The following is a 72,089-nucleotide window of genomic DNA, read 5'->3' on the forward strand; positions in this document are numbered from 1 at the left end:
CTGAGAGGGAAGGAAGACCTACAATTGTTCTCAGTCCACATTGTTGAACCAGAAGATCCTGAAAGGTTATTTTTAAATAACTTAACTTATAAGAATTTATGGTTCTCTCAACATAAACATATATATACACATGTTTATGTTGAGAGAACCATAAATTTTTTATATAATTTTTTTTTTTTAGGAGATACCAGGAATTGAACCTGGGACACCTTGTCCTTGTACATGGGAGGCAGGTGCTCAACCGCTTGAGATACATCCACTCCCCTCTCAACATATTTTTATACATGCAGTGTAATCCAGTGATTCAATTCTAAGATCCAGAGAACACTGTAACCCCACCTTTCCCTGACTTTTTTTTGTTTCTTCTTCTGTAAGATGAAGAGATTGGATAAATGATCTCTAATAATCTTTCCATTCTAATATTCTACACCTTTGCACTCTAATATATAATGATATGAAAAACATTTTAAACACTAAAAATATAAAATATGTATCACTTGTAATTAGTTTCACAAACAATAAAACAATTATTAACAATAGTCCATTTCATTTGTATATTTACTCTAATCACTTAAAAATAGGCCTTATTTTATTGGAAATAAGTTTAATAAATAGAAGTATACACCTTAATTTACAAAATATATACAAAATTCATTTTGTATATACTTTAAGAAAAATATTTTGACTTTGTAAATAAGAAAGTTCATCTTGAAATATCTACTTTTTACATAGTTTTACTTTAAAAGACAATTGCTTTATTTTCACTATTTTCTATAATGATAAACATGGAAACTTAGATCCTGCCTAATCAATTCATGATCACAGAAATTACATAGAATCTCTTTTCAAGCAAAAACAGAGAGATTCCCTTTCAAACGAGTGTTCTTACACTTTGGTATTGGTATTTCCTCTACTTTCACGAGATTTGTTTAACATTTGACCCCTACTGTTTACTTAAATATAATTGGAAATTTAGATCAGAAAAGGCAAAAATGCCTGTGGCGATGAACAGTGCCTTTTTTGGAAGTTGGAGAAAAATAGCAGTGGAAACATCAGCCCGGCATTTTGACCTAGAACTCTTTAAACCAGCCTGGGAATTACTAAGAGAAATAGAGCTGGGGTTGGGGAGATTTTCCAGTTCCGCAAGAACCAGTCTGCTGTCTCTGGATGCAGCCTCACAGATATGAAGCTCTGGGTCCCATTGTGTGGTATTTTGGAGAGGAGAGCTCACTTGTAGCTGGAGCAAAAGACTGAGCCATGCTGAGAGAGGGGCCTACCGTGACAAAGCCACAGCTATCTCAGAAATAGATAATTTAATCTTGGCCAGAACACAGAGGAGTCGTCTTGTCCTTGATGGCATGTTAGAGCCCCCCACCGTGGAGCTTGTAAACACCTATAGTTCAGGCCTCTATTTAGACCATTAAATGAGAATCTCTTTTCTACATGTTCAAAGCAGGCATCGTTTTTACACCTTCCCAGGTGATGACGACGTGCTTCCAAGGTTAGGGATGACAGTTCCTGAGAAAGACCCAAGGCACCTTGCCCTCGTGCTGCTATGGAAGGACACCGCCCCCTCGTCATGCTGATGGGGGATAACTCCCTGGGACGGAGTTTGAGCGCACCCCGATGCACTCAATTTGCTTCCCAGCCAGAGGAACCCCTCAGAGCCAGTCCCCTGCTGGACTCAACAGTGTGGAGGCAACCAGCGCATCTGCGTTCCTGAGCTGCTACCGATGGTTGTAAGGGCACCTCTAGAAAGCCATTTAAGGCTCAAGGCTCACTTTCCTTGGCAAATGAAAGTAACTAGAATCATCACATCGGTTTATGGTGAAGCTTAAATGAGATACCACGTGTACAAGGCCTGGCAAATATCAAATATTCATTCTGAGTTTAATAAAAATGCACCATATGGATATATTAAAACCTACTATATATAATTACATATAATTCTATAACAACTATTATAAAACAGTAGTGCTATTAAGGCATCTATTACAGTAAGTGTATTTATGAGAAAATAAGATACATAAGTGTAATTCTCTCATTTCCCTCCTGAGTGGGATAGTTTGTTGCCCTTAACATTATGATTCAAGAAACAAAGGCAAAGAGGCAATGCACAGGTGAGGAGATAAAGAGCTGCAATAAGGCAAACTCAGTGTCTTAAAATACGCTGTCTCTGAAAAGCATGGGGGAAGCACATACAGTGTGAGTCTGTGCAGAATCAAGATCGCCAGAGGCTGGGAAAACATTCAAAAAAATGAAGAAATCTATCACCACTCAATACACACCAACAAAACCTTCACGCTGCTTCAGCAACCTGTGTGTATGAATTGTGCGAGATAAAAACAGAAAATTCTAAATGCACTAGATTTGAAAACTGGGAGATCTACAACCTGAGAAGTACAGTGTTTCATTTATGGCTACAAGATCAAACAGACAGAATTTGACATTTGTGAAAGTCAGAAATGTCAAATTCTAACTTTTTAAAACCTTATTTTTATCTTTAATAGTCTTCTTTCTCCTAAAGATAGATTAAAATCCAAAGGCTTGGGAAGCGGACTTGGCCCTGTGGTTAGGGCGTCCATCTACCACATGGGAGGTCCAGGGTTCAGACCCCGGGCCTCCTTGACCCGTGTGGAGCTGGCCCATGTGCAGTGCTGATGCGCGCAAGGAGTGCCCTGCCACACAGGGGTGTCCCCGCGTAGGGGAGCCCCATGCGCAAGGAGTGCGCCCTTTAAGGAGAGCCACCCACCTCGAAAGAAAGTGCAGCCTGCCCAAGAATGGTGCCACACACACAGAGAGCTGACACAACAAGATGACGCAACAAAAAGAAACACAGATTCCCGTGCCACTGACAACAACAGAAGCGGACAAAAAGAAGAAGACGCAGCAAATAGAAGACACAGAGAACAGGCAACTGAGGTGGGGCGGGGAGCGGGGAAAAGAAATAAATAAATCTTTTTAAAAAAAATCCATAGGCTCTCTACCTCCATCTGTCTGCATAGGTGCTGACTGTGCTGCGTAATCACTGCATTTCACTGAAGCTTCATTTTCTCACCTTCACCCTCTTGCGGCTCATGTTAAGAGAAACTGCTGAAATAAATTCCATGATTGGGAACCTACTTGGCTCCACATTTAGAAAAGCAAAAGGAGTGGAGAAACAAATGGAACTGAAATTGAATGGAAATATTTTCTAATGAGTGTTCTCTAGAACTAGTTTTTTAAATAGTATAAAACCACATTGCAATAATGAGGTGTGGTATTGGAATCAATGTTATAGAGACAGCTTTCCGACAGGCAGCTCAGAGGATAGTCATTGCGACTCTACAGTGACATTGGAAATAATAAGCAGATTTCCTTTTTTTATAATTTACTTTTGTTGTATCTTTTCATCTCAGCCACCCCCTTTCTCTCTCCCTTTACATGCTCTGTTATTCAATGGTGATTACCTTTTACTCTTCTAATTGTTTAGATTTTCTTGGAAATTTTTTAAAAAAACCTCATATTTTCTTACATTTTTCTTTGATGGACAATTACTTGAAATCTCCTATAATTCTCCTTTTGATGAACATGGTTAGTTTATACTCAGTATATTTCTTTTGGCCCTGGATAGCTCATGGCAAGGTCCATTGTACGACAATTGGTTTGCATTGTTTTGTCAATGATGCAACTATACAACTAGATTGCTTCAAGTCAGTCCAAAGTTTTACAAGATTCTAGATACAATATTAATGGGCCTGGGAGTGGTTATATAACTATGTGCATTATTTATGCCCCTAAAGATAGTTTACTGGAAACCATATATGTAAAGAATGCCAGAATAAAAGCATGTTAAAATATAAGACACTTTTGAGAAGTGTGAATTTTTCTCACGGGAAAAGTAACTTTTACAGTATACAATGGAATTAGATATTTTTTAAAAAATGAAATAGTTAACTCTATGTTCCATCCTCTTATATTATGAGAATGTGGTACAATTCACAGAGCTATAAAACATTTTTAACTTAAATCCCATCTTTTCTGCTTATTTCAAATCATATTTAGACATTAACCATTTTATTTGAATTTCTGGAACAAATTATTTAAATAAGGACAATTTCCATATAATTTCTAAGTAATTAGTAGATGATGGCAAAAAGTGACTTGTTTTAGATACTGAAAACATACTACTTTATAGTACACTCCCATTGCCACGAATTTAGACTTGGAGTAAGATTCCAGAATTAAAAGCTGGAATGAATTCCATGCTGTGTGCCACATTTTGTTCCCGGCTCACAGGAAAATCCCTCTGGAACGCATGCAGGTTTCTTTTGTTTTGCTTTGTATTTTACTTGTGGGAAAAGTTGCGTGTAGGGGTATTTGCTTACATTTTCCCAAAGTTCAAAACCTCTAGCTAGCCACCATATCAGTTTTCTAGAACCAAAGCACAGACAAATTGCGAAGGCAAGAAGTATTTCTTCATGCGCAGAGAAGCTCCAGCTCGGCTTGGCAAGGCCCTGGGGTCCATGCTAAGAGGCCTGTGGTCAGCAAGAAGCACAGGGGAGGGGAACTGGGAAGGGACAAGTCCAGCCGCGGAACAACCAGCATGGGATGGCAAATTCATCAAGTACTGGAGAAAACATTTCCCTCGAGAAAATTCAACCTCTTCCCGCGCCACCCCCCTGGGACCCATGCACCAGTCTATGCAGCATTCCCCCATTCCAGACACAATTAAAACAGAAACCACAAGAAGCGTGTTGGTAGAGAGGAGGCCTCGGATATGTTTTTACTGTGGTGACGAGTGGTAAGTGGGCCACCTGGGCTACCTCGGAGAAGGCCAAGCAGCATTGGAAACCGACATGGTGTGGAAAGGGGCGGCCAGCTGTGGCCAGCAGCACCCCCAGAGGCTGGGCAGAGCCCAGGACTTCCAGTGAACTGATGACAGCACCAAGGGTTAAACAGGGAGAGTCAGGCCTACGGAAAACAGGCAGCCCCGCGGATATGCTGCAAAAGTGGAAAAGCGTGAACTCAGAAGTTCTTGGGCACACACACATATAATCCCCCTTCCCTACACACACACACAGGTCTACAAAGAATTTTAATGCCAAATATGTATCATTTTAAAATCACTTTGGCTTTCCATTGTGGTGGTTATCGGGTACTCGGGTATCATTTCTCAGTATTTACCTAAAGATTTCAAAGGATTGCTCATTCATGAATGGACCAATGGATATGAAAAATGTCTCATAAATGATGTTTAAGGTTCTCAGAGTTCACGGCATTCATTGTAGGAGAGGTAAGAGTATCTCTAAATAAGCATTTTAAAAATATAATCCTTGCAAGATACTTTAGAACTTGACTTTTTAGTAGTAAACTCCAATTATAAAACATTAACTTACAGGGGCTTAAAATCAAGCTGAGGCTTAATTGGGTGGATTTTGACTCTACTTTTAATTACCTTTTTCCCCATATATATTTGGTGGCACAATATAATTTCATTTGCTCCTTCTGTCACATGTAAAAACATTCTTATAAACAAATGTATACAAAAGCTAGAGACAAAGCCAGTGGCCACTGAATGCTTTTTGTTTGCCTGCACCCTTTAGGAAAGTTTGTTAAAACTTCCTCCCACCATCTTCCACTGAAGCACAAATACCTACCCTTATTATCTTGTTAAACTCGTGTTATTCATTAAAGCAGTGACTCAGATAACCATGTGAATCAAGGCATTGATTTCTCTGAAGTGAAATGAATCACCTACAGCCATATGACAGGGTCAAAATGTGACAGCTCCTGAGGTTAAAAAGGAATAAAATCACCTAGCCACACCCTATAAAAATGCTGTTGATTGATGCTTAGATTCACATCATAATAATTATTTAATTTGGGAAGATTTTGATTTATTTACAGTTTTAAACCTTTCAGCCCAGAGCTCAAGGCCTCTTTTCTTTTATATAACTCTGTTCCATAGCTCTCTAGAAGTCTTAAATTATTCTCATGTCATTTCTACATATTCCTTATGGGGCTTATAACTAGAGGTTTTAAGATCTTCTGGCTATTTTCAGTGATATGCTGTCTCCTATTTTATTTTCTAATTGATATATGTGAAAGCTACATGCAACTTTTTTTTTTTCTTTCTGCTCCATAGACTGGATAATTTCAAGTGTCCCAACTAACTTCAGGTTACTGATTCTTTGTTCTGCCTGCTCAAATATGCTGTTGGGAGCTTCTAGCACATTTTTCAATTATTGTTATTTCCAACTCCAAAATTTTGATGTTACTCCTTTTCATAATTTCTATCTCTTTATGGATATCCCATTTTATTCATACAATATTTTCCTGATTTCTTTTATGTCTCTGTCTATATTTTCCTTTAGCTCCTTAGAATACTTAAGACCATCGTTCTAAAGTTTTGTCCTCTGAGGCCAAGGTCTGTGCTTCCTCAGGGATGGCTTCTGTAGCTTTACTTTGTTTCTCTGAATGAGCCGTCCTTTCCTGTTTCTTTGTATGCCTTGTGATTTTTGTTGAAATTTTGATACATCAAAATCTTCTTTAATTTTTATTTTGAAAAGAACATTTTTAGTCTCTGGCGATTCTTATTTTTAAATCAAGAGTTTTATAGGAATTTTATTTAATTAATATGTTCCTTTGGAGTCTATTAATTAAATTTTTGTTAATATGTTCTGTCCGGGCCAGCAGAGCTGTCTTCAGATGCAGCTCGTCTATCACTACGGCAGATTCTTGAACCTGTGAGCGGGCTTGTAGTCACCCTGGCTAAGTCTGACATAGGCAGCATGTGTTTCATACTCTGGCTTTTTGTCCATTTCATCTCTTCACATATCTGTTCCAATGTCCTTTGTATATTGAGGAGTCCATCAAATGTCCTGATGCCACTCGTTCTGTTTTGTTTCAAAGCCACTAATATATTTATCTCGTAAAAATTGACTCTCCCATGTTTCTTTGTTAATTTTGGCAGAAGCGTGGATAGATTAGTGCATCTATTCTGTCAATTTCCGTCAAGCTCAGAACAGACCCTGTAACTTTTCTTATCCTAAACAGTTCTGCTGTAGAATTCATGGCTCACCGATGTGCTCATGTATCATTTATCCACTGCTGTGTAAAGCATTACCACAAAACTTAGTGGGTTGACAACACCGTTTATTGCCTCACAGTTCCTGTGGGCTGGGAGTCCAGCAATGGCGTAGCTGTGTCCTCTGTTCCAGAGCTCTGTAGAATGCAATCAAGGTGTCTACTGGGACTCTTGTCATCTCAAGCACTGTCTGGGCAGTATCCCATTCCAAGCTCCAGCGTTGGTTGGCAGGATGGCCACTGGACAGACCCTCAGGTCCCTGCTGGCTTTGGGCTCGAGGCCGTCCTCAGATCCCTGCCATGTGGGCCTCTCCAACATGGCAGCTTGCTTTATCAAAGCGCACAAGCTAAGAAGGTACGAGAGAGTGCTAGCAAGATGGTCGTTACAACATTTTGTAACCCAATCAGAGAAGTGATATCCCATCATCTTTGCCATATTCCATTCCTTAGAATCGAGCCATTAGGTCTAGCATACTCCAGGGAGGGTTTTTTTTTTAATAGTTAATAATAACCAATATTTTTTTACACTTTTTAAAATTAAAGTTAATAGATCACAAAGAACATTACATTAAAAATCATAAGAAGTTCCCATATAATCCACTCCCCACCTTCCACCCTGTTTTTGTAAATTGTATTTTTTAACATATATACATTTCAAAAATGTTACATTTAAAATGTAAGAGGTTCCCGTAAACCCCCACCCCACTCCTCCTACACCAACAACCTCCCCCATCACTGTGGCACACTCATCGCACTTAGTAAACACATTTTCGGGCACTGCTGCACCACATGGATAATAGTTTACCCTGTAGTTCACACCCTCCCCCAGTATATTCAGTGGGCTATGGCAGGATGTATAGAATCCATCATCTGACCCTGCAATATCATTTAGGACAACTCAAAATCCCAAAAATGCCCCCACATCACATTTCTTCCCTCTCCCTGCCCTCAGCAACTACTGTGGCCACTTTCTCTACCTCAATGCTACAATTTCTTCTATTACTAGTCACAACAGTTTTATAGTAGAATATTAGTAAGTCCACTCTAATCCATACTCTATTCCCGCATCCTGTGGACCCTGGGATGGTGATGTCCACTCCACCTCTACATCAAGAGGGGGCTTAGATTCCACATGGATGATGGCTGCAATTCTCCTGCTTGCAGTTGTGGGCACTCTTGGCTCCCTGGTGTGGTGGCTGACCTTCTTTGCCTCCCTGTTAGCTGGCCTGGGTAAGTCTAACAAACCAGAGAGTAGGAGTGGCAACTCTGCTGAGGCTCAGAGCCCAGCTGGCACATGGGTGGGGGATGTCCAGGTGGGGGATGAAATAACTGCATGAACACCAGACGGTGGGGATCACTGGAGGCCGTCTTAGCCGCCTGCCTATTACACTTACATTACATTCTCTAACATTTAATATGATGATTTCACTGTATACATCTTCCATGTAAGCAAGTAGAACAGTTTCTTGAAGTAAATGGGGCACAGAGAACAAACTGCCAAAATAAATGAAAAATCTCCCGGCGTATTTGTAGAACCAGGACATCTGTCCTCCTTTATGATTATTTGGCCAATGCTACACAGAGTGTGTTACATGTACAACCTGGGAGTCTGTTAAGATACAGAATCTCAGGTTCTACCCTGAAAATCAGAATCAGCCTTTCACCAAGTTGCTTAAATTTACCACCAAAGTTTAAGAAGTATTGATCTAGTGCTGTGGTTCTCAACTTGCTCTGCCCGTCAGACTCACCGAGAAGCTTTAAAAGTCTATATATCTGGGTCCCACTCCAGAGATTCTGATTTTATTAGACTACAATATGGTTTGGGCAATGGGATTTCTTAAAGCTCCCTATACAATTCTCATATTTAGCTCGTGTTGAGAGGTGCTGATCTATCCCAGTGCCTACTATAATCTGTGACAGGAAGGAAAATGCCAAAACAATTTTCATTTGTATTATAAAATAGTTATTTAAAAATTATTTTCTCTATATTCACATAAAACTGTTGAGGGTGATTTATATCAGTTTGATATAATTTAGTGCTTAATCTTGCTTTGAAATAAAAATATTTCAAAAGTTTAACATTTCCCAAAATTCTTGATGATTTATTTATAAGAAAAACTGTGAAGTCCTAGGCGACACTGCCACACAGTTTGAGGAGGCATGTTTCACCCTGTCTTACTGCTGTTACCTAGAAGTGTAGGAAAACATTAGGATGATTACATTTTGCAGGTCCCTTTCCTTAGGAACCATGCATTGCCCCTGCTCAGCCTCTCAGGGTCACTCAAGGCTACTTCTCAGGCCTCGCATTGTACTGGTCTGATCTCTCTCTGGGCAACAAAAACACTAAAATTTCAGTTTCTTAAACATATCATGCTTTCTCTGGCCAAAAATTTTGTAAACATTGCCCCTTCTACTTGAATTTTCTTCCTTCCTTTCTTGTCCTCCTCCAAGATGAGTTGTATGTACCCTTTCGAACTCAATTTTAGGGCCACTTTCTGATAAAAGTTCTTCCTGAATTCTAAGGCTGAGCTATGATGCTACCTGATTTTGGTTGGTGCCTTTTTTTGTTAGTTTTCTTTATAATGTTTATCATGATCGGTTAGATGCTTTTGTATTTTATTCATTTTTTTTTCCTTAGCACATATCCTTATTGTTATTCCTTGATTGTAGAGACTGTGTTTGCTTTAATTTTTTTATTGGATTGAGTAAATCAATGAGTAAGCAAATGAATATCTTGGAGAATAGTTACACTAAGGAGTCTGTATTTTATTCTGGAAGTAATTAAAGTTTGTTTTTGTTTTAAACAGAGTAGATTAAGCTTTGGTGTGAACTCTAGTAAGAGAATTGGTGGAAACATCTTTAGAAGATACAGACAGGAGTCTGGAAGTTGTCAAAAAAGTCCAGGCAGATTTTGATATAGGCTTGAATCATGTATAGCAATGGGAGAAGACAGAAGACAGATTTCTGTGGAATAGTGAGATCCAAGTGGCTGGATTTAATGACCAAATGGATGAGGAACAGAATGAAATGTGGATGGAAATGGTTTTCCAGTGTCCAGCCTGTACAGAAAATTAAGTGGTGCGATAGTCTGAATTAGGAAAACCAGAAGGTACCTCAAGATCTGTATTTCTAATTTTCTGTCACAATCATAGCTAAAGAGATGGACCCTGCTGAATGTTATGGACATTAGTTGTTTCTCATTTGATTGGAAAAAATACCAAATGACCAAAACCAACATATGGCATTAACTTGTAATAAATTTTCTAAGCACATACAAAGCAAACTATTGCCTAGGACTGCTTCCCCCTCCCTGCCAATGTTATGTGGGATTTTGTAGACTATGTAGAAATGATTATAAACTGTTTTTATTTATTAACATATATTTTATATTTACAAATGGCATGTATAAACCTTCTTCAGCTATTTCATGTTTTCAAAACCCCACGTGGGAACAAAACAACCATATAACGTGGTAGAGTATAAATTTTACATCAGCTTCAGTGTTTCGGTACCTAATTTTCTTGTCAGGAGATCCTGTAAGCTTGGAAAAATTTGAACGTGATAGCTATAGGCATTAAGAATAAGGCAAGTGCAGAACTGACGAATTGGACTAATGTGACTAACTGCTGAACAATCAGAAAAGATAGATATTCGTGGGGGCAGAGTGTAAAAACAGACTACGAGGTGTCAGAAATGAAGGCAGTCTTCCTTTCTGCCCACTCTTCCAAGCCTAGAGTTGTGCTGTATAATAACATGGTAGCCAAGAGCCACGTGACTGCATGTAAATGGTTAAAGATTAAAGAACATTTAAGAAGCAGTTCCTCAGTTGTGTTAACCACATTTCAAGTCCCTAGCAGCCATATGGGTCTAGTGGTTAACATACTGGAAAGAGTCATTATAGTACATTTCCATCCTCGCAGAAAGTTCTACTGGACAAAATCAGAAGGATTTTTTTTTAACATTCAACTGAAGTATCAGGTGCGTCTAGAACTAATATTATTAGAAGGAGCAATTACTTCCTTCTTGTTAACTGCTTCAACCCAACAGTTTTTTTTTCAAAATTTGCCATTTGTTTAATTAGAGAAGTTGTAGGTATACAGAAAAATCGTGTAGAAAATAAAGTTACCATATATCTCCCTTTATTTATTATGAACACTTTGCTTTACTGTGGCACCTTTGTTTTAATTAAAGAAAAATATTATTATAATTGTACGATTAAGTATACTCCATACTTTACATTAGGATTCACTCTGCATTGTACAGGCCTATGAATTTCTTTTTTAATTAAAAATTTTTTTTTTATTTTTAAAGAAGCTTTAGATTACATAAATGTTACATCAAAAACACAGGGAGGGAAGCGGATGTGGCTCAATTGATAGAGCACCCACCTACCATATAGAAAGTCCAAGGTTCAAACCCAGGACCTCCTGGTCCATTTGGTGACCTGGCCCATGCACAGTGCTACCAAATGCAATGCCATGCCACTCAGGGCCGTCCCCCACATAGGGGAGCCACATGCACAAGGAGTGTGCCCCGCAAAGAGAGCTGCCCCACATGAAAAGTGCAGCCCACCCAGGATTGGCGCCACACACACAGAGAGCTGACGCAGCAAAATGACACAACAAAAAGAGAGACAGATTCCCAGTGCCGCCTGACAAGAATGAGCAGACACAGAACAACACACAGCGAATGGACACAAGAAAGCAGACAACGGGGGGGAGGGTGGGGGAGGGGACGGCGGGGGGGCCAGGGAAGGGGAGAGAAATAAATAAAAATATTTAAAAAAACACAGAGGATTCCCATATACCCCCTCCCACACACACGCTTTCCCCCGTTAACATCTTTCATTTGTGTGGTACATTTGTTACAGTTGATATACACATACTGAAGCACTGCTACTAACCACGGTCTATAGTGTACATTACAGTTTACACTTTGCACTGCACAATTTTATAGGTTTTGACAAAATGTATAATGGCCTGTATCTGTCATTGCAAGATCATGTAGAACAATGTCACTGTCCCCACAATGCCCCATGTTCCACCTCTTCTTCCCTCTCCCTCTCCTCAGAACGTCTGGTGGCCACTGCCTTTATATCAAGGATACAAGCTCTCCCATTGCTGGAAACCATAGGTCTACTTTAATCCAAAGCTGACTCCCCGCTGTTTGGTCAGTCCTCAATCTTGAAGATTTTGAGCTGGTGATGCCCACACTGCTTCTGATTAAGAGGGGGCTTCGATTGGATTCACCCAGGACAACTAACAAAAGGATGATGATGGACAACGCCCTTCCCAAAACACAGAGAGTGCCTACAACTGCAATCAATAGCTCTTTTAAGGACACTTTCCTTTGTTTTCTTAATTTTGCACTTTCATAAAAGGCCACTCCTTGGACCGTTACCCTCGGATCTGCAAATTTCATCCCGCCAGCAAATAGTCCTCCACCCCACACCCAGGGCAGTCCATGCATTCCTCTCTTTTCTGCAGAGGAAATTAGGTACGCACGTGTGATTGGGCAAGTTATTTGTAAAGTGAGGATATATACACAGAGTCTTCAAAATATTTTTAATTATGTTACTGTGAATAAATTATATCTAAAACTTTTGCCAAACTTCTAAGCTTCATTTGGAAAATGGAGATTATAATAATATCTATCAAATAGCTTTTTTTTGTGATAAATAAAATAATGAAAAAATAAGTTCTATATGAGCTATATTTATAAATTATAAACATACTACAGGGAAGAAGATGTGGCTCAACTGATAGAGCATCCACCTACTATATAGGAGGTCCAGGGTTCGAACCCAGGGCCTCCTGGCCCATGTGGTGAGCTGGCCCACATGCAGTGCTGCCGCTTGCAAGGAGTGCCATACCACACAGGAGTGTCCCTCGATTAGGGGTGCCCCACATGCCAAGAGTGTGCCCTGCAAGGAGAGCTGTCCCACATGAAAAGTGCAGCCAACCCAGGAGCAGCGCAGCACACACAGGGAGCTGATGCAACAAGATGACACAATAAAAAGAGACACAGATTCCCAGTGCTGCATGACGAGAATGCAGCAGACACAGAAGAACACACAGCAAACGGACACAGGCAACAGACAATGGGGAGGGGTCGACAACAGGGAGAGAAATAAAGAAAAATAAAACTTAAAAAAAATTAAATTAAATTAACATACTATAAAAATAGATGAATTAATGTCACCACCACCAGTACTAGTTACAATATTTACAATATTATAATTACTATGGAGGACATTGGTCTTTTTAATATTTTAGCCAAAAATTAAATAGAATTTTCACCCAATTATTTTTCATCACTTAAAAAGGATAATTTTATTACGGGCATTGCATATATTTTATTTTCAAATTCCCATGACCCAAGGCAAACATATTCATTCATAGGTCTTCTGCAATTCATTTTAATCAGGGCAGTTTTTCTTTAAGTCTCATAAAAATCTAAAAATTAAATCCCTGTTGTTGGGGAGCAGATGTAGCTCAGTGGTTGAGCACCTGCTTCTCATGTATGAGGTCCTGGGTTCAATCTCTGGTATCTCCTAAAAAAAAATCCCCACCACTATCAGAGCTCTGTAGATTATTACTGTCTGGTAAGAATAATAAGACAGCATAGAAGAGTGCTTTCCCCTAATTGTTCATCACCACGATAACATTCAATAATATGAACTGGACCAAATAGGCAGTCATTGTTGCCAAGATTTGCACACACACAGGTGGGATAAATGCTCTGCCTCCCGGCATTCAGAGCTGGGCTGGGATCCTCTCTGAGTCAGGCAAGCTGAAGACGAGAACAGCAGTGCGGTCACCCCTCAGGCTGAAGTGTGGTTTGCTGGCCTGGCAGGGGAGCGGCCGCGGTAGGCCTAATTCCACTGCCCCCATAATAGGGTGGTTGGTCGGGCCCACCGCCACCCCTGAAGGAAGCTCGGCATGGGCGCAGAGTGCCCTCGGGTCTCCCCTTCTCGGCAGCCATGCTTCCGCGGCCACCCCTCCTCCCAGATGGCGCCACCCGATGCCTTGTGGGGCGGCACCCTTCTTCTTCCTTCTCCCTGCTCAGGCGCAGGGCAGAAAATTCCAGTCTGCCCTTTTCCCCTCCCCCGACAGCAGCAACAGCCAGGCATGGGCGGAGAAATCCAGTCTGCCCTTTTCCCCTCCCCCGACAGCAGCAACAGCCAGGTGTGGGCGGAAAAATCCAGCCCGCCCTTTTCCCTTCCCGCGACAGCAGCAACAGCCAGGCGTGGGCGGGAAACTCAAGTCTGCCCTCCACCCCAGCAACAGCAGCCACCAATCCCTAAACCCTGCCCCTTCCCCCAGCAACAGCGACAGCCAATCCCTAACCACCACCCCTCCCCCGTCCAGTACCGCCCACTGACCTTTCGCCGGCAACCAATCAGAACAGGGCGTGGCTTCGACCAATCAGCCTTCCCCAGCCCCTATAAAACTGTTGCCTCTCCCTCAATAAAGTGGACTTGCATGTTTACCTTGTCTCCGTGGTAGTTCTTCTGCCGTGCGCCCTCCAGTCCTGAGAGCCCCCGACAAGGGCCTGGCCTCCCTTGTCCCCAGTTCGTCACCTGCTTCTCCGGGCGACCCCTTCGTCGCCTGCTTCTCCGGACGACCCCTTCATCGCCGGTTTTGCCGGGCGACCCCGTCAGCCAAACCGCGCAACCGCTTGTGAGACCGATCCCTCGTCTGCTGCCGGACCGACCCCTCGTCCCATGTGGGACCGACCCCGTGTCCCAAGCGGGACCGACCCCTCGTCCAGAGCTGGACCGACCCCTCATCCGCAGCCAGACCCCACCTCTACCGACCGAGCAAGCCGCCGCAGCTGGCGCCCAACGTGGGGCTGAGCAACCCCACCTCTACCGACCGAGCAAGCCGCCGCAGTTGGCGCCCAACGTGGGGCAAGGCAACTCCACCACAGCCTCACTCCATAACCTGGCGGCCCCCCACCACCTCCTCTCTTCTCACCTTGGGACTTCTCTCGTGCAACATTGCTGCTACCTGAGCCTTGGCTACCTCATATGATCCACAGCGGTCTGGGAGAATCGCTGGATGGCTTTCTCCTTCCATGTCGGGGGCTTATACCGACCCGCTATGATTAAGAGGAGCCTTGGATTTCTCGGGAGCACGCGCTTGCACGTCTGAAGTAACCCTACCACAGCCCTACACCCTCCTCTCTTCTCACCCCTATCTTTTCACTCTGCATTGCTGCTCCTGAACCTTGGTGACCTCATATGATCCACGGCGGTCTGGGAGAATCGCTGGATGGCTTTCTCCTTCCATGTCGGGGGCTTATACCGACCCGCTATGATTAAGAGGCGCCAATAAAACTCTCAGGAGCGCGTGCCTGAGCACCTCCACCCCTGCCTTCACCTCTGCCTCCTCCCCTCCATGCTTGCTCCCCTTTGCCTTGCTCCACTGCTCGTCGTCCCGCCCTCCCCTTATTGGGGCCTTCTCTTGGCGCGCGACCACCGTCGGAGCCCCACCGGCTCCGACCCTTCGTCTCAGCGCGCACCTCGGCTCCCATCGCCACACTCTCAAGGTAAGGGCCCCTTTTCTTATCAGCTCCAAAAGGCCATTAGCAATGGGTAACATCCTATCTGCTAAGCAAGCCCCACAAGTTCGGGCCCTCGCCGGTCTCCTAGACACTCACCGGTGTAAGATCTCTTTGAAACAGCCCCAAGTCTTCTGTAACCGCGGCCCCCCATGCCGCCATCGCTCTCAAGCAGCTCCAGCCCCACTAAACGGCCCACAACCCGCTTTCCCCAGCCCGCGGCCTGCTTTCTAGCATCTAATAACGTTTCTGCTTTTGCCTCCCCATACTTCTGTGGGCTTCGTCCTGTCTCGACCTCACTCCTCTTCTCAGTCATCCAAAGCATCCTTTCTCATCCCCCGCCCCCCTCCATTTTTTGCTTGAACCCCTACTGCGTTGCAGATTGGGCCGCCCCATGTCGGCCCGCCCCGTTAACATCGGCCTCTCTCGCGCCCATGGAGACTTTGGCCTTCTTGTTGCCCTCGCCTATGTCTCCACCACTCCTGACGCTGCTGCCACCACCGTCGCTGGTGCCCTGACGCGACTTGTCCTCACCACTGCGATCCTCCAGACCATCACACAGTCTGCCTCTACCGCTCTTCGCCGCCAAGAAGAGATCAACTACCTGTAACGCGCTATCATCCTGGACTTTTAACAACAGATGGATCTTATAGCCGCCGAGATCAACAAGAATTGGACATTGGCCACCCTTGCTTGCAACGGCAAGATACCACCCCCTAAATTGTACATTTATATCCCCGTCATACTCACCTCCCTCTTCAGCCCCGCTTCTCTCATTGCTCACTGCCTCTTGGGCCTCAGCTACTTGTTGCTGCTGCCATCCTGGTCCTTATTTGAAAGGAAGGGGAAAATGCGGTCACCCCTCAGGCTGAAGTGTGGTTTGCTGGCCTGGCAGGGGAGCAACCGCGGTAGGCCTAATTCCGCTGCCCCCATAATAGGATGGTTGGTCGGGCCCACCGCCACCCCTGAAGGAAGCTCGGCATGGGCGCAGAGTGCCCTCGGGTCTCCCCTTCTTGGCAGCCATGCTTCCGCGGCCACCCCTCCTCCCAGATGGCACCACCCGATGCCTTGTGGGGCGGCACCCTTCTTCTTCCTTCTCCCTGCGCAGGCGCAGGGCAGAAAATTCCAGTCTGCCCTTTTCCCCTCCCCCGACAGCAGCAACAGCCAGGCATGGGCGGAGAAATCCAGTCTGCCCTTTTCCCCTCCCCCGACAGCAGCAACAGCCAGGTGTGGGTGGAAAAATCCAGCCCGCCCTTTTCCCTTCCCCGGACAGCAGCAACAGCCAGGCGTGGGCGGGAAACTCAAGTCTGCCCTCCACCCCAGCAACAGCAGCCACCAATCCCTAAACCCTGCCCCTTCCCCCAGCAACAGCGACAGCCAATCCCTAACCACCACCCCTCCCCCATCCAGTACCGCCCACTGACCTTTCGCCGGCAACCAATCAGAACAGGGTGTGGCTTCGACCAATCAGCCTTCCCCAGCCCCTATAAAACTGTTGCCTCTCCCTCAATAAAGTGGACTTGCGTGTTTACCTTGTCTCCGCGGTAGTTCTTCTGCCGTGCGCCCTCCAGTCCTGAGAGCCCCTGACAAGGGCCTGGCCTCCCTTGTCCCCAGTTCGTCGCCTGCTTCTCCGGGCGACCCCTTCGTCGCCTGCTTCTCCGGGCGACCCCTTCGTCGCCGGCTTTGCCGGGCGACCCCGTCAGCCAAACCGCGCAACCCCTTGTGAGACCGATCCCTCGTCTGCTGCCGGACCGACCCCTCGTCCCAAGTGGGACCGACCCCTTGTCCCAAGCGGGACCGACCCCTCGTCCAGAGCTGGACCGACCCCTCGTCCGCAGCCAGACCCCACCTCTACCGACCGAGCAAGCCGCCGCACAGCAGCATTGCTTTCTGCCAAGTTTCTCCGCTTTCAATAGCAATGTATTTGTTCCAAGGTGCATTTCCAGTGCGTTTTACACATTTTCCCCACATTTCCAGGTGTGGGGAGAAGGAAAGAGGAGGACAGAGACACAAATATTATCTCTTCCCACAATGCCCCCGAAGCGCCAGTTACTGTTCTTATTGATTTTAACTAACATTTTCAATTGGGTTAAGAAGGCTTACCTCACTCTAAAACAATCAGTGATCACTTACAAAACATTTCCAATAGTATAGGGAAAACGGTCACGTAATTAGAGCAAGGGAAAGTAGGCTGAGTATAATAAAATCAACCTGAGAGTGAGGCGCACGTGTGTAACTCAGGCCAAACTGCCTGGTTCTGTTTCTAAAGGTGGGAGGCAAGGGGGCCCCCAGAGGGCGCGGGCCGCATTGCCTTCCGGCAGGTCTCCATGGACGTTATAATTCACAGCCCAGCTTGGGAGAGACCTGGACAGCAGAAAGTACGAGGGTAGTGGCAGGTAATAAAATGCTGGGGCTCCTACGTGAAGTTAGAGGCCACTCCCTGTGACTTGCCAGACTGTGCTGCAGAGGGTCGAGCGGTCCCGTTCTTAAGGAAATGAAGGGGTCTTCATACAAACAGGCAGCCTAGGTGTGTACCCCACAGAGCCCTCAGAGAAGCGCCAGAGGGCTCGACTTTAGAGCAGGATCCTACAAAACCTGCTTCAATATTTAGTGTTGGAAGAAACTGTCATTTATAATTGAATTAAGTTACACTTTGTGCCCCAATCAATTAAATCAATATTATAAAGTAATTTATAATTAGGTTCATATATATTTACATGTATCTAAATAGTTATCATTGCTTTCCTAATTTAAGAATTGTCCTTAATTGGTGCACTTGTGAAACAGTTGACATTAGCGGTGTGTATTGTCAGGCTTCTCCAGGGAAAGAGAACCAGCGGAAGATACCCACTTAGTAATTATTATGAGATTTATGGTAGGAATTGGCTCATGCTACCACTACTGCGGGATTCGGCAAATTGAATTCCATAGGGCAAGTTACAAGATGGGAAACCTCCGGTGCAGGTTTTCATGAATTCCCCCGGAGAAGCTGGCTGCTGAAGGGAAGACAGAAATTCTTCCTTCTGATTGCTGAAATCATCAGGTCTCCCTTTAAGGTCTTCCGCTGACTAGGCAAGACTTCTTCCATTGCTGAAGGCCATCATCTTTATCGACTGTAGATGTTACCAGCCACAGGTTCAATCAACTGTCTAAGGATTTAAAGCATGAAATATTCTCAGTAATGATCAGGCCACGTGGGAACTTAACGTGGTGACAATCAGGCACGGTTAACCAAACAACTGGACACCAAAACCTAGCCAAGCTGACACACAAACTCACCATTCTTTGGTCAGCGATCAGAGCAAAGTTAACCATCCGCTTGGAGATTCAACCTAGACCCCTGACCTGGGTAGCAAATGCCCTAATCTACCTACATAACCAGCAGCAGACAGGCAGGTCCTATTATTTGCTCGGCTTTTATAACTCATCTCTCAATGTCATTTACATACACAGTCCAGGCTCCTCTTTCAAACGAAGCAATCACTTTGAAATTTGGGTCAAACTATTTTTCTGATTAACTAGATAATTACCTTTACTCGGCTCTATGTAGGCAGTCGAACATGGATGCTGAAATCTGGAACTAATAGGTTACAGATGACCTGCCCTGAACCTTCAGTTTTATGTCCAGAGAGCATCAACACTAGTGCAAGCAGAAGTAAGTGTGCCTGGGGGTAAATTAAAAACAGAAACTCATTTGCTACTGCGAAAAATCTAAAGCAACACTTGGATCCACGAAGCTAAATTTACATTAAAATATTACTCTTCTTCCTCAAAAGAATACGTCTAACTTACCGGCCTAAATTCTAAAACCACATGGCTTAAAGCTTCAAGCTTATACCCTTTCCAAACATGTAAATTAAAACTAGGGAAGTTTTTTTTAACAAAGGGGAACATTGCTTTCCGTATACATATCAGCAAATTGGCTGGTAAGTTTAATAAAAAGTCATACATCATTTTAACATTCAGGAATTTTGCTTTAAAGGGCATCCAAGATAAAACTACTGACTCAGAAAGAAGCACACCATGTATTGGAGTTATAAAAGGTCGTTTCAAGGATCAAGAATGTGAGTAGTAAGTGAATATGATATTTCAAGCTAGAGTGATATTTTTTGAGCCATGATGATATTTAAAAATAAAACCATAGTTTAATCCAACAACAGTATCTTTTTCACTTTAGTAGAAATAACTATTTTTTGAAGGCAATTTCTGTTGTTTCAGGGATAATTTCTCCATTAACATTGAGCAGACCTACTTGACCTTTGTCAAACACATGAGATCCTAAAATCATGCAATTTAGGGAGATGTGAGTTTTTAAGTTGTAGGTAAAACCAAGATTCTTATAAATGCATTTACAAGGCCCCAATTAAAAACAAACAAGCAAAAATTAAAAACATTTAGCTTTTCTAAGCCAGTAGGATCTAGGATACAATTTAACCATAATTTATTTTATATGTATAAATACACATTTTGTTTTGTAGACCAAACAATGATCAGTAATTTCTGATCAAACACTTTCATATGCACTTTCATTTATGATGCTTTTTTTGCAGACTTTCAGTTTGAATTTCACCAAATTCACATTCAGTGTATGAACTGAAGTAATTTTCACTCTCATTCTATAACAGATCAAGAGCTGGTGTTAACATCTGCTTTGCCATAGAACACTTAGGAGCAAAAACACTTTGGGCCTTCAGTTTGTCTGGAAAACAAGCTGTTTGGGCTAATGGATCTTAAAGGTCCTTTGAGTCCTAAAATTTCTATGATTCTAAAGAATAACAGAATTCTACCTTTTAAAAAATTGCCACTAGGATTTCATAAAATTGGCAATAATCCCAAACTCCTGTTAAATGCCAAGCACAGCACTAAAGGGAAATCCTCAGAATTCCAGCGGAAAAGAAAGAAACACAAATAAATATATCCAACACAAAAGGGTCTACAAAATTGCCATGGATATTACAGGATCTCACAAGCTGTTGTGTGGAAACAGAAAAAGGGAGAGATGGATTCAAACTAAGGAGATGCATGATTTCTTTTTGGAAGAGGTGAGAACTGGTTGGGGCCAAGTGGTGAGGAGCACTGAATGTCAAGGAAAACCATCCCCAATTCTAGCATAATGCAGTAGTAATACAGGGACCAGTGTGTTTGAAGAGGAGAAGCTGAGAAGAATGAGGACTGCATTGGGGTGGGGAATGGCTGGAAGCCTGAGATGGAGAGAGTGGAGGCTGACAAACCTGGAGTCCCCTGGGGAAGGATGTCAGGCTTCACCTGATCCCCAGAGCCTCCGCGCTGTGACCTCACTCTCTTTTTCTATAATGCCATTTGTTTTTCCTGCTGCTTCTTTGGCTCTTCCATGTCAATTAAAAAAAAAATCATGATAAACTTTACTTTTAGAGAAGCTTTTGATTACAGAAAAGTTACATAAAAAAGAATAGGGGATTCCCATATAACCCCCACCCACCCGTACACACATTTTTCCCTTTAGACTAGTGAGGTACATGTGCTACAATTGTCAGTTTTCTCTTCAGGACATGCTGCCTTGAAATGTCCCACAAATATTGCATTCACTATGGAGGCATTCTCAGCTCCATTTTCACTCAACATTGAACAATGTCATCTTTCCCCGTAGCTCCCAATAGACTGATGACTTCCAAATTCATAACTCCATCACAGACCTCACTAACTGCCTGATCCTTACATCCTACAAACTGCTGGACTTCCCCCATGCTCAGCACAGGGTCCTTTAAATTAAAGATGCTCAAAATTCAACGTATCATTTCCCTGTCCATATTCCCTTGCTCAGTCAAAATCAGGACCACCCATCTAATGGGTCCAGCTCCGAGTCATGCCTATACCTTCAAACTTAGCCCTTACCTTTAATAACTTGACTTTTAATAAAATGCCAAGCCTCTAAGATTCAATCAGTTTATTATCTCCCAAATCCACCTCTGCATTCCACCAGCCATACCACTGCTTTTTAAAAAACTATTGCGGCAAACTCCTAATTACATCTACTTGTCTCCTTCACTACCCCTGTGGCAATTCATACTCCAAACAATTGTTGGAGTGAGTGGCACAAAAAGAAATTGATTACATAAATCCTCTGTTAAATTGTTTCAATTGCCTTTGGAAAATATCTGGAGAAGATCTGTCATAGAAGAAATCCAAAAGAATGGAGAAGATATTTCATAATCTGGTCCACATTAACCTCTATTTTTTTAAAAAAAGATTTATTTATTTATTTCTCTCCCCCCCACCCCACCCCGCTTGTCTGCTCTCTCTATTTGCTGTGTCTTCTTTGTCCACTTCTGTTGTTGTCAGCTCGGGAATCTGTTTTTCTTTTTGTTGCATCATCTTGTTGTGTCAGCTCTCTGTGTGTTGGCTCCATTCCTGGGCAGGCTGCACTTTCTTTTGCGCTGGGCGGCTCTCCTTACGAGGCACACTCCTTGTGCGTGGGGCTCTCCTATGCAGAGACACCCCTGCATGGCAGGCACTCCTTGCGCGCATCAGCACTGTGCATGGGCCAGCTCCACACGGGTCAAGGAGGCCCGGGGTTTGAACTGCGGACCTCCCATGTGGTAGATGGACGCCCTAACCATTGGGCCAAGTCCGCTGCCCACATTAACTTCTAAACCTCCAGCTCTCCCTATTCTCCCTTCTGGATCTCTGTGTTCTTAAAAATATGCTCTTTGCCCCAAACTACATATTTATACTAATCCAAAAATCTCAACTTAAATCTCACCTCCCTTTGAAAGCTTTCCTAGATAGAGAGACATCCATACTTGCCCAGTATTACCCTACACATACCTCCACCGAGCATTTATCCTATTGTTATATAACTGTCTTTCCACTTTCTGGTCTCTCTTCTACTCTCTTGCATTCCTGAAGCTCTTCTATGTCTAGAATCCACAGTAATTTCAGGCACATTATTGGCTCTCAGTTAATATTTGTGAACAAATACATAAATCAGGAATGGTCCAAGGGAGTTGTAATAAATCCTGGATGGCTACAGTTGGAGTGGATGTGAAATAAATTGAGAGCAGTGAAAGACCAACTTGTTAGAAATTGGAGTAGAGAAGTCAAAGCAATGTAACTTTTAATCTCTTCTTTGGGACGGGGTGGGGGTTAATGGTGCTCATAATCAAAACATGTCCTAGGAAGAGGAATAAGTTTGGGCTGATCAGTGTGCGGTTCTCTCTTCAATCCATTTATTCATCTGGGGGACAGTCATGAAATGTCTTGGAGGCACTTGGAAGTCTGGAAGGAAAATCTAAAAACATGAAAAAGGAAGTTATGGGCCTGGAGATGTAATTGAGCCATGAAGTTGAGTGATACTGCCAGGAGTTTAGAGGAGGAAAAGCTGATGGTTGGTTATAAAACCTGAAGAGCAAAAGTAAAGGAAAGTGCAAGCAGGAGAGAAAGAATTCAGCTGGAAAGATGTAGAAAGTGCAATCAGATAGAGATGGAGAACCAGGAACGTGAAGGATAACAGAAATTGGGGAGACATGTGGCTTGTGGTTTCAAGTGCTGTGAGGCTACGCAGGTGACAAAAAGTAAAAATATCATCTGGATAGCAAACTCTCAAAGCAGTTTTGGTCATCAGTAGAGGTGGAATCTGTATTGCAAGAAGTTAAAATAAGAATGGGGAAAGAAAAAAGAGGAGTTGTTATGGATGTTAGAATATTCATTCAGATTATCAGTTTATTCCTTCAAGGGGAGAAGAGGGAGAAGAGTGCAAAATTTAAGATAAAAATGGAACAGAGATGGAGTTTCTCTAAATGAGTAAATGCTGAGGATGTTTTACATTTTTTAGAAGATGGTCATGGAATAGGAGAACCTGAAGATGCAGGATAGACGTGAGATTATGAATGGAGCAAATGCCTGGAGATGATGGAAGGGCCACGGGACAAAGAGAAGAGATGGAGATGTTGGGCTTGACATGGAGAAGAGCTTTGAACTTTGCTAGCGTACTAAGGAAGGGAAAACAATACCAACATCATCTGAGATGGTAGGGGTAATATTCAGTGACAGTGTGCTGGATGATCTTAACTACAATATCAAAACACAAAATCTGAAATATAAAAAATCCACTTCGCATGAGTGACAGTCATGTGCAAAATAGAATTGTCTCAGGAATCAAAACAGAAATAATTATGCACCCCCAAATTGAACACTAATAATTAGTACTGTATATTCAATTATTTAGTCAATTAAGTAAAAATTATTAACGATCATGTCCATGGAATAAGATTTTAAAAACAACCACATATACTCTCTTGACAAATTAGGTTACTAATACAAAGAAAAGCTGGTAAATTTTACATTTCCTCAAGCCTGTGATGAATTTATTCCACTTGACACAATAAGAACAAACAAGAGCAGGGGGAAATTGGAACAACTTCCATTAAAAAAAGATTTTCAGGCATTATTACATTCTTTTAAAAAGCAGAAATAGATAACTTGATTTTAATTTGATGTTAAAACGTGTCAAATCCTTACTCTTTCTGTCAACTGCTAATGACACATTTTAGTTCATTATCACTAATTTGTATGAATAATCATGAGGTTGCACTATAATGTGATTCAAACCCTCATTAGAAGGGAAATCAATAACCTCCTACATCATGTAAACCTACCCTGGAAAAAGCAACTGGTAACAACATAGCCTAGTGCACTTTAAGAGAAGAGTACACTGTTGTAAGCACCAGCTTTCTGAAGAGGTATAACCAAAATTCAAGAAGAGAGTTTACAGCTTCAAAAGCACATCTGCACAGCTGTAACACGCATCAGTGAAACATAAACCTAAAAGAAATCAGAGGAAAATAAGGGATGGAGTCAGTTAATTGCACCAGAGGAGAAAGCTAAGTACTTCTACAGTAAAAGAAAAATAACACATGGAATCATTTTACTCAGCTAAATATCCGCCTTTCCAATTTATCTAACGGCATATCTAATATCATCGTCATGTAATTATGATACTATATTAAAATGTTACAGATATTTTATGATTCCATACATGAGCAAAGAGACATAAGTTTACTTTACCAATTAATCAGTTCAAATTAGAGATTTATAAATACACAGTATATTAAAAATGTTTAAATCCAATATCTGCATTTTATAGATTAGTAAACAGAAGCCTGTTCAAATTAAGGGACTTGTCCAATGTTGTAAACCAAAGAACAAAATAGGAATAGATATCTTTTCATAATTTTCTGTCTCTAGTTTTATAGTATTCTAGATTATTATACCATTCCCAAGTTAAAGTGTAATAATTCATTAGGGAATTCAGTGAAATGATTTTAGATTTCTTTCTCTGTTTAAACATGGCATTAGTTTCAGATTAAATCACAGGTTGTTAGGAACATAATTCAGTATTACCTTGAGTATTCCAAATTTGGTAGATATGATTTCTTATTGAAAACTGTCTTATTAAATTTCCTAGGGAAGGAAAGTTCACTAATATTTATTGAATACACAAAACGTTTTCTAATTAGACCGTTAAGTGTTAGTGTCCTAATTTTACATATCATAAGACTATGACTCGCAGTTAAATGATTTGGAAAAGTTTTCATGCAATATAGGCTATAGCTAGGATGAAAGTCAGGTGCGCCTGGTTTCATAGCCAATCTTCTTCCTACTATACTCTTCATTTTATTTTAGTTACCTTGACAATTTTTTTCTTATTATTTAAATATCCTTAAAATATAACTGAGAGTTTTAATAAAAATAATAATGTACTCTGGAGTTTATAACACATGTAAAAGTAAAAGGCATGACAACAACAATATAAAAGCCAGGATGGGTTATGCAATTAAACTACAGTAGGGTTCTTATGATGTATAAATTAGTATAATATCATTTGAAAGTAAACTGTAATAAGTTAAAGAAATATAATGTAACCCTAAACCAACTAATAAAATTTAATTAAAAAGTTATAACTAATAAGCCAAAAGGGGATAAAATACAATCTTAAAAGTACTCAATACAAAAGAAGTCAGTACAAAAGGAAAGAGGGTAGTAAGAAACAAATGGGACAAATGGAGAACAAAAACCAAAATGTTAGACATACACATGAGCATAATGATAATCTCACTTGCGACGGTTTGCTCGGTCGGTAGAGGTGGGGTCTGGCTGCGGACGAGGGGTCGGTCCAGCTCTGGACGAGGGGTCGGTCCCGCTTGGGACGAGAGGTCGGTCCCACTTGGGACAAGGGGTCGGTCCGGCAGCAGAAGAGGGATCGGTCTCACAGGGGTTGCACGGTTTGGCTGATGGGGTCGCCCGGCGAAGCCGGCGACGAAGGGGTCACCCGGAGAAGCAGGCGACGAACTGGGGACAAGGGAGGCCAGGCCCTTGTCAGGGGCTCTCAGGACTGGAGGGTGCATGGCAGAAGAACTACCGCGGAGACAAGGTAAACACGCAAGTCCACTTTATTGAGGGAGAGGCAACAGTTCTATAGGGGCTGGGGAAGGCTGATTGGTCAAAGCCACGCCCCGTTCTGATTGGTTGCCAGCGAAAGGTCAGTGGGCGGTACTGGATGGGGGAGGGGTGGTGGTTAGGGACTGGCTGTCGCTGTTGCTGGGGGAAGGGGCAGGGTTTAGGGATTGGTGGCCGCTGTTGCTGGGGCGGAGGGCAGACCCGAGCCTCCTGCCCACGCCTGGCTGCGCTGCTGTCGGGGGAAGGGAAAAGGGCAGACTGGAATTTTCAACCCTGCGCCTGCGCAGGGAGAAAGAAGAAGAAGGGTGCCGCCCCACAGGCATCGTGTGGCGCCATCCGGGAGGAGGGGCGGCTGCAGAAGCACCGCTGCCGAGAAGGGGAGACCCGAGGGCACTCTGCGCCCATGCCGAGCTCCCCTCAGGGGTGGCGGCGAGTCCGAACAGCCACCCCACCATGGGGGCAGCGGCCTGGCCTGCCGCGGCTGCTCCCCCGCCAGGCCAGCAAACCACACTTCAGCCCGAGGGGTGACCGCACTCACTAAATATAAATGATGTGAAACTCCCAATTACAAGACAAAAACTGTCAGATTGGATTAAAAAGACAAGACTCAGATAAACAATACTTATAAGCAATCCACATTAAAAACATAGACAAACATTGTTTAAAAGTAGAAAGGATGGAACATGATACTGTATGCAAGTACTAAACAAAAGAAAGTTCCAAGGGATATAATAATATCAGACAAAATAGACATGATAAAATTGATTATCAGGGTAAAATGTTAAATTAATAAATAAAAGTCATAAAGACAACCATTTTAAATGTGTATGCACATCATAATAGAGCATCAAAATGCATAAAGCAAAAAGTAAAAAAATGGAAAGTAGAAAAAAACAAATCTGAAACACAGGTGCATATTTCCCCAGTCTTCAGTAATTGATAGACTCAGTAAATGGATCAATATATCAAAAGTATATAGATGATTTGAAAAACACTGTCAACACTTGTGCTTCCATCAAGCAAAAATAGAATGCACATGGTACACTTAAAAGATAGAGTGTATTTGGAGATATAAAAGAAACTTCAATATATTGAAAAGAAATGAATTTACATATAGTGTATTCTTTGACTACAAGAAAATTATATTAGAAATCCAGGGCAGAATGACATCTAGACAATCACCTAGATACATGGTACCTGATAACTCACACTGTACTTATGAGTAACCAATGGGACAAAGAAGAAGTCACAAGGGAAAGTGGAAATTCATTTAAATTGTATAAAAATGAAGATTAACACATTAAAATATATTGTATGCAGGCTGCCACCCAATCTAGATGGTGGATTGGGTTCTGTTCACCAACAGAAGCAAGAACTGGCAGAAAGATCTTTCTCAAAGCTCCAGGATACAGTTAAAGGACTGAAATAACAGTCCAAGCATCAAATCAAGAAAAAGGTTCCTTAGCAGCAGTAGGAACTCCTAATATTCTGGCTTCTGGCTGGTCCCTTCCCACCACTCACCAGATTGGCACCGAGTCAACCTGCATTCCCAATATCTGACTGCATTTCCCCAGTCCTGACTGCACAGGGAGCAGATACCATCCCCTTTTTTTTCACATACTAGCAGCATGTCTGTCTGTCCCAATCTGGTGGTGGTGGCTCGAGGGACTTGCTGTCTCAGAACCTGCCCTGCATGCAGAAGGCGGCTCACAGAGCTCTCCTACAGAATGCTGTGGGACAGCAGTCAGGACATGAGGTGACTATCTCCTAGGGAACAGGGGACATTCAGAACCATGTAGATAGGGGAGATCCTAGAGCCACATTCACACGCCCAAGACAAGACACGTGTGCAGAAAGGATGCACGTGCATTGGCCTGGAGTTAATCTCTACACTCATTATATGGATAAGCCTTGAAGGAGAGAGCTCCCGTAGAGCAATCTGCAGAGACTAGGAAAGGTGTTTTCTTTTTTTCCTTACTATTATTTTTTGTTAGCTCCCAGTATTTAAGGAAAGCTCCATCATGACCTTTGCTGTTTACAAGCTTTAAGATCAGAGGACACATTCTAAATTTCAATAATAATACCTTAAAATATGAAAATGTCCAGTTTTCATCAGTAGACTGCAAAACATACAAAGAAAGAGGAAGTGGTGGTCCAGGCAAAGAGGAAGATTAAAGCATTCAAAATAATCAATAAGAAGGATCAGACATGGAACACAGCAGACAAACTTTTTAAAAATGGTCTGAAATATGCCCAAAAAGCTAAAGAAAAACATGGACAAAGAACTAAAGGAAATCAGGAGTATGAAAGATGAACACAAAGAGAATATCGATAGAGAGATGGAAATTATGCAAAGCAACCAAACAGAGCAGAAGACCACAATAGCAGAAACTGAAAATTCCCTAAGAGTTCTAGGCTGATTGAATCAGCTGAAACAGAAGAAAGAACAAGTGAACTTGAAGATAAGACAACTGAATTCAACTAGTCCAGGGGCTCTTCACCTGTTTTGTTCCACAGACCCCTTTGCCAGTCAGGGGAAAACCATGGACCCCTTACTAAGTCCACACTCTACTGTGTATTATTTATTAAATACATCACACTGCACCAACACGTCCCATGAGAATAATGTGGTTTTTTTAATTTCAATTCAAGCTCATGGACCCCTGAGGGGAGGGGAGGGAAGGGAGAATGAATGAATGGAGGAAGAGCAGGTGGGAGGGAGGGAGGACAGAAGGGAAAAAAAGAAGAGAGAGAGAGAGAGAAAGAAACAGCAAAGTAAATGTTCAAATTGCAGGATCTGGATATCTGGGGAGACACAGGGATGTTGAGTTCTCTGTGTGGGTTTTGTATTATTTTTATAACAGTCCTGTAAGTTTGAGATTATTTAAAAAAATAAATAAAATAAAATAATGACAAAAATATATAGTATACAAAGAAGCATGCATGATTGAAAGACTGTATCTTCATAGTAAGGATGGTTTCATGGCTGTATATATTTTCAAGATGCTTTGAAATTTGCACTTAGTGTAGGAAGTCTAATTGTATGTAATGTATGACTCAACTTTTTAAATGATGCTACAGAAGGAATAAGTCAAGCCAAAAGCTGAGAGGAAGTATTTGTCATGCATATTGCCAGTCAATGATTACTCGTCACAATGGATGTGATGTTCAACTTCTACAGCACAATAGGAAAATTTTAAAAGACCAAGAGAAATACAGGAAACAATATGAAGAAGTTTTTCACAAACTGCCAATACACTGAAGAAAAGCTTCCCATTCTCATTATTAATTGGAGAAAAGCCAATTCAAACTATGAAGAGACTCATGTGACTGGCCAGACGTCTATGCATCACGAGAGGTGGCGTGCAATGAAGTAGATGAATCAGTAACACCATTTTAGCAAAAGACTTGAGTTACCTAGAAAATTTAAACAGCAAATAATCTAAAAGTTTCATTCTATTGCTTAAAAATAATTCTATATGCATGTATCAAAGGCATATATGAAAATTTTATAGCATTATTTGTAATAGCTAAAGATAAAAAATCACCCGAATGTGCACTGAGAAAGAGAACAAACCGTTATACCTTAAAACAAATGAACACTATACAGTCATATATATGTCAACATATATGTCAACATGGATTAGTCTTTTAAAAGGCAAGTCAGAAGCATACATTTAATAAAATTCCATGAATATAAATTTTAAAAAATGGAAATCTGTACTTTTTGTAATATAAGCATATATGGGAAAAGAAACTATGAGAAGAGTGAGCAAAATCCAAACCAAAAAAATGACCAGGAATAGGACTGATCAATTGTTGAAATGATGAAAAGTCATTTCATCCAGTGGGCCAAAATATTCATCAGATATTTATCACAAAAGTAATAAAGAGTTAGCACAGAACTTAAATAATGATCTTCAGACAGCATAAAGTTAGAGGCAGTCCATAGTTATAGGTGGGCTAATTTATATTCATTTTATATGCATCTTTCTTCATTTAAGTTACACACTTAATGCTCCTCAATATACAAGAAAACCCAAAAATACTCCTGGAACGATGAGCAGTGTTACAGTGATCAGAATTCATACACTTAGTCTGCTAAATGCTACTAAATTCTACTAAATTCACAAAGCATTCAAGGATTCAAGGGACTCAGGGAAAAAGAAAGGCTACATATTCAGGATTCAGGTTTCAGTAGATAAATTGAGGACAGCAGTTTACTAGAGCTGAGTGGCATGGAACAAATATGTATTCACATTTGCCTGTTAGCCTTGATACCTGCCTCGTGCAATATTGGAGGGGTTTGTTGCAGCAGAAGAGAAGTAAAGAAACAGGCTCTGTGGGAATTTCATGATTTCTCTGTCTACTCGTTTCTGTTTTTATTAAAATAAACTTTGTATTTTAAATCCCACTTAAGAGTCTCTGTGCAAAATGAATGCACACACACCCACTCTAGGATGCTCTTCCAACATAATCAGCCTTTCCTTTCCTTGAGTTGCATGTCCAGTAATTACCTTGGCAGGGAAATGGAGCACATATTTAACTTATTGAATTTTTTAATAAAGAGCTGAGTCCTTCTTCATGGATTTAAGGAAAATAAAATTATATTTGCTTGCAAAATTTCTTGGTTTTGAAATATACTCATTTTCTAGATTAAAATACAACAAAAACATTTCAAAACTTAACTTCAAATGGACAATTAGTAATACAGAGAACTCTGTTTTAATACTGAAGGCTGGGGAGTTCTTAGTTCTTTTCTAATACACCAGTCCCTCCTTTTTATCTAAATCCATCTTATGTTGTACAAAACCTTTAACGTTCTGGTTTTGAAAATGTTAGTCTCCAAATCAAAAACTTAACTCCTTGCCCATAAAATAAATCCAAACCATGAAACCAAACTCTGGCCCCACCCTACTTTTCCATCCTCCCACCCTGAGACTAATTTTCCAAACCCTTGGTTCAGATTGCTTCCTGTGCCTCACACATTACCTACCTCAGAGGCTTTCTTTACCTTGTTCCCTCCACAATTAGTCTATCCACATGCCATCTTTTAGAATCCAGGCCAAATGCTATTTCATTTTCAATTGTTGGATGGTCTTAGCCATCTCAACCATGCTGATGATTGCTTTGTCTTCCAAAATCTCAGTCCTTTTGTCCTGTGCCTCTCTAGTGCCAGTTTTCTCTCTGTCCCCTGTGCCCCCAGTTAACTCCTTGTTGTGTATTAGAGAAATCAAAATCACTTCCTAAGAGGAGGCTCCTCAGACATCCCTGGCTATGGCATATTCCTACATGGTATGTTATCAGAATCCCTTGGAACTTCCTCTTCAGACTACTTCCTCACCATGGCTGTCATTCTTGTTTTGTAGAATGGTTTTATAAATGTCTGTTTCCTCCATCGGAAAGTCAGTTCTACCAGGGTACAGTCCAAGATCAGGACAGCGTCTTCCGTGTAACAGACACTATCTACCTTTGTAAATGTGTTGGTATTACAGGGACAGATGCGGGGTATTTTGTGTTGTGCCATGGCCTAATGGATAGGCTAGGGGAAAGAGTAGACTACATGGTAAATTGTAGTCCATGCAGTGTAGTGGTGCTCCAAAATGTATTCCCCAATTGCAGTGAATGTGTCATGCTGATAAAGAGGTTGTTGATATGGTAGGAGTCGGGGTGGTGGGAATTAGAGTATACAGCAACTTCATTTTTTCTTCTTCTTTATTTTCTTTTAAATGGTACATTCAAAAAATACGAGGTCCCCATATACCCCTAATCCCATTCACTGCACCCCTCCCACATCAACAGTCTCTTCAATCATCATAACACATTCACTGTGCCTGGTGAATACATTCTGGAGCACCGCTGCACCACATAGATATTGTCCACATTGTAGTCCCCACTCTTCCCCAGTCCACCCAGTGGGCCCAGCAGGACACACAATGTCCAGCATCCATCCATGCAGCACCACCCAGGACAACTTTAAATCCTGAAAATACCCCGAACAATATTTCTTCTATGCCTTACTATCAGCAACCACCATGGCCACGCTCTCCACATCTCTATTACAATTTCTTCTCTTACTAATCACACTAGTTCCCAGCAGAACACCAGTAAGTCCACTCTAACTCATACTCTATTCCTCCATCATATTTTTTAATGTAACAATTTTATCTGATCTATGAACCTTTTAAAAAATAAGGGCAATTGAAAAAAGTTAGGGAATATGATTCCTCTGATATCATTTTTCTTTTCATTATATCTTTGGCTATTCAGGGTCCCTTTCCCTTCCAAAAAAATTTCATCATTAGTTTTTCTAGTTCAATGGAAAAAATGCTGTGTTGAATTTTATAGAGATTGCATTAAATCTCTAGATCAGTTTTGGTAAGATAGAGATTTTAATGGTATTTAATCTTCCTATCCATGAACAGGGAATATTTTTCCAAATTTTTAAGTCTTCTTTGATTTCCTTAAGAGTGTTATGTAGTTTTCTGTGTATAAATCTTTTACTACTATTAGTTAAATTTATTCCTAGGTATTTTTTTAATTTACTAATGTAATTGGGTGTTTGTTTCTTGATTTCCTTCTTGGATTGCTCATTATTGGTGTACAGAAATGCTACTGATTTTTGCTCATTGATCTTATAATTTGTGATTTCATTGAATTCATTTATGAGTTTTAGAAGCTTTGTTGTAGGTTTCTCAGGGCTTTCTATGTATAGGATCATTTTGTCTGCAAATAGTGATGTTTTGACTTATGGCTTTCCAATCCAAACTGGAAATCTGTTTATTGTCTCAGTGCTCAAATAAGTACTTCTAACGCAATGTTGAATATGTGGGGTGACAGTGAACATCCTTGTCTCAATCTTAGGTGGAAGGATTTTGGGATTTCACAATTGTACATGATGTTAGTTCGTATATACCCTTGATTATGTTCAGAAAGTTTCCTTCTATTCCTATACTTTGTGTTGTTTTTATCAGGAAAGGTGCTGCATTTTGTCAAATCTTTTTCTGTATCTATAGATATGATCATGTGATTTTTTCTTTTGATCTCTTTATGTGGTGTATTACCTACCAGGGATGAAACTTACTTGCTCATTGGGTATAATTCATTTGATGTGTTGTTGAATATGATTAGTAAGTATTTTGTTGAGCATTTTAGCACCTAGGTTCATTAAAGAGATTGTTCTATAATTTTCTTTCTTGTGTTGTCATTGTTTGGCTTTGGTATTGTGGTAATGTTGGCATCATAGAATGAGTTAGGCAATGTTCCTTACATTTCAATTTTTTGAAAGAGTTTAAGCAAGATTGGTGTTAGGTCTTTCTGGAGTGCTTGGTAGAATTCACCTTTGCATCCTTCTGGTCTGGGGGTCTTCTTGGTTGGGAGGTTTTTAATGACTCTTTCTATCTCTTTACTTATGATCATTTTGTTGGGATCATCAATTTCTTCTTTTGTCAATGTTGCCACTTATGTGTTTCTAGAAACTTGTCCATTTCCTCCAAATGGTCCTTCTTTTTGGGGTATAGTTTTTCAATGTATCTTCTTATGATATTCTTTATTTCTGTGGGGTCAATGGTGATATCCCCTTTCTTATTTCTTATTTTGTGCATTTGCAATTTCTCTTTTGCTTTCTCAGTCTAGCCAAGGGTTTGTCAATTCTATTGACCTTCTCAAAGAAACTAAGACGTACTCTCTTAGTTTCTGTTTATCTGTGAATAATTTGAACTATCTATCATTTTTGAATGCCAATTTTGTTGGATAGAGTTTTCTTGGCTGGTAATTTTTTATTTTAGTACCTGGACTATGTGATACCACTGCCTTCTTGTCTCCATGGTTTCAGATGAGGATTCAACACTTAATCTTATTAAGTTTCCCTTGTATGTTTTGGTTCTCTTTTCTTTGCTGCCCTCAGTATTTTCCTTTTGTCTTGAGCATTGGATAATTTGACAAGAATATATCTTTGGGTTGGCCTGTTGGTGTTTATACTGTTTGGGGTGCCTTGCACTTCCTGGACATGTACATCTATCTCCTTCAATATGCTAGGGAAATTTTCAGGCATATTTTTCTCCAAAACTCCTTCTGTCCCCTTTCACATCTCTTCTCCTTCTGGGATGCCTATTGTGCATACGTTTGTGCATTTTGTGTTGCCATTCAAACCCGTAAGTCCCTGCTAGATTTTTTCTGTCTTTTTATCTATCAGTTGTACAATCTGTCATATATCAGTTATACTGTCTTCCACATCACTAATTCTTTCCTCTGCTTCTTCAAATCTGCTGTTATTAGTTGAGAGTGTATTTTTGACTTCCTGAGTGATGGCATTCATCACCATCATATCTGTTATCTTCTTGCATATGTTTACATTTTTTTCAGGATGCTCTCCAAATGTTTTCTTAATATCTTTATTATCTTCCTTCACTTCATTTAGTTGGTCCATGATATTTCTTTGGAAAATTTTGATTAGTTGTTTGATATTTATTCTGTCTCTCTTTCTGGTTTTTAATTTGTTCATTTGACTGGATCATGTCTTCCTGATTATTGGTTTGATTTGTATTTTTGTTATTGTCATTGCTGTCTGGTCGTCATTTCATCTTGTTGGGTTTGTTCACTTGATTTGCTTCTCCATCTAGTCTAAGAATTTTTTAGGTGCTGTTTTTGTGTGTGTCTGTTCAGTTTTCTCTTTGATACTTTTTCTTCTTATCCTATAACCTTGTTGTGGTCTACATTACATCTAAGGAAAAAGACTAGAGACAGGGAAAACAAAATAGGCAAGAAACAGAAAAGTATAATATGCCATTGGTAGTAAATGTTAGCAGAAGAACCATATAAGCCCTAGAAAAATATATATTGAACTCATGTAAGCAGAGTATAGTTACAGGAATAAGAAAGTGGAGTGCCTACAATGAAATGGGAAGCTGAATATGGAGAATAATATGGCATGAAAGAAAAGGCTAATGTGATCCTGACAGAGGGAAAGAGAAAAGAAAGGACAATAAGATAAAGAGTTAATAAAAGATATAAAACAGAATAAAAGTGTTAGAAATGAAACCCAGAACAACTGGGGGCTGAACAAAAGAGGGAATGTTAGAGCCACAGCAGAAGGTGGAGTGTAGAAAGGTGTACAAAGGAAAAGAGATAGCTTTGGTAGCCCAAATCAGTACACACATAAAAGAGGACATTGAGGATGAGGAAGCACTGCAAACAATAAACAAGCCAGCAGTACCTAATTGAAAAAGTTTTAAAAAAATAAAAGAAATGGAAAAAGAAAGAAGGAGAAAAGAAAAAAGGAAGAAAAATGATGGTGGGATGAAGAGGAAAGAAAGACAATATAACAAGAAAAATAAAAACACACAAGCCCTCCAGCAAGGAGTCAACCAAACAGTAAAAACAAAACAAATCAAAACATTTCCCTCTTAAGCTTATATTTAGGGAAAATAAGAGATCCAAGAGAAGATAATACAAGGATTTTATCTTTGTTTTCCCTGTCTCAAAATATTAGCTAATATCCCAGTGGATCACTACTCTAAGAGGAACTGTGAACTGAACCAGAGACCTTGCACATTCAAGGTTGAAACTTCTCCACTGAGTCAAACCCTCCTTTAGGGTCAACCTGCTCCTCAAAAAGAGTCCCCTTCCAGGGACAGGATAGAGTCTTTTCAATTGTATAAACTGATTGGGCATCTGCCCTTTCTCCTTTTCCCTTTCTCACTTCCCTCTCTCTCTCTCAGCACAGCCTGTGTGAGAGCACCATCCAAAATTCAAATGGCATTTTGGTGAACCAAATCAACACCAAGAACAATGATTCTCAGTCTCTTTGAGAGAGAGCACCCACACATTGCTGGGAACCCTAAATAAGCTCTTAGAAACCTACCAAGCACTTCCTACTTTCCCCATCCCTTAGGTTTGTTACACAGGATTAATTCATTGCATGAATCCACCTTCTCCCAGAGGTGACCCTCAGAAGTAATGTAAAACAGCCTACCTCAGCAGATTTGCCTCTCCCCTCTGTCTGGTTTCTCTACAAGCCAACGGGTATGCTCCTCAAAGCTCAAAAAGGGGGTCCAGACAATTGAACCTGCAATCATAGTTCCCTTCTCCACCCTTTACCAGATCTGTCACACTTGGAGTGTTTTTCCTCTGGCTTTGTGACCAGTGAGTTTCAGGAAAGTCAGGGTTTCTAGCCCTGGGAGATGGGCAGAAACCCATGGTTTTACCTTGAGCTATCACTCTTCTTGTTGAGCTCTTTCCAGATTGATATCCAGCAGCCTCCTGCTCTGTGGGTTCCCAAAACAGCTCACTCAGGGAGGATTTTATCCCCACTGAGCCATTTTTTTGTAGGAGCATTGGTATGGGTGCTCTTACTCTAAAGCCATCTTGCCACACGCCTTCAATTTTTTTTTTGTTAACTATTTGCGTGGAACATCATTTTCCACCCTTTCACCCTTAACCTGGTTGAATCCTCACGTCGGAGGAGAGTGTCTTATAGACTAAATATACATGGCTCCTTGCTTTCCATTCCATTCTCTCAGCCTATGACTTTTGATCAGGGAGTTCAAGCTACTAACATTCAATGCTGTAGTTGTAAAGACATTGCTTACTTGTGCTGCAGCATACCCTTAAGTATCTCTTGTATTTCCTGTCCTTTGGTAAGATATTCATTCAATTTTTGTTTGTCTGTGAATTGTTTGAACTCATCCCCACTTTTGGACAGCTTTTCCAGATATGGAATCTTGGCTAGCAGATTTTCCTCTTTTTGTGCTTTAAATGCATCATACCACTTTCCTCTCTTCTCCATTGTTTATGACAAAAGATCAACAAAATGTTATTGAGGTTCTGTTATATATGATATTTTGCTTTTCTCTTGCTACATTTAGAATCCTCTCTTTACCTCTGAGAATTGTAGTTCTGCATAGAATGTGTCTCCATGTAGGTCTGTTCAGAGTTATTGTTTCGGGATGCATTATCCTTCTTGGAGATTGATATTTATGTTTTTCATAAGAGATGGGCAGTTTCTGGTCATTATTTCCTCAAATATTCCTTCTGTTCCTTTTCCATTCTCTTCTTCTTGGACACCAATAATGTGCATATTTGTGCATTTTGGAATTCTATATCTATAGCCAGACAATTTTTAAACTGCAAAATGCAGACTTCACTGCACCTTGTGTGTTTTGGTTTGCTAGGCTGCCAGAATGCAATGTGCCAGGAATGGGTCTTCTTTTACAAGGGGAACTTACAGGTTACAGTTCTGAGGCCATGAAAACATCCAAATCAAGGCTCATTAGGAAAGGTTTTGTCCCTGAAGATTGCCTGAATGTCCCCCTGGACTCCTCCGTCAAATGGCAAGGTACATGGCAGCATTTGCTGGTCTCCCTTCTTTTCTGGGTTTCCATGTTGCAGCTTCTGGCCTCCTGTGGCTTTCTCTCTGCTCCTGCGGCTTTCTCTCTGCTTATCTACCCATATTCATCCCACTTATAAAGGATGCCAGTAAAAGTTTAAGATGCACCCTGGTCATGCCTTACTGAGGCAATCTAATCGAAGGATACCACCTGCAGTAGCTTTACATCCACAGGAGGGGATTAGCTCTAAAGACATGATTCCTCTGGAATCCATAAAGGCCACAATCTACCACATAGTACTGACATTTATGGTAATGGAAGTGAGAGTTTAAGAGGTGGGAAATACATGCCTATATCCATGTCAGAAGGAAACCTGGGTTAGAAATGGAAGAAAGAGCATCCATATCTATTGGAAGTAGTCATTGTGTTTTTTGGCATCCAGAATGCATCCACATCAAAAGGAAAGCAAAGGGCGTAGTTTACATAGATTGGAAATCCACGTGCTTCCTGAAGAAGGAGGAATTACATGTTTCCATACCTTTAGAGCCACTGTTCTTTATGAAGAAATGGTCAGTCAGGGGTTAATCTATTTTGATCATTTATATCCATAATCTACTGAGAATAACACATTGTTCATATCAGTGAAGGCATACTGAAAATGAGAAAGTTACAAAGTAGAAAGAATAAATTCCTAGCTAAGGAACAAATCGTACGTAATTTGTAGAGCTAGAAAGCACATACTCATGAATATTCAAGACAGAGAAGGCCATGGTTTGCATGACCATCAAGTTTCCATCTATTTTCAAAGAAAGTGATCAATTTTTATAAACAGATATAGGTATAGATATATAGCAATATACCTACATTCATAGTGTGTCTCTATTATCTATTTACCTTTTTCTACCTACAATTTAAGCACATGCATACATGTAGAATGCTTACAACCAAAATCAATAAAAAGGGAAGTCAGGTTTTACACAACTGTAAAAGTTTCATTTGAATTCAAGGTAAAAATAAACCCTTTGGTATTTGGAGCACTCACATTCACATTCAAGGCAGAAGTTGTTAACACTTTAATCCTCTTTCTCCTATATGAGAAAGCAGTTATAAGACTGTACTCATATTGCATAAGTTATGATGTAAGAGTTTATTTTCACTTGAAACAATCATCACTGTCCACACAAAAAGAAAGTTTACACTCATGTTGGCAAGACACTTCCCCGTTATAGGATAAGTATGGGTATAAAAATGGAATCTTGAATTTTGCATTGATATACAAATGAAAGGTTGAACACCCTGATAACACATAAACCTATCAAATGTCAAAAACATTAGTGGCTATAATTCGGATAGCTAACCTTTAGTCATATCCAAAGAAGTAAGTGGGCAGTATTTATTCTAATGGGAAACCCATATTTTATTTGAGGATGAAGAGAGGGAAGATCAGGTTATAAAGAAGGATCTTCCTAATTTCCAATGAGCATGAAGTGTAGAATTTATATTGATGAGAATCTGACATAGAGAATGAAGGTCAATAAGGTTTATACAGATAAGAAGTTTGTGTACATTATTGAGCCTGAGGGCAGAAGGAGATGGAGTCCAAACTCTGCATGCATTTCCATGGGGTAAATTGGCTTGATCCACCATAAGTAGAGCATGTTTACTGAAAGAAGCAAGACAACAGGATTGGTGTTTTTGGCTTCTTTGTTCATTAGCTTTTTGATTAAACCTAGAATCTCATATGCAGGGAGCTGGTGCTCACATGTTCGAGCCATATCTGCTCCTGACAATAAGATATTTAGATCCAAGGTTTATGCATGAATAGCCTGGGAAGTAGAAGGCATCTTTTGTGTGGCGAGGGTAAGATTTACAGCAATGCACACAGAGCAAGAACCATTGGATCTTAAAATCAAGAGCCCATATCCATGCAAAAAAGTAAGCCACATCTTTTATAGTCAGTAAATTTGCATTTTTATGTAAGAAGGAAAGAGGTCAAGGATTATGCATCATTATATATAAAAGGATCAAGATTTATACAGATAGCAAATCCTATTCACTTCCTATAAGTGGAAAATAGGGATTTATGTAGGTGAAATGTAATAACCGTAACAAAAAGTAGAAATCCAGGTTTTTAACAAGCTGAAGGAAACTTCCAGATGCATATAACTTGAGTTTAGGGATGTCATTGCTAGAATTCCAGATGTGCAACATACAAAGAAGAAGTCCAGAACTAATAATTTAGGAGACTTCACACCCTTAACAACAACAATAAAAGAACTCAAGTTTTTAAAGTGAAACACTTTGCACCACATACCAAGATGACTGACAAGGCTTATAAAGCCAGAAATTGCTTCAAAGGGGAAATAATACTATAACTAATTCTAGGGAGAAGGAATGTTATATAAAGATTGCACAAAACTATGACAAAATGAAGAATTCCAGGGCAAAATGTGTACATTTCTGGAGAAGTATATCAGCATTTATGTAGAAGAGAATTTAGAATTAAAAATGGAAATCCTCGGTTATACATACAGAATATACTATTCATTGATGGGTAGAATGGGTGTAGGGTTTACTGAGCTGGAAAGTTTACTTTTAGAACAAAGAACAAGTAGAATACACAATTAAATTCACATCCCAAATGAAGAAAAATCAAAGGACAGATTATATTGGGTCTTTATCATAACAAAAATGCTGGCTACCAGTGGTTAAATTATTTTTTACAGCTATAAGATCCAAGAAGGCATTTTGGTTTAAAAGAACCATGAAACTCATATTCCATTTCTACATGCAGTATATGAAGATTTCAATTTCTGTTCCCCTCAGCAAGTATTTTCCCTTCTCTAAAAAACAATCAACTGAGTGTGTGATGGTATCATATTGTGTGCTTGATTTGCATTTCCCCATTTGACTAATATCATTGATCATATTCCTGTGCATCTTCTTTGAAGATCTTTATTGGAGAAATGTGTCTTCCTGCACCTTGCTGTTTTTTCGATTCAATTATTGTCTTTTATTTTTTGAATTTAAAGTTTTTAAAAATATGCTATGGATTTAAGACCCATTACAATTTTGTGATTGGCAAACATTTTTCTTTTATTCTGTGTGTTGTCTTTTCATTCCAAGTTCATACTTTCCTGTGTGGATATCTACTTTTTTTAGCACCCTTTCTTGAAGATACAGTTTTTCACCACTGAATGGCCTTCACATCGTTGAGAAAGATTAATTGACTAGAGATATATGGCTTATTTCTCTACTTCAATAATCTTTTATTGAATGATACATCTATCCTTATGCCAGTAACACCCTCTTTTGTTTATAGTTCCTGTGGAGTAGGATATTCAACATAAATCCTCAAACTTTGCTTTCTTTTCTCAAGTATCTTTTCTTTACTCATCTTCTGTTGCACTTTATATGAATTTTCAGATCTGTCTTTTTAAAACAAAATCTGTATACAAAAAACCACTGGGATTAATCAGGGATTACATTGACGCTGTAGTTCAATTAATATGCATATTATTTAAATAATTTCAGAAATATTCCATAGTTTTCACTATATAAGTCTTGCAACTCCTCTGTTAAAGTTATTCCTATCACATTCTTTTATATTCCACTGGAAAATGACTTGTTTTCTCCATTCCCTTTCCTTATTCTTCATTGGTATTGTAATGAAATACAACTGATTGTTGCACTTTGATCTTGTATCCTGCAACTTGGATGAAGCTTAATATTTAATAATAGAATTCTCAATATTGTTTCAGGAATTATTTGGAATTTTCTATATATCAAATCATGTAATCTGTAGTTCTAAATTTGCCATTTGGCTTCTTTGCATGCCTAAATATTTGAACATCCAATGCAAGGTTGAAGACAAGTAGGGGAATAAAGTATACACTTCTTGTTTATATGTCATAGCAAATTATTTCTTTCCAATTGAGTGGAATATTGCTGTGAGGTTCTTCTATATGCCCTTTTCCTATTGAGGAATTTCCCTTCTATTCCTAACTTGGTACCTATTTATACAATTAAACAGAGTTGAATTTGTCAAGCACTCTTTCAGCTTAACTCAAATCATCATGTTTCTTTTTCTTCTCAGTGCTATTTATGTGATATATTATAATGATTCACCTGCGGTAAATTCCAATTGGTGTTTATTTATAATTCTTTTAGTCCTCTGCTGAGTTATATGTGCTAGCAATTTGTAGATGATTTTGCACCTATATGCCTTTGATATAAATATGAACTTCTTGTCTGTGAAATCCAGTCACTTCATATTTGGCAATGATCAGAGCTTTCTGCCTAAACATTCTCAGTAATAGATGTAGTCTCTTCTACATAAGCTAGACCTCCTTTCTTGGATATAGATTGATTGCTCTGTGTCTGTTATTTGAACTTGGTTTATGTTGTTGTTCAGATCATTTGTTTCTACAGTGACATTTGTCTGGTTGTTCTCTCACTTAGACAAAGTGATATTTTGAAATCCACCACACCAGGGAGCCAAGAGTGCCTACAACTGAAAGCAGGAGGATTGCATCCAGCATCCATGTGGAATCTAAGACCCCTCTTGATATAGATGTGGAGTGGACACAACCATTCTATGGTCCACAGGATGGAGGAATAGAGTATGGATTAGAGTGGACTTACTAATATTCTATTCATGAACTATTGTGATTAATAATTGAAGAAAATGTGGCATTGGTGTGGAGAAAGTGGCCATGGTGGCTGCTGGGGGTAGGGAATGGGAGGAAGAGATGAGATGTGGGAGCATTTTTGGGACTTGAAGTTGTCCTGGGTGGTGCTGCAGGGACAGTTACTGGACATTGTATGTCCTCCCATGGCCCATTGGATGGACTGTGGGAGAGTGTGGGCTATGATGTGGACTATTGACCATGAGGTGCAGTGGTGCTCAGAGATGTATTCAGCAAATGCAATGAATGTCTCATGATGATGGAGGTGGTTGTTGTTATGGGGGGGAGAAGTGGGGTGAGGGGGGTGGGGGTATATGGGTATTTCATATTTTTTAATGTAATATTTAAAAAGACAAAAAGAAAGATATATCCAAAAACTATTGTAAAGCTGCCTATTTATCCCTTCGTTTTTGTCATTTGGCATCACACATTTTATGACTATGGAGGTAGGTGTGGATTTAGTCAAGTTTTTAGACCCTTATGAATTGGCATGTCTCCTCACATATCATTTACTACTCTGTCTCCCATAATAATGTTTGTCTTAAGTCTATTTAGCCTATAATTGGCATAGCCACCTATATTAATTTCATTGAGCTGTCATTAAAAATAACATAGACTGAGTGATTTAAAACATTATTAATTTGTTGTCTTGTGTATTTGTGGGCCAGATATCCAAAATCAAATTGTTGACTTTGTCATCTTCCATGTGAAGCCTTCTGAGAGCATCATCCCTCTTTTCTTCCTAGCTTTGGCAGGACTGTTGATGTTTGTGTTCTTTTGCTGTCAGCAGCAGTTTTTCAGTCTTCCAATGTCAGTTACGTGAAGTTCTTGCCTCATATTGTATTCTAAGTTCAAACTTTCCGGTCTTTTTAGGATGTATCAGGGTCAGCCCCAATCCAGCTTGGTATCATTTCTACTCTTACCAGAATGACTATATAGCCCAATATGTTTTCATTCTCATTTGCCATGGATTGGATTTCAACTTATCTTTTCAGGAGACACAGCCAAAACTCATTTCTCCACCCCAATTCCCTAATTACTAAGTTTTTGGAATACATTGTCCATTGTCTTATGTTGTTTTCATTTGTATCTGGTCAAAGTGATTCTTAGTGCACACTGGATTGTACTAAATACTTTCATCCATTTTGTTAATCTCTGTTTTAATTGGAGAGATAAGTTATTTCCTTTAACTAATGAGGAGATAGGATTTAGATATCCCATTTTACTATTGTTTACTTTCTTCCATTCCAGGTATTTCTTCAATGCCTCATTCATTATTCCCTGATTTTGTGCTTACTTGAAATTCTGAGTACACTGTGTTGATTCACATTTCATTACTTTTTTGGGGTATGTGTTAATGATATAGTATAGGAATTACAGATACCATCATGCATTTGTAACACTCTTCTTTAAATGAATAATGACATAGCTGTTTTAATGGTACATGAACTCATTTTATATAAAATGTGATACAAAGCTCCTTATATCACATTTTATATTTTGACTGAAAGCAATTATCTCATTACACACTGTTCATTAACAGAGATTCATCATTGTTGTTTTATCCGGTTATCATTTGAAACTTATCATGACAGCAAAGCGGGTGCAGCTCAGTGATTGAGCACATGCCGCACATGTACAAGGTCTTGGATTCAGTTCCTGGCACCTTAAAATAAAAAGAAAACACAAAACTGGACATGAAAGAAGGATATCAAACCACCAAAATTGAAATACTATTGGCGTTTTTATTGATCAAGGTAACTTCATTTGTTTTGTTCTTTATTTCTTCATATGGACTTCCCATTACAGTCTAGTGTGGTTTTAATTGTGGCTTGAAGGAGTCCCTTTAACATTTCTCTGAGAAAAAGTGTAGTAAAGAAACAGCTGTTCAGTGGCACAGGCAATGGCTGGAGAAAGAAGAAAGGATGATGATTGAAGATTTCTGCAGTGTTCCTGGATATTGGAGCTTAAATAAAGTGAGGTTTGAAATGAAAGACGAGGTTTAAGAAAGGGGGTGGTGGTACCAGGTGACATAATGGAAATTGTGGAGGTAGTGGTGAACATGAAGTAAGGAAAAGAATGTAGAAAAGCATCAGAAGGAAAGGTTGAAGGACCTTGACAATGTACAGCACGTGGACTAATGTGGAGAGAGCTCTCCCTGGAGGATTTGAAGCATTTTCAATTAGAGCCGAAAACTGTGCATGCCTACCCAGTGGAACTTCTGAAAGATGGAGTACAAGCTGGTGCAGATTTTTAGGCTCATGTAAAACCCAGAAGTGACATCATCAAGGGCATTTTTGTCTTCTGGATCAAAATTGGAACCTTACCACTGGTGACTCCAACTGTTGGGCTAGGAAGGAGGGGATTGAAAAGGCATGAATACTCATAGGTGTGGGAAGGGTACTCCTTATTGAGAGAAGGTGTAAAGCAGGATAATAAAACAAAGTTTTAGGTGAAAGGATCAGAGATTCCCAAAGAAACACTAGAGGAGTCAAGTTTTATGGTTTTACTCCCCTTGCTCTTTAAGGACATGCAACAAAGCCTTGACCTCTATCCTTGAAACATTGTTGGAGGTGCTCTATGTGGAGCCTCCCTTTCTGTCTTGTCTTTATCTTTTTTCAAGAACCAAAATGGTTCCATATTTATATTTTCTTGTTTGACCCTTTGGGGGCAGTGCCCCTTTCCTTCTCTCATCCATTGGTTCTCTTTCTTCTAGACATGGTGGCTAACCTTAGAGTGTACCCTTGTTTAGTGATATGTTGCAATGTAACTTTTTCATCTATCCTTGAGTCATAGGAAGGGAGAGCAAGAGGGCCCACAGTGTTTTCCAATGTGGGGGAAGAGAAGAAGGCTGCCCATTGTAGGTTCCTAACACCTTCTTGGACAGAAACATTTTCTCTTCATCCTCTGCTAGGGCAAGGACATTAAGCCAAGCATCGATGGCCTTAGTATGTAGGGCAGTAATAACTCTTGTACTGTCTTCAATAATGTCCTGCTTTTGAGAAAGTCTCCTGTGGTGAGACACATAATACCCAGCACCAAAACCCAAAAGTGACATAGTCTTTATCATAGTCTTTATTCTGGTGGTTGCCCTGTTCCCATAACAGTGAAGGTACACTGCAGTAAGAGAGCAGGTATCATTTTACCTATACTGCTCCCAATTGGCTCAGGACTTTAGAGTTTGTAGGGTACCTTCCTGACACAGATTTGCCTGCCAGGCAGTCTGATTTTCACCTGATTTGTGTCCATATCTGTCTTTGAAGTTTTGAAACTCTTCCTCCCTAAGACCACATTTCAACAGTTTTGTTTTTAGTGATGCAGTGGTGGCTTGGTACTCTGAAAGCAGATCTCATTTCAGGTCCTTATCCAATGTACAGAGCTCTTGCCCATGAGCTGGGTGTCCTCCCTGGTTTCTGTGTGGGTGCTCCACTACACCAGTTTATTGGGCCCTATAGTTTTCATCTCCCTACTCATTTTACCATAATTATCTGATCTATCAAACGATCTTATCTGACACTACAGGAAAATTAGTTACATATCATTTATGGGATGAAATCTATGTTGTCAGTTATGTGGGATACTCATTTCTCTGGTGGAGGAACTGAGAAAAAATGTAAGACAGATCACCCAGAGTGTCACTCTGGGACAGTAATGCTGGAGAATAGTAAAGAAAAATAGGTAATGTTTTGGGGAATTTTAATAGTCAAGGCAGGGTGACCAGACAAGAAAACTTAGATGTAAAGGTGTATCATTATTTCTGCTTTTCTGTATTATTATTGCAGGGGTTTCAGCCTCACTTATCCTCTACATTGAGGAAAAGCACCCCTAAGTTTCTCCTAGAGCCCTTGATATAAAATCTACAAAGAAACGTTACTGAGTTTCTCAGTCTAGGATCCCAGCAATTATATTTTCTGATCAGCTTTGAATTTTCATAACCATGTCCTTGGCCACCAGTGGCATACAGAGAGTAGAGGCAAAGGTGCACACATTATGCAGAATAATTTTGAACTCATGAGGGAGAAAATTTAAGATATCAAGAAAGGTGAAGATAAAGTAATCCCAAGGAAGAATCTTTTCTGAATTAATATAATCTTTAAATATTTTTCAGAAATAAAATAATTTTTAATGTTTTTTTTTCAAGGAAGCTTTAGATTACATAAATGTTACATAAAAAATAGAGGGAATTCCCTTATGCCCAATTCCTTCCACCTCCCACACTTCCCAACACCAACAAAATTCATTATGGTGGTACACATGCTAAAATTGATGAACACCTTGAAGCATTGTTCCTAATTGTGGACTATAGTTTATATTATAAGTTACACTCTATCCCACCATATTTTTATAGGTTATGACAAAATGCCTAATGGTTTATAACTGTGATCTCAATGTCATGAAGGACAATTCCAAAATCCCAAAGATGCCCCATATTAAACCTATTCTTCCCTCTTCCTGCCCACAGAATGTTGTTTACTTCCTTATTATCAATGATTGAGGTTCTCCAATTCAAAAATATTTATAATATTTATTTATTAATTATATATATTAAACTTAGATTACATAAACATTCCATAAAAATATAGGGGATTGCCATGTGCTCTGCTCCCTACTCCTTCCATGCTTTCCCACATTAACAACATTCTTCATTAGTGTGTTACCTTTGTTACACTTGGTCAGCCATTTTGGAAACTTGCCACTAAGCATGGATTATAGTTTCATTTTAGTTTTCACTCTCCTCTGCACAATTGTGTGGGTTATGGCCAGGTGTATAAGATCTTGACTCTACCATTGCAATGTCATTCAGGGCAATTCCCAAGTCCTGAAAATGTTCCCATATTGCACCTGTGTGTCCCTCTTCGTCCCCTTGGAACCTCTGCCTCCACATCCGTGATATAATTTCTTTCATTACTAGAATCAAAATAAGCCTATTTTCATCTGTATTTCATTCCCCAGTCCTGATGATTCTGGTATGATGATGTCCACTGCTCTTCCAATTGAAAGGGCCTTAGATTTAGGAGGCAGATGGACGGGACAATCTTGCTTGCAATTGCAGACTCTCTCTGTTCCTTAGGATGGTTGTTGTGCATCATCATCTCTTTTTTCTTTGTCCTGTTGGGTCCAACAAACTGGAGAGTGGGTGTTGCAACTCTGTTGAGATTTAGGGCCCAGCTGGCACATGGACAGCCCAATGACTTTAGTCTTTTGAATGTACATGTATGAACCCTAGTCCTAATTATAGAAGGGTTAAAAGACTCATGTATCAGGAAACTAAAACTGAGTCCACTTATGTCATACAGGGGAGCATTTTTAATAAATGGTGAGTATGTGCATGCATTTGTGTGTTCCAGGACACTGTCAGCTTTAACATAGAGATGACAGAACATCAAATACTACTTAAAGGCCAGAAGTACCTTCATTGCCATGAAATGAATGGTCATAGTGGTTCTAGAGCAAAACAGAAATGAATAAAGAAGGAAGTGGTGAAAGATAAAGAGAGTGATATACAGTATAATGGGAAAGAGGAAAACATTATATTAAGAGTATATATCAGCTTCTGTGCTAGTTTGGGAAATTAAATTCAATGAAATAAATACAATTGGTTTTAGATTTTTAATTTGCTGCCTAGAAATTACCACTTTAGTTGGACTGAGGCTTATACAGGAAGAGCATGTATAGTATCCCTTGGGACACCAAAAATCCTGCTGCTGCAAAGGTTTGGAAGCAGGAGAGAAGAGCTGCCTGTTAAATGAAGTACTATTATTTTTATAAAAGAAACAAAGAAAGCTCAAGGAAATGTCCTTGAGGAAGAGGCTCACTTGGTGTAAAACCTAGACTCCTCCCTTAATTTCCTTATATGTGCTGCACCCAATATCCCCCTTTATGAATATTCTTATACACATTTGCGGTCACCCCTCGGGCTGAAGTGTGGTTTGCTGGCCTGGCGGGGGAGCAGCCGCAGCAGGCCAAGCCACTGCCCCCATAATAGGGTGGCTGGTCGGACTCACCGCCACCCCTGAAGGGAGCTCGGCATGAGCATAGAGTGCCCTCGGGTCTCCCCTTCTCGGCAGCCATGCTTCCGCGGCCGCCCCTCCTCCCGGATGGCGCCACATGATGCCTGTGGGGCGGCACCCTTCTTCTTCTTTCTCTGCGCAGGGCAGAAAATTCCAGTCTGCCCTTTTCCCCTCCCCCGACAGCAGCAACAGCCAGGCGTGGGCAGAAAAATCCAGTCTGCCCTTTTCCCTCCCCCCGACAGCAGCAACAGCCAGGCGTGGGCGGGAAACTCAAGTCTGCCCTCCACCCCAGCAACAGCAGCCACCAATCCCTAAACCCTGCCCCTTCCCCCAGCAACAGCGACAGCCAATCCCTAACCACCACCCCTCCCCTGTCTAGTACCGCCCACTGGCCTTTCACCGGCAACCAATCAGAACAGGGCATGGCTTCGACCAATCAGCCTTCCCCAGCCCCTATAAAACTGTTGCCTCTCCCTCAATAAAGTGGACTTGCGTGTTTACCTTGTCTCCATGGTAGTTCTTCTGCCGTGCGCCCTCCAGTCCTGAGAGCCCCCGACAAGGGCCTGGCCTCCCTTGTCCCCCATTCGTTGCCTGCTTCTCCAGGCAACCCCCTAGTCGCCGGCTTCGCTGGGTGACCCCGTCAGCCGAACCGCGCAACCCCTGTGAGACCGACCCCTCGCCTGCTGCCGGACCGACCCCTCGTCCCAAGTGGGACTGACCCCTCATCCCAAGCAGGACCGACCCCTCATCCAGAGCTGGACCGACCCCTCGTCCACAGCCAGACCCCACCTCTACTGACCGAGCAAGCTGTCGCACACATTGCCATAACAGAAAACAGGAAATATTACAGGTCTACAACTGTTCAACAAAATATTCTCCAAGCTGTATGAATGCAGAGTATCTGGCAGATGTTAATGGCCCCCTAATCAGGATGAGTGTTCTAATTAATAATTTGAGAAATGAGAAGATATACAAGTGTATTATATAATGTTAATAGACACCCTTTAATGTATGTTTTGCTCAGTTCACTGTTTCAAAAAGACATTAATATAAAATCCATGTTTACAATATATCATTAGATCTATAGAGAAGTGGAATATATAGTATTATATTTGCCAATGGAAGAAAAAGGCCAATCTCCCCAAAGGGATAACGTTATAAGCCTAAATGCACCCAAAAAGAGAGGTCCAGAATACTTGAATAAAATGTGACATGTAAGCGGTGGAAAGTTGACAATTCTACTTTGTGTAATACATATAAAATCTACATGGAGTGAGGTGGGGTAAGATGGTGTCTGAGTGAGTGCACTTCATAGTCACTCCCACAAAGGACTGGCTGAGTAAGGTTGGAATATCACCAGACTGGGCTGTTTCAGGCACTTGCAAGGCAGAAGGTGTTTGGACATTGATTTGGAGGGACTGTGACTGAAGTAGTGCTTGCTAAACATAGAAGTGTGGGTTTCTAGCACTGAGGTTGGAAATTTTGGGGGAGTGGGACCTCTCTCCCATGGCTGATGGCTACAGCTTTCCCAGAACTGTCAGTAGTGTGGTGGTATACCCAAGGCCTGTGTTCCCCAGAAGCGTGGTCCCCAGGTCCATGTCACATAAGTCCCCATAGGCCACATTCCAGAGACCACATACCCTGAATCCACTATATCCCAGGCTTCCCTCTCCCAAATTTAGTGCTCCCTGTGATATGGGATTACCCTAACTCTCTGGTTTTGGACTGACTCTGTGATTTGGAGGGTTTTGTGGGAGATGCAGAGGAGCCAAATGAATGCGGGTTCAATTTTCTGGTCCTCCCACCCTTGTTATTTTTTTTTTTTTCTTCAATTTTTGAGCTTGGAGGAGCATACCTGCTGGCTTGGGGAGAGCTGGGGAAGAAAGGAGAGGTGAATCTGCTGAGAAAGTCCAATTTACCTAAATGCCCTGGGATAGGAAACTTGGTCTGGGAGAAGGTGGAGTCAGAAAATCATCTAGCCCTCCTGTAGCACACCTAAGGGAGAGGGACAGTAGGACATGTTTGAAAACTTCCAATAGCATATTTGGGGTTCCTGGTGAGGTGTGGGTGCTCTCTCTTTGGAAATTAAGAATCATTGCTTTCTCTGGTGATTTTGTTCACCAAGAACCCACTTGAATCTCCTACTGGACCCCTCACACAGTTTTCCTGGGAAAGAGGAAAGTGAGAAAGGGAGAAGGTCAGACTCCTAAGCATTTTATTTAACTGCAAAGAGGATTCCTTGCTTGAAATTTTGTCTGGTCTGTTTTGTTGGTTTGTTATCTTGTTTTTTGCTGCCTCTTTATCCCCCTACAGCACTCCTCCTCCTCCTCCTTTTCTTCTTCTTCTTCTTTTCTTCTCCTTCTCCTCCTTTTCTTCTCCTTCTCTTTCTCATGCTTGCTTTCCACCCCCTTTCTTCCTTTCCTTTTCTTTCTTTCTTTTCCTTTTTATATTTTTTATATTAGATGATGCAGAGAGTGCTTCATATATGCTGTGTTTCCTCATCCTCTAATTCCTCTTTTCTGTGTGTACTGATTTTGGCTACCAATGCTATATCTTTTCCTCTATACCTATCTGTTATCCATCATTTATTGTTTCTCTTACATTCCACCTATCTTTGTTTAGTCCCCAATTTTTCTGACTTCTTATTTCTAATACCTTTGTATTGTTTTCTATCTTTTTTCCACTCTCTCTATTATTGTTCTTTCTCTTCTCTTTCCCTCTCTCCTGATGATACTCATCTTTTCATTCATACTATATTCCTCCCCATATTCAGTTTACTGTCTCATTATAGGTACTCCACTTTTCTTATTGTCATAACTCTACACAGCTTACATGAGTCTAATATCCATTCTCCTAGATCCCAAATTGTTCCTCTGTTAACATTTACTGTCAACACTACTATTATCCTGTCAGAGTCAACAGACCTGAAGGGTATCAGGAATGACAGACAAAGAGAGAAGGGAGAAGGAAACAGAGAAAGAAAGAAAAAGAACAAGAGAGCTGGGATCAGGGGATCTGCGAGTAGAGACTCATCAGACAAATTTATTGATTACAAGGGGCTCTTTATATACCACAGTGTATGTGTCTCCAAGCAGGACCATGACAGCCTACATGCCAATAAGCACAGACCTAGTAGAAACATAGCTTACGTGACATTAAGGAGCAACTCGTATTAACTATCAGTGTTACCTATAGTCTAAGGAATTCTAGGAAAAAACCTTATCTCAAGGTACAAAGTCTAAGTGTTCTATACATAAAAAAAGTATGAGCTCATCTTTTCTTTCAGCATTTAGCAGCTTCATCCCATTTGCTGGGGACCTCCCAATCACTGTATTCCTTACATTGCAAGCATAGTCATGGAGACAGCACGAGCATGGAGACATGCCTCAGTTTCCAACATTTCCCGCTTTTTGTTTTAGTCGAGGTGACCGTGCCTGTCTTAAGTTGCCCTCCTCTGAGGGTCTTACCCATCATTGACTACCGGCCAAGTTCTCTGACTTGGGAAAATAATTGAGGTGCTTTTGCCAGCACCAGATTATTTGCATGTCCCATGGCTGTTATGCTTTGCAATTTTCTTTGAAAGCACTGTCTGGCACAGGCGAGAATCATGAGCAACAGAATAAATATGATTAGCCCTATTCCTAAAGCTGACAAGAAATGCTGTGATTTCCACCAATTTACTGGATTAAACTTATTGAAATGAGAAATCAAATCATTAAATGATATCCTTATCATCAGCTACATTAATCTGATTGAGGGACATTTCTAATATTTTTCTGTAATTCTTCTATTTCTATTGACATATTACCTTTATGACCTATCAAATGATTCTCATTTTCCATACTATATCTGATGAATTATATGCGGAGTCATAAAGAAATTACTTTCATTCCAACCACACCTCAATCCCCTTAACAAGTTTAAATTATACAATTGATCTCCAATATGCAAAACAGCAGATTCTAAAATTAACCCAATTATTTAACTCTTCATCAATGTGCTCTTGGCTATGCCACAAATCACTAGCATTTTTATGACAATCATGCACGTATTGTTGAGTCTGTACTTTCACGCAAAGCTATCATAGCAGTACCAGAAGCTGTAATGATTCCCATCAGTCCTGAAATGCTTATAATAAGCAGTCCAATAAAGCATTTAGTCCATTTCAAGAATTTTTATGCAGCAATAATTGACTTTCAGAAGATGACTGCCAAATCTACATCATTCTCACCAGTATCCGGATGCATTTTCTTCTTCTGTTCATGGCTATTTTTTCTCCATCCTGCAACACACTTCCTGATGTGTATGTAAGGCACCATTTTCACAAAACAGTGAATCATTCTTAATAGTTATCTTACCAGTTATGAAAACAATTGGATCTTCAACACAGGCTTTAAAATGATATGTTTAAGGGTCAAATACTGTCCTGTATTATTTTATATTTCCCAGCCATTCATATGGAGGGACAATTCCAAAAATTATTTTCCACAAATTCTTTTGCAGGTTATGACTGAGTGCCATTAGTCCAAGGGGCCAGTATCCATTGTCCTTTGTGATGTTAACAGTTCCTGCCACAGTAGCATAAGTAGATGGCACACAGGCCCAAAGTCCATAGGCATACACAAGCTGCAAGTTGACAGTTCCAGAATTTGTAAAGTTAATGTGATGCATGGCAGCAATTGAAAAAATTTTTTGATTAAAGTTGAAATTGCCACGGGTCTCAGTGAAGTATTTTAATCTCCAGCCATATTTCCACATTTCCCCCTTTTTGTTTTAGTAAAGTAATGAATACAGCTTCAGTGGGTTTGAATAGTGCATCTGAGGGCTCATTCCTCTCAAGAGCAGGAGGGCTCTGATGTCACAGTCATTGGAGTAAGCATGAAGGAACTTATGGGGGATGTCTATGAGCTGTTGGCGAGTAACTGGAACTGCTGGGCTAGGCACCACAAGGTTTGGTACTCACGATGTTTGCCTTTCTGGTGGAGCCACTCTGCCTTTTCTCAGGTTTCAGTGGTAGGCCCTGGATCTTCACAAAGGTATCTGCATCAACAGTTTTAAAAGGGATGTTAGAGGAGTGGCAGGGACATGACAGTCACCTGGATGTTTTTTTTCATAATCTGAGGGTGATTCATAACAGTCCATCATTTCTGTCTTGTTTTCAGTATTTGCAATTTACCCCTGGATAGGGGTGGCTGTCTTTAGAGTGACCAGACACTACTGGGTTAAGTCTTTCACTTTTAGAAGGGCCTCCCATGCTGCACACAATTGCCTTTTTATATTGTACTTTTGGTCTCCTTCCAGAATTGTGATTAAAACTCAAGGGTTACTTTTAGAATTTTGCTTTTGCCACAAACTCCAGCCAATATGGGAGCTTGCTACATCCAATTCACAGGCTAAGTTAGTGCTCACAATTTACCTTCCTTTTATTATTTAAAGGAGCTTGCTGGAGGTTTTCCTACTTCCAGGAAGGACCTTTCCCAATTAATACAATGGTTTTAATATTTGAGACTGAGAGATGAAAGATTTTTAGCACTTCAACATTATTACAAACTCTATTAACAGGAGAAAACATTGCATTCTATCAGTTATAACAAGAGGGCATAGTTTTATCCCATCCAATCAAACCACATTTAGGAATTTGATAGAGCAGCAGGGACTTTGCAACCTGTCCCAATTGTTTGCTTAGTTCAGGCTTTTAAGAGAAGATACTATTATCTCTGATGTTTCTTTTCCTTCTGAAAAATGGATTACTGGTTAACATAATGTCATCCATAGAGTTTCAACCACTGATTTTATGCAGCTAGATTATTATCACCATGCCAGGACAGATGGTTGGACTATGCATACAGCCTTGGAGAAGCACTGCAAAAGTCCATTGTTGGGTTTTCCATAGGTAGGAGAATGCAGGCTGGCTTGACTTGTCTAAGGAAATTCTTAGCACGTTTTAAAACAAAGTGATAGTGACATAGTTGGATATTAATTTTTTGCAACAAACTAACAATATTTGTGACTGCTGCATACTACAATATTTTTTTAATTTATGATAAGAGGTTGTTTTTGTGACACATACTCTTTTATAATAATTAAAACCATAATTAACCACATCGTACTTCTCTTTAATATTATGCTGAAATATTGGTAAAATTATACACTCTTAAGCATTCATAGGAAGCTTTTACTCATAGAACTTTAATTAACAGAGGGTTAAAAAATCCTGTTAATTTTATAACACTTTTAAACACTTTCAACTTACAACATTAAATGAACTTAACTGTTACTTTAATTTTTCTTTCCAGTTGAAAGAACAAATCTCTTGTAATTAGTTTGAAATAAAAAGCTACTTTTCAGGATCTGATTTTTAGAAAGCAGGTTTAAACATTATTTCCTTTAAAAGAGATAACACCCTTTCTTCTTCAAACACTGAGGAAATGAGGTTAAATCACAAGAAGCTGTTTTGATAAAACACTTTCTTTGTATGCTGATTATTCAGGATAGAAATTTTTCATAAACTTTCACCAGAACAGACTAATGATTTGAGAGACTTTGAAAAAGGACAACATTTTTTACTTTGATACATACTACTTGATACTAAGGCTTTTTCAAACTTTATAGACAGACCCATCAAATCTTACTTAACTTTAACCATAAAAATTTATTTCCACAAACCTTCTACACTTTCAGTATTCATTCAGGTTTTGTTCCACATTTCACTCTTTCTCAATAATCAATCATTTTATTTTAGGATGAAATCATCTCCTGTTTCCTTAGTAATAAAAACACATTCCATATATCCCACATACTAAGTTACCAGGCAAACTTCTTACTTACAACATATCATTGCCATCAACACTAAACGAACTTGTTAAAATAATGAACTTTTCTTCACTTTAAATACTTAGTAGAATGTAATACCAGAAACAGTCCCCTAGAAGCCAGTTTGCAGGAAAGACTAGCTGCCAACAAGTTTTCCTGTTATAAAATTACCTTTTATTATTATCATCATCAATTCAGTTTTATATATATATTTAATAATGACTTTTTGGAATTAGCCATTTAAATGTCTTAATTTAAACAATGTTTCATTAAACTTCTTATAATTATTTATGACCATATAGATTAATTATTTATAACCATATAGACTATAATTATATTATTTTAAGACAAATTGTACCTTCACAGAACACATTCCCTTACTTAAAGTTACCACAATACCTTCTACAACTTGCCACATGCAAATTAAGTTCCAAGAGTTTATGAAAAATTAGCCGCCCTCTTTTAGGACAAAACACATCTTTTAGAAAAAACTTATTAAATTTCAGTCAGCATTCCCATAAACTTTTAACCTTCTTTAATATTCATTTAAGTTTTACATCCTTCATTTTATCCTGTGAAGAAAAACTATTCATTTCAATCTAAGGAAGAATAACTTTTTTGAAGACTTATAGTTAATTTTGTTAATCAAGACTTATAATTTTTATCACTGTAGATATCTTATTAAGATTTAAAAACTTATGTATTAATATAATAAACTTAAGTATTAATATAAGTGCTAATTTAATTTTTGGCCATTTGAATAGAGCTCTTTTTAAAATTTTTATTAATTTATATTTACCATCTGGAGGTGTCACAATACACACTGACATTGAATGAACAGACAAACACAAAACAATTACAACACATTAACAGAAACACAGTTTATTTACAATCAACTCAATTCTTACTTTCTTGGTATAGCTGCTTTTAAGTCCTCTGTTACATATCACATCTTAGATTGTATTTTTTAAGATTTCTTCTGGAATCCATGTTGCCTGTAATATGCAAGCTTGTGCTTGGAAACATTATTAGTTATCAGCAATCAGTTAATTAGTTATCAGCAATCAGTTAAGATAACTTGAGCAGCATAAATGTAGTTAAGTTCTTATTTTGCAGTTTAGATGGACCGTTAACACACATTTTCGGATTATTACTCCGTAAGACTATACTGAGACGAAGTTCCAGAGAAAACTATTGATTTAAAACTGAAAATTCCTTTTAGACTTTGATAAAAATTTGGTACTAATTTTATTATCTTGTTTAAATAAGCCCAATCAGAATTAGCATGGAAACAAAACAAAACACAAATGTTGCCACAGTTTTCTCTTTTTCCAGTGGCTTAATGATATTAACCCTCACTAGCCCACAGCCACACTATCATGTAGACAGCAGGGGGGTTGCAGAGTTGCTGCCAGAATTGTTTCCTCATTTTAGTTAACACTTTAATGGAGAGCTTTCTTACAAGCCTGATTTCCCTAACAAGGACTTTATTTAGTATTTTTACCTGTTTTAAATCTTTCAATAGTTTAAAAGGTTTCAGCTCAGGATGAAACTCAACACCACTTGCAGATTATTTGTATCTTGTGGTATTAATAGCATGTAATGTTACAGGGAAAGCAGATAATAATTGTTTAACATAAGGCAAATCATCAGCAACATCTGAAAATGTTTCTAACTTAGGCTTATTAACAGAAGGCAATTCAGTAGGTGCAAAGGGTTATACTGGATACACAGAAGGTATTTCATTAAGACACTTCACTGAGCTTTTGTTAATGAAAGAGTTAATACCAGGATGAGGGGGAAAACCTGACAGTTCCCCATTCACCTCAAGCTCCTGTTCTTGTTCCAATTTACTTTCTTTTATTTCAAATATACTTATGGGCTTAGAAAATATACTAATTTCATCTTTCTCTCCTTTTTCAGACTGTAAAGGATCTAAGGCAGCAGCAATTTGCTGGCACAAAGCCCACACAGATAATAGTATAGTTTCTCCCTTTTTGATATGCTCTATGTAGTGCCCTCATTACCTATTTCCACTGTTTAAGATTTAAAAGAATATTTAAATCTGCAGTTTTCACCACAACTCTGACAGTTTTTAAAAGACTTTTCAGTACCTGTGAATATTCTTCCAGACGTTCCATTTGATTTCCCATACCCTGATGCTAGTGGAGACAAAATCGATTAAAATTCTTACCTTTATTTTCTGAACCAGGTCACCCTACGTTGGACGTCTCAACCTTTCAGGAAGGTTTCTTGTTTCCGCGTTCCCGATACGACCATGGAAGAATCTCTGCTACAGTAACTACTTCGGGTCCCAACATTTGGGCACCCTTTGTCAGAATTGACAGACACGAAGGGTATCGGGAATGAAAGACAAAGAGAGAAGGAAGAAGGAAACAGAGAAAGAAAGAAAAAGAATGAGAGAGCTGGGATCAGGGGATCTGCGAGTAGAGACTCATCAGACAACTTTATTGATTACAAGGGGCTCTTTATATACCACAGTGTATGTGTCTCCAAGCAGGACCACGACAGCCTACCTGCCAATAAGCACAGACCTAGTAGAAACATAGCTTACGTGACATTAAGGAGCAACTTGTATTAACTATCAGCGTTACCTATAATCTAAGGAATTTTAGAAAAAAACCTTATCTCAAGGTACAAAGTCTAAGTGTTCTATACATTACAAAAAGTATGAGCTCATCTTTTCTTTCAGCTTTCAACAGCATCATCCCATTTGCCGGGGAGCTCCCAATCACTGCATTCCTTACGTTGCAAGTGTAGTCATGGAGACAGCATGAGCATGGAGACAGCACGTCTCTCCTTGAGAGGCCACTGTGCCTCATTATCCTTTTACTTTTATTAATCATTTTGCTTTCTCTTGCTATAATACTTTCCTTCAAGTGCACTTAGCTAAAAACAAGGAAATAGAATAAGAAGAGCAAAGTGACAAAAAGAAGATTTAACACACATGCAAAAACAACTAAACCCCAAGACTAGACAAAGAAACTAAGCAACTGAAAAACCCACCAAGAAAAAATGATGACCAGAAGAAAACAACAAAAAAACTACAAACCAAACTAATAATCAGGAAAACATGGACCAATCAAATGAACAAACTAAAAACCAGGAAGAAGAGCAGAACATCAAACAAGTAATTAATGCTTTCAAAATATATTAGGGACCAATTAATGAAGTGAAGGAAAAGATTAAGAATAAGAAGAAAACACTTGGAGAGAATACAGAAGAAATTGGAATCATGCACAAAAAGATAATGGATATGATGGGGATGAAGAGCAGAATCCAAGGAATAAAAAATACACTCTCAGCAAATAACAGCAGATTTGAAGAGGCAAAGGAAAGAATTAGTGATGTCGAAGACAATACATCTGAAATAAAGCAGATAGTAGAATTGATAGATAAAAAGAAGGGAAAAAATGAGCAGGGATTAGGGACCTGAATGGCAATGCAAAATGCACAAATATACACATTTAGGGAAGAGAAGAGAAAGGGAACAGAAGGGTATTTGAGGAAATAATGGCTGAAAACTTTTCCCAGACCTATGGCAGGAGATGGATGTTCACATCTAGGAAGCACAACAAACCCCAAGTAGCATAAATCCCAACAGACCTACCCCAACACATATACTTGTCCAATTATCCAATGCTCAAGACAAAGAGAAAATACTAACAGCAGCAAGAGAAAAGAGAACCATCACATACAAAGGGGCTGATTTCTGATCTGAAATCATGGAGGTAAGAAGATAGTGGTCTGACATAGTCTTGATAATAAAAGAAAAAATTCCAACCAAGAATATGCTATCCAGCTAAACTAGCATTCAAAAATGATGGAAAGTTAAAAATTTTTGCAGATAAACAGAAACTAAGGGAGTATGCCAACAAGAATTTTGCCCTTCAAGAAATACTAAAGGGAGTTCAATAGGAGGAAAAACAAAACAAAACATGAGAGACAGAGTTGGAGGAGAGTGTAAGAACAACTAAAAGGACAAAAAGAAAAAATTCAAATAAAATATGACAAACACAAATCCAAGCAAAATATGTCTAATATAAGTAATTCCTTGAAATTAATAACAGTGAATGACAATGAATTAAACTCACATGTCAAGATAATCTGACTGGAAGATTGGCTAAGGAAATTAGATCCATCTATATGCTGTCTACAAGAAACACATCTTAGGCCCAGGGATGCAAGGTGGTTGAAAGTGAGTGGCTGGGAAACAATCTTAGAGGCAAATAATAAGCAAAAAAGGGCTGGAGTGTTATATTACTATCAGACAAAGTAGACTTTGAATGCAAAACTATTGTGAATGACAAAGATGCGCACTACATATTAATGAAAGGGATAATCGTTCAAGAAGAAAGAACAATCATAAACACTTATGCTCCTAACAAGGATGCCTCCAAATATGTGAGGCAAACACTGGAAAAACTAAGTAAAGGAATAGATGCCTCTACAATTATAGTGGGGGGCTTTAATATATCACTATCAATTTTGGACAGAACATCTCAAAAGAGAATCAATAAAGAAACATAGATTTGGAACAATATATTAGAGGAGCTGGACCTAGTAGAAATATACCAAACATTACACCCGAAGAGAGCAGGATGTTCTTCTCAAGTGCAGATGGATCATTCTCCAAGATAGGCCACATTCTAGGCCATAGAGAAACTCTCGATGAATTCAGAAAGATCAAAATAATTTCTCTGACCACAGTGACATGAAGCTGGAAATATGCAAGGGCCAGAGACCCAGATGTGTGAACAAGATATGGAAGTTAAACAAAACTCTCTTAGAAAAACAGTGGGTCAAGGTATGAAATCTCAAAAGAAATCAGTAACTACCCTGAAATGAATGAAAATGATAATACAACATGACCAAACTTATGGGATGCAGCAAAAGCAGTAATAAGAGAAAAATTTATATCCATAAATGCATATATCAAAAAAGAAGAAAGCCCTAAATTTGAAGAACTAAATGCATACTTGGAGGAATTATTAAAAAACAACAGATTAAACCCAAAGGAAGAAGAAAGAAATAACAAAGATTACAGCAGAACTAAATTAAATTAAAAATAAGAAAGCATTTGAAAAAATAAACAAAACAAAGAAGTGGTTCTTTGAGAAGATCAATAAAATTGACAAACCCTTAGGTAGACTAGCAAAGAAAAAAGAGAGAAGATGCAAATACACAAAATAAGAAATGAGAAAGGGGATATCACCAATGACCCCTACAGAATTAAAGTTTATCATAAGAAGACACTTCAAAAACTTTTTTCCAACAAGGACAATTGAGAGGAAATGGACAAATCCATGAAGCACATAAGAAACCTATATTGATGAAAGAAGAAATTGACAGTCTCAACAAAACAGTCACAAGAAAAAAGATAGAATCAATCATTACAAACCTCCCAGCAAAGAAGTGTCCTAGGCCATATGACTTCACAGGTGAATTCTACTAAACATTCCAGAAAGAACTAAAAGCCAGTCTTTCTTAAACTCTTCCAAAAAAACTGAAACAGAAGGAACATTGCCTAACTCATTCTATGATGCCAACATTAACATAATACCAAAGACACTACAAGAAATTACAGACCAATCTCTATAATGAACCTAAATGTGAAAATCCTTAACAAAATACTTTCTAATTGTATTCAGCAATGCATTAAACAAATTATACACCATGACCAAGAGGGATTCATTCCTGTTATGCAAGGATGGTTCAACATACAAAAATCAATTAATGTAATATGCCACATAAACAGATTGAAGGAAAAAAATCACACGATCATATCCATAGATGCAGAAAAAGCATTTGACAAAAAACAGCATTCTTTCTTAATAAAAACACTGCAAAAGATTGGAAAAGAAACTGTCTTTTTTTAAAAAAGATTTATTTATTTATTTCTCTCCCCCCCCCACCCCCACCCCAGTTTTCTGTTCTCTGTGTCTATTTGCTGGGTCTTCTTTGTCCCTTTCTGTTGTTGTCAGTGCCACAGGAATCTGTGTTTCCCTTTGTTGGATCATCTTGTTGTGTGAGCTTTCCGTGTGTGTGGCACCACTTTCTTTCGCACTGGGTGGCTCTCCTTATGGGCTGCACTACTTGTGCATGGGGCTCCCCTATGCAGGGGACACCCCTGCATGGCAGGGCACTCCTTGCACATCAGCACTGTGCATGATCCAGCTCCACACTGGTCAAGGAGGCCTGGGGTTTGAACCATCGGCCTCCCATGTGGTAGACAGATGCCCTAACCACTGGGCCAAGTCCATTGCCAGAGAGAATCTTTCTGAACATGATAAGGGTATATATGAAAAACCCACAGCTAATATCATTTACAATATTGAAATCCTAAAATCTTTCCCTTTATGATCAGGATCAAGACAAGATGCCCACTAACACCCCTTCTATTTAACATTGAATTAGAAGTACTTGGTCCATCACTGACGCAAGAACCATAGATGTAAAAGTCTTCCAAACTGGAAAAGAAGAAGTCAAAATTTCACTCTTTGTAGGTGATATGATCCTATACATAGAAAATCCTGAGAAGTCTACAGCAAAGCTTCTAGAACTTATAAATGAGTTCAGTAATGTTGCAGGTTATAAGATCAATGTGCAAAAATCAGTAGTATTTCTGTACACCAATAATGAGCAATCTGAGGAGGAAATCAAGAAACAAATACGATTTACAACAGTAAATTTAAAAAAAATAACTAGGAATAAATTTAAAGATATAAAAGACTTATACTCAGAAAACTACACAACACTGCTTAAGAAAATCATAGAAGACCTAAATAAATGGAAGAATATTCCCTGTCCATGGATAGGAAGGCTAAATATTATTAAGATGTCTATCCTACCAAAACTGGTCTACAGATTCAATGCAATCCAAATTAAAATCAGCACAGCAGTCTTTAATGAAATAGAAAAACTAACATGGCTTTTGTTTGGAAAGTAAAGAGGCCCCAAGGAGCCAAAGACATACTGAAAAAGACAAATGAAATTGTAGGAATCACACTACTTGACTTCAAAACATTCTACAAAGCTACAGTAGTGAAAATGGCATGGTATTGCCACAAGGATAGACATACTGACCAGTGGAACTGAACTGAAAGTTCTGATACAGATCTCCTATACATAGTCATATGATATTTGACAAGGCCACCAAGCCCACTCAACTGGGAGAGTATGGCCTCTTCAACAAATGGAGCCTAAAGAACTGGATATTCATATGTAAAAGATTGAAAGAGGATTATCAACTTGTGCATTATACAAAAATCAACCCAAGATGGATATAAGACCTAAATATAAGAGCCAAGACTATAAGACCTTAGAAAGCAACATAGGGAAACATCTACAGGACCTTGAAATAGGAAACAGCTTTGTGAACTTCACACCCAATGTATGAACAGCAAAAGAACACTTAGATAAATGGGATTTCTTGAAAATTAAAGCCTTTTGCACCTCAAAGGAGTTTGCCAAGAAAGTGAAAAGAGAGCCTAATCAATGGGAGAAAATATTTGGTAACCATATATCTGATAGGACACTACCTCCTATAGTCTGGTTTATTGGACTTACCCTGGAGAACTCACAGGGAGGTGAAGAAGGTCAAACACCAAACCAGGGAGATAAGAGTGCTTATAACTGCAATCAGGAGAACTACATACATCATCCATGTGGAGTCTAAGCCCCCTCTTGATACAGAGGTGGACTGGACATAACCATCCCAGGGTCCACAGGATGGAGGAATAGAGTATGGATTAGAGTGGACTTACTGGTGTTCTGCTGGGCAACTATTGTGAATAGTAATGGAAGATATTGTAACTTTGATGTGAAGAAAGTGTCCATGGTAGCTGCTGAGGATGGAGAGGGAAGAAGATATATGATGTGGGATATTTTCAGGATTTGGAATTGTCCTGGGTGGTGCTGCAGGGACAGATGATGGACATTGTGTGTCCTGCAATGACCCACTGGGTGGCCTGGGAGAGTGTAAACTACTATGTAGACCACTGCCCATGTAGTGTAGCAGTGCTCCCGAATGTATTCTCCAGGTACAGTGAATGTGCCACAATGATGGAAAAGGTTGTGGATGTGGGAGGAATGGGGTGAGGTGGGTGTGGGATATATGGCGACCTCATATTTTTTAAATGTAACATTAAAAGAAAATAAAGAAGAATAAAACAAAACAAAACAAAAAGTCTTCAATGCATTGTAACTGGTAATCTAATAAATGCAACTCAACTGAGTTTAAAATTATCAAAGGATATCACAACCAGAGAAATATTAATAGATTAATATACACACATAATATGTTTCTTTTTGGGATTCAAAATAATGTCATACTTCCATACTCCACCTACTGAATCCCAAAAAGCTATTATAATTTTCCAAAAATCTGGGCATAATTTTAGTGGTAATACTGATTTAAAAATCACATCAAAATCAGTTATAGGAATAGTTTTTCTTGGATCATAATTACCTTCAGGTGTTAGATCTGTGAAGCTCGACAAATTATATGCGTCCAATAAACAAATAGGGCACAGATATAGAATAAACATTTGCATTACAACAAGGATAATTTGGGAAGGAAATATGCATCCCAGATCCCTAACAGTTTGAAAACCTGCAGGGCCTACATAAGAAATTGTAAACATACATAAAAAGATAACAGCTGATGATGATGAAAAATATGATGCAAGAATTTAAAAATACACTAAAAGCACATAACAGCAGATTTCACCAGGTAGAGGAAAGACTTAATGACATAGAAGACAGTACATCTGAAATCACTGTAGAAGTAATAGACAAAAACAAAATCTGAGAGTCATAATAAGATGATGGTTTCTTCTACTCCATGGGGCCTCATGATGGCCCACCCTTTCTACAGGTTTGCCAAGTGGCCATGTTTTTTCTTCCACCCTCATCAAGCATCTGGGTGGTGACTGAGCTCCAGATATCACCCTCCAATAATATTGGGGTGATAATCACTCTTTTCCCAATCTCTGGGGTTCAGTCTCAACACCCTTATTAGAGTGAGGAGATGTCAATATCCTCCCTAATCTCTGGCATACAGGTCCAACCCGCTCAGAGCTGTGGGGTGGACACCTCACTCTCCCAATCTATGAGTAAGAGGTCATAACCCACAAAGCAGTAGGGTAGTGACCCCAATCCCCTGCCTATAGGGATTAGGCCCAGCAACATCAGAGAAGTGGGGTGGTGACTTAACTCTCCCCAACCACCAGGGAATCTGCAACAACCTCTCTGTAGACTGTTTGTCAAACACTCTTTGAATGGTGGGCTGGAACATCTACTTTCATCAAATTTTGAGGCAGAATCACCCTCTCCATTCCCATGGGTGGTGGTGGGGGGAAGGTTGTCCTTCTCATGGCCTAAGGAAATGTCTTAATTCTAGACCTCAGCTTCCAGTATTCCTCTGAAAGTCATTTTCCTTTCCATCCTTCTCCTCCCTGTCTCCTTTAGTCCAGGCTGACAGTGTTTTCTTCATACAGATGTCTCAAACACTAGTTGGTTTAGCTTGCAGGAAGTGATAGCATCATTATATTTGTCTTTTTTTTCTTGTTTTGGTTACTATTTGTATGTAAAATCATTCCAACCTTTCACTCACAGCCTCTTTGTGTTCCTCAAAACAATCACAGCAGGCAACCTAATCAGAGACGTCTCAAGTGAATTTGATATAATCAAAGGGTATCATACCAAGAGTAATAGATTAGTTTATAAACAATATCTCTATCTTTTAGGGATTCAAAAATAATCTCAAACTGCTACAGTGGGTAAAGGAAGATTATTGGTAAGATTAGCTAAACAGATAATAGAAATAAAAATAAAATATGACACATATAATCCTATAGAAAAAATGGCAAAAGTAAGTACTGCCTTTATAGTAATAATAGCATTGAATGTTAATGGATTAATGTCTTCAATAAAAAGACAAAGTTCAGTTTGGCTGAACATGTATATTCTTTCTACATGAAATTAACCTTAGAATCAGGGACAAAAGAAGGTTGCAAATAAAAGAATAGAAAAGAATATTATATACAATTATTAACCAAAGATGGGCAGGAGTATGTGTACTAATATTGAACAAAATAAACTTTAAATGCAAAACAGTTGTAAGAGACAAAGCAAGCCAATATATACTAATATAATGTGTACTCAACCAAGAAGAAAGAACAACCATAAATATTTATGTACCTAACCAGGGGCCACCAAAATACATGAAGCAATTACTGGGAAAGCTAAGATGAAAAATAGTTGACTCTACAATCATAGCTCAATACACCATTATCACCATTGGACAGAAGCTTAATAAAAAATCAGATACTTTGAATAATATGTTAGAGAAACTAGACCTGATTTACTTATACACAAGATTATACTGCAAACCAAAATATTATACATTTTTTTGAATACTCATGGATCATTCTCCATGATAGATCATATGGCTCATAAGACAAAACTTCAGTGAATTTAGGAAGATTGAAATTATACAAAAAAGCTTGTTCTGAACACAATAGAATGCAGCTATAAATCAAAAAAGGATGGAGATCTGAAATAGGCAAACTCTTACATAAGCAGTAGGTCAAGAAGGAAATTAAAGAGAAAGAGTAATTACTTCAAAGAAAGTGAAAATGAAAACAAAACATATCAAAACTAATGGTATGCAGGTAAATCTGTGCTGAAAGGGAAATTTATACCCCAAATGCCGAGATGAGAAAATAAAAATGAGCTAATATCAAGGACCTAACTACACAACTAGAAAAACAAGAAACTAATCACAAAGCAAGAAGAAAAAAGGAAATAACAAAGATTAGAACCCAAATAAATGAAACTGAGAATAAAAAACAAGTAGAGAGAATTAACAAAACAAAAACCTGGTTCTCTGAGAGGATTAATAAAATTGAAAACACATTTACCTAGACAAACATGAAAAAAAGTGAGAAGATGCAAATAAAGTAAAAAATGAGAGAGTGGATGTCACAACTGATCCCACAGAAATAGAGTATCATACTTGAAAAATTAAATGCCAACAAGATGAACAATTTAGATGAAATGGGCCAATTTCTAGAAACATACAAGCAGCTGACTTTGATAAAAAAAGAAATTTATGAACCCATCAGACAAATCACAAGTAACAAAATAGAATTAATCACCAAAAACGTCCCAAATAAGAAGAGCCTAAGATGAGTTGCCTTCACAGATGAATTCTACCAATCATTTCAGAAAGAACTAATACCAATCCTACTCCAACTCTTCCAAAAAGCTGAAGAGGAGGGAACACTATCTAATTCAATCTATGATGTCAACATCACCCTAATACAAAGCTACATAAAGATGCTACTAGGAAAGAAAACTATAGACCAATCTTTAATGAAATAGATGCAAATATCCTCAAAAAATACTTGCTAATCATATTCAATAACACATCAATTGAATTAGGTACCAGGATCAAGTAGATTTTATTCCAGGTATTTAAGGGTGGTTCAACAGAATCAATTAATGTAATAAATCATATAATTGATTGCAGAAAAAAAAATCACAAGATCATCTTTATCGATGCAAAAGAGGCAGTTACAAGAGACAGCATCCTTTCTTGATAAAAGCACATCAAAAGACAGTTTTAGAAGGAAATTTCCTCGACATATTAAAGGGCATATCATTTAGCATTTCACTTCATACTTAATGGTGAAATGCTGAAGGCTTTCCCTCTAAGATCAAGGATGCCCATTGCCACCTCTCTTATTTAACATTGTATTAAAAGTACTTGTTCAAGCACTCTGGGAAGAAAAAGCAGAAAAGTGAATCCAAATTCACAAAAAAAGTGAATCCAAAGGAAGAAGTAAAATGCTCAGTACTTGCAGATGACATAATTATATACTTAGAAAGTCCCAAAAATCTACAACAAAGCTTCTGGAACTCAAAAATGAGTTTGGTAATATGGTCAGGAAACAAGATCAACAAACAAAATTCAGTATTATTTCTGTACCCTAATAATGAGCAATCTGAGTAGGAAATCAAGAAGAAAATTCCATTTACAGTAGCAAATAAATAATCATATATCAAAGAATAAAGTTAACTCAGGATGTTAAGGACTTGTGTATAGAAAATGACACTACATTGCTAAAGGAAATCAAGATCAAAATAAATGGAAATATATTCCATGTGAATGAATAGGAAGGCTAAATATCAGTATGATGTCTGTCCTATGCAAATGATTTCCACATTCAACACAATCCCAATAAAGTTCCAATAGCACATTTTACTGAACTAGATAAGTCAATTATCAAATTTATTTGGAAGGGTAAGTCACCACCAAATTTGCCAAAGCATGTTAAAAGGAAAAGCAAAACTGGAGGAAACATGCTACCTGACTTAAAGCATACTATAAAGCTATAGTCAAAACTATATGATATTGGCACAGAGACAGACAAAGTGACCAGTGGAACCAAATTGAGAGTTCAGATATAGACCCATACATATATAGCCAACTGATATTCAACAAGGCCACTAAGCCCACTAACTGATTCAGAATGGTGTCATCAAATAATGGTATTTGGAGAATTGGATATTCGTGCCCAAACTAATGGAAAAGAATCAACATCTCATGCCCTATACAAAACTTAACTACATATGTATCAAAGACCCCAATATAAGAAGCAACACTAGACAGCTCCTAGAAGATAATATATGGAAGCATCTATGTGATCTTTTAGTAGGAAATGGTTTCATACATTTTAAACTGAAATTACAAGCAATGAAAAAAACATAAATATAAAGGACCTCTTCAAAATGTAAATTATTATGCCTCAAAAGAGTTTGTCAAGAAAGTGAAAAGGCAGCCTACTTAATGGGAGAAAATATCCTCAAGAGGAAGGAATGAATAAATATAAGAGAAGACTGCAACCATAAACCAAAGTAGAATTATCATTGTAGTAATGGAAGAACCTGTAACATTGATATAAAGACAGTGCTTACCAGACATTCTGAGAGGAGAGCAAGGGAAAAGTAAGCTGAATATAGGGCCTGCTTGAGAGTATTGGAATTGTTCTGTGTTATCTTGCTATGATTGTTGCAGGCTATTATACATTTTCTCAAAACCTATAAAATTGTACAGTGCAAATTATAAACCATAATGTAAATTATAGACTTTAAATAGTAGCAATGTTTCAATATTTGCTTATCAATTATAACAAATGTTCTACACTAATGTAAGGTGTTATTAATAAGGAAAAATGTGAAGGGGTAGAAGTGGAATATATGGGAATCCCCTAAACTTTCATGAAACTTTTCTGTAATCTAAAACTTTAAAAAAAATTATTAAATGAGAAAAATGGGTAGAGTACTGTTTTTACAGTAATAATATTAAATTGTTAATGGCTTAAAACCCCCAATCAGAATATGCATACTAGTAGAATTGGTTTAAAAAATGAACCATCTATATGTTGTCTACAAGAAACTTATCTTAGATCCAAAGGATACAAATACTTTGGAAGAGGAAGACTTGAAAAAGTTATTTCCTGCAACAGTAAACAAAAAATAACAGACAAAATAGACTTTAAATGCAAAGCTGTTATAAGAGCCAAAGAAGGGCTTTAAATATTATTTAAAGGTGCATATATATCTATGCACCTAACCAGAGTGTCAAAATTCATGAGACAATCGCTGACCAAATGAAGAGGTTTCTCTACAATCATAGTGGGAGATTACAATATAATGTTTGTATCAATAAATAGAACATCAAGACAGAATATCACTAAAGATATAGAGAAATTGAGTAATTTGATAAATAAACTACATCTAACAGATATCTACAGAACAATGTACCCCACCCCCAAAACAGTACACACATTATATCAAATACACATGGATTTTTATGTTGGGTAACAAAACTGGGTTCAATAAATTTGAAAATATTGGACTTGCTCAAAGCACTTTCTCTGATGAAGCCAGAAGTCAGTAACTCGTAGAGGACTGGAAAATGCACAGTGGTATGGAGGTTAAACAACACAGTCTTAAATAACAAGTTGGTCAAAGAAATAATTGCAAGAGAAATCATTAAGTATATGAAGATGAATGAAAAGAGGAAGACAACATAGCAAAATTTGTGGGATCTAGGAACGGCAGTGCTGAGAGGAAACTTTACTATGCTAAATGCCTACATTTAAAAAGAAATATATAGATAAAATTAAAGACCTTACAACACACCAGGAGGATTACAAAAAATTAATGGAAGACCAATATCAAAGTAAGCAGAAGAAAAGACATAAAAATTAAAGCAGAAATAAATGAAATTGAGAACAGCAACAACAGTAGAGATGATCAACAAAATCATAGTCGGGTCTTTGAAAGATCAAAGAAACTGACAAATCTTTAGCTAGACTAACAAAAAGACAAGAGAAGATACAAATCAATAAAAACAGAAAGGAGAGATAGGACATTATTACTCGCCCCAAAGAAGTAAAAGACACCTAAAAGGGTACTACAAACAAATGTATGCCAACAAACTATACAGTGAATGTGAAATGGACATGTTCCCAGAGATGCATGAACAACCTACACTGACTCTAGAAGATAATAAATAAGACTTTAAAAAATTCACAAGTAAACAGACTGAAAGTCATAAAAAATATCAAAAAAATAAAAGGCCAATGATCAAATGACCTCAAAGATGAATCCTAGCAAACTTTCAAAGATGATTTTATACAATCTTGCTCTAAGTCTTCTCCCAAAATTCAAATATAGATAATGCTACCAAACTCAATCTAGGAATCCAACAATCATCCTAATGCCAAAGCCAGATAAAGATATTATGATAAAAGAAAATTACATATCCATTTTCCAAATAAACATAGGTGCAAAAATCTTTCCCAATTTATTGCCAATAGAATCCAGCAGCACAATAGAAGTACTGGTCATAGCGATCAAGTGGATTTTATCCCAGGCTTGCAAGGGTGGTTCATCACAAGAAAATCAATCAGTGTAATTGAATACATTAAATAACTGAAGGAGAAAAATCACATGATCCTTTTGATTGAGGCAATAAAGGTATTTGACAAAATATAAGACCCTTTCTTTACAGAAAAACACTCCAAAAATAGGAATAGAAAGAAACATCCAATGAGATAAAGTGCATATGTGATTCTGGCTGAAAGTGCTAGTCTATGAAGGTTACCGTCAATTGAATGGAAGCTAGAGGATAATCCGGGGACTATGTAACATATGACTTCAATGGTGAATGATGGTTGTGACTAACAGTACAAATAAAATTGTGTTCTTCTATTTCAAGGTGTTAAAATGGACATGCATGTGAAAAATACATCTAATGTAACGTATAGAGTAAAGTTAACAGTTGTTTTGCAATATTTTTCAAAACAAGTAAAGAAGGTACTATAGCAATGCTAAGGTTCAATAATGAGGGGCATAAGATGGTGTAGGATTTTTTCTTTTGGAGTAATGAAAACATTCTGATATGGGCTTAGTTAATAATAGGAAAAGTCTGTGATGGTACTGAAAGCCACTGAGTGTACACATGCTTTGGAAGGATTGTACAATACAGGGTACTGTACAAAGCAGTGAACCCTGAGGTTAAGAGTGAAAATATGGAAACAGTCTCCCAAGAACTATAAAAAACATTCAATATGAAAACATGGAGAACTATAAAAAACATTCAATATGAAAACATGGCATTTATAATAGGATATTTTGTGTGGAACTACACCAAATATAAGCTATGAACTGTAGAGATGGTAATACTTTGAAGCTGTTCTTTAATCATTTGTAACAAAAATGTCACAACAATGTAAGGTGCTTGTGGTGGGGGAAAGGATGAGAATTCTGTAAATTGTATGATTGTTTACTTAACTCACAACTTTTCAAATTAAAAAAAAATAGGGAAAAAACCTACAAAATTATTATTTCACAACTTATAGAATGACCATTATTGAAGAAACAGAGAACTCTAGTGCTGGAGAGGATGTGGAGAAAGCTGGAGAGGATGTGGAGAAATAGGAACATTTGTTCTTGCTTGGGATGTACAATGGTGCAGCCTCTGTGGAAGAGTTTGGTGGTTCCTCAGGAAGCTAAATTCAGAACTGCCATATGGTCCAACTTTCTCACTATTAGGATTATATTCAGGAAAACTGAAAGCCATGTAGTGAACTATTAGTACAACAATATTTATAGTGACATTATTCACAAATGCTAAATAATTGAAGGAAACCAAGTGTACATCAACCAATGAATGGGTAAATGAATTGTGATATAGGCATATGATGGAATACTATTCACCTGTAAGAAGAAATGGAGTCAGGACACCAATGATAATATGGACAAATCTTAAGGACATCATATTGAGTTAAGTAAACCAGACATTAAAGAACAAATGATGTATGGTCTCATTAATATAAATTAAATGCAAGGATTAAAATTGTGGAGTTAAAATCTAGGATATAGGTTACTAGGAGATAAGATAAAGGTTGACAAAGGTGAGTTGACAATGTATGTAGAATTTTTAATAAGGTTGATTGTAAATGTGTGACAATGGGTAAATGTACAATGAGTATAACTATCACTGCTGATTTATAAATATGATTGTGATTAAAAGGGTAGTCAAAGGATGTAAATGTCAATTAAAAGAAAACTAGAGAGTAACCTAGGAACTGTCTAACACAGTGAATGCAGTGGTGGATGAGAATTTTGGTTAATAGCGCAAGTCCAAGAATGTTCTTCTATGAAATAGCACACATACATGCCACTATTACAAGTTGTTAAGAATATGGTACTGCATGGAAAAATACAATTAATGTAAGTTATGGACTAGAGTAGCAGTAATATTGTAATATTTTTGCAGCAATGGCAAAAAGGTACTATATCAATGTTGAGTCAACCATAGAGAGCTGTAAGGGAATATGGAACGGGAATTTTTTTCTAATTGAGTAAGGAAAATGCTCTAAAATTGACTGAGGTAATGACTGAAACAATTCTGTATAATGACACTAGGCACCACTGAGTGCAGACTTTGGATAGGTTATTATAGGTTATTCCAGGCTGGAGGCTGTATAACACAGTGAACCGTATGGTTGATGATGAACTTTGGCTAAAAATACATATATGAGAACATTACCACATGAACTAAAACAAATGTATACTACTAA

Source organism: Dasypus novemcinctus, assembly GCF_030445035.2.
Source record: "Dasypus novemcinctus isolate mDasNov1 chromosome Y unlocalized genomic scaffold, mDasNov1.1.hap2 SUPER_Y_unloc_1, whole genome shotgun sequence".
NCBI classification, from domain to species: Eukaryota; Metazoa; Chordata; class Mammalia; order Cingulata; family Dasypodidae; genus Dasypus; species Dasypus novemcinctus.